This window comes from Bufo gargarizans, chromosome 4 (genome assembly GCF_014858855.1).
Source record: "Bufo gargarizans isolate SCDJY-AF-19 chromosome 4, ASM1485885v1, whole genome shotgun sequence".
NCBI lineage: Eukaryota > Metazoa > Chordata > Amphibia > Anura > Bufonidae > Bufo > Bufo gargarizans.
Window position 1 is genome coordinate 355,996,460 of NC_058083.1, and position 72,089 is coordinate 356,068,548.

The window sequence follows — 72,089 nt, forward strand, 5'->3', positions numbered from 1 at the left end:
CGGTCGGGAGGTAGTTGTCACTGTGTCATTTGGGAGAATGCTTGTTGATAACTCCCTTCTTGCCTATAAAAAAAAAGGTACCTCTCTGAATACCATACTGATTAGAAGTGACAAAATGGAAAAAAAATGGGAAGATACAGTTTCCTTGAAAGCCAGAGGATGGGTACTTTCCCCTGCCTAAGCTGTGCAAATTGTAGTGCTCTAATTAATGGTGACACTGTAGTGCACCCCACACAGGGAGATAGGATACAAATTAAAGATTTTGCAACGTGCGAGACACATAATGTCATATACTGTTTAAAATGCCCATGTGGTAAGAGTTATGTTGGCAAACATCTCTGGCTGTAAGGATCAGCATCAATGAGCCTAAGGGCTCTTTCACACCTGCGTTCTTTTCTTCCGGCATAGAGTTCCGTCGTCGGGGCTCTATGCCGGAAGAATCCTGATCAGTTTTATCCTAATGCATTCTGAATGGAGTGAAATCCGTTCAGGATGCATCATGATGTCTTCAGTTCATGATGGCCGGAGAAAATACTGCAGCATGCGGCATCGATCCAAATCCGGCCTTAAGCTAAACGTCGTTTCGGTGCATTGCCGGATCCGACGTTTAGCTTTTTCTGAAGTCCTGGCAGCCATGTTAAGTGTAGTGGGGAGCGGGGGAGCAGCATACTTACCGTCCGTGTGGCTCCCGGAGCGCTCCAGAGTGACGTCAGGGCGCCCCAGGTGCATGGATGACGTGATCGGATGGCACGTCATCCATGCGCATGGGGCGCTCTGACGTCATTCAGGAGCGCCCCGGGAGCCGCACAGACTGTAAGTATACCGCTCCTACTATGGCAACCAGCACATTAATAGCGTCCTGGATGCCATAGTAACACTGAACGCATTTTGAAGACGGATCCGTCTTCAAATGCTTTCAGTACACTTGCATTTTTCCGGATCCGGCGTGTAATTACGGCAAGTGGAGTACACGCCGGATCCGGACAATGCAAGTGTGAAAGAGGCCTAAGTCCATCATTAAGAAGGAACTCAGAAGGGAGAGTAAGTGGAGGTGAAAAAACAAGGTGAAACTATGGCTGCCTGACATTTTTATGATCGGGCCCATCAGGTGTCAGATCTCAGATGGCAGGTCATGGACGTAGTAAATAGTGGAGAAAATGAGTAGGATAACAGTAGGAGATTGTTACAAAGGAAGACCCTTTGGAGAGTGAAACTGCAGTTTTTAATTACTAAAGGGTTAAATGAAATTTGTAGCTTTTGAGCATTTAAATGATTGATCACTTTCATGTTTTAGGGTTATTTATGGCTATGTATTTTGTATAAAGGATATGGTTTGTATCAGCTGTTACCCTAAGTTCAGACCTGAGCGTTTTACAGCGCATACAATCGCACTGTAAAACACTCAACAAGGAGAAACCAATGCTTCCCTATGGGAATGGTTCTCACCTGGGCGTTTTACAGCGCATACGATCACGCTGTAAAACGCCCGACGCTCAAACAAGTTCTTGAGTTTTTTGGGGCGTTTTGTTGCGCGTTCCCGCACATAGATATTCAGGAACGCGCGACAATGTGTGTTCGCCTGTCTCTGTATGCGCGATTGTAAACGCCCGTACAATCGCGCATACAGAGCGCTCCTTTCAAAACGCTCAGGTCTGAACCCAGGGTTAGTGCTATAAATACCCCACCTCCCTCTTGGCTCTTTCACACTTGCGTTGTCCGGATCCGTCGTGTACTCCATTTGCCGGAATTACACGCCGGATCCAGAAAAACGCATAATGTTTTCTTTCCGGATGCGTCTTTCTGGCTTTTTTGGTAAGATACTGATCCGGAAATCCTGAAGCCAACATCAACGTTTTTTTTTCCGGATCCGTCGTACGGATGTTGATGTTGGCTTAAGGATTTTTGGATCAGTCTCTTTTTGCGCCAGCCAAACCCATCCTACTTCCTGGCGCAGACGCAGATGCAACTTCTGGATCTGTCTTGCGTCATAACAGAAGATGTTAGGACGGATCCGGAATAATACATTTCGATGGGCTATTATTCCGGATCAGTCGATGCGGCAAGTGTTCAGGATTTTTGACCGTAGCAAAAAGCGCAGCATGCTGCGGTATTTTCTCCCGCCAAAAAACATTCCGGTCCTGAACTGAAGACATCCTGATGCATCCTGAACGGATTTCTCTCCATTCAGAATGCATGGGGATAATCCTGATAAGGATTTTTCCGGCATAGAGCCCCGACGACGGAACTCTATGCCGGAAAAGAAATATGCAAGTGTGAAAGAGCCCTAACCTGCATGCATGAGTAAGGGGGTGTGTTCTCTCGAAACGTCACGTGGAGCGGAGGAGGTGTGAACAATGTCTGTCTCAGAGTCCCTCATGATGTACCATTTTATATTGGAATGAAGTAAAGAAATAAAAAGAAACAAAAGGCTTTGTACCAGCAACTTGTAAGTATAACTATGAGTAGTGATGTCCCGAACTATTCGCCGGCGAATAGTTCCCGGCAAACATAGCTTGTTCGCGTTCGCCGCTGTGGGAGAACATGCGATGTTTGGTCCACCCCCTATACATCATCATTGAGTAAACTTTGACCCTGTACCTCACAGTCACAGACTCATTCCAGCCAATCAGCAGCAGACCCTACCTCCCAGACCCTCCCACCTCCTGGACAAGAGTCATTCGGAAGCTGCATTCACAGTGAGAGGAGGGACAGTACTGCTGCTGCTGATCTAATAGGGAAAGTGTTAGCTAGGGCATTGTTCTGTGTCCACAGACTCATCTGCTGTAAGGACAGCATCCTGACAGCACCCCAAAAAGCCCTTTTCAGGGCTGGTACATCAGTGTGCTTTTTTATTTTTTATTTATTTATTTATTTATATATATATATTGCAGTTGCCTGGATGCCCGTGTGTGAGAGGCTGCAGGCTCAGTCATAGACAGCACTGTGTGCACAGTGCACACCATTCATACAGGGTGTGACAAAAAATACCTCACAGATAAAAAAAAAATTAAAATCTATTTAATATTTTTCTGTGACATAATCACATTTGCAAGCCCGTGTGTGTCAGGCCCACACATACTGTATACTGCTAGTGGCTAGGCCTGCACTCATACCGTTACAGGGTGTCATTCACTCAAATGGCTTGCAGAAAAAAAAAATTATATTTAACATTTTTCTGTGATATAATCACATTTGCAAGCCTGTGTGCGTCAGGCCAACACATACTGTATTGTGCCCACTGGCTAGTGTCTAGGCCTGCACTCATACCGTTACAGGGTGTCATTCACCCAAATACCTTGCACGGAAAAAAATTTGATTTCAAATTTTTCTCTGATCTAATCACATTTGCAAGCCCGTGTGTGTCAGGCCAACACATACTGTATTGTGCCCACTGGCTAGTGTTTAGGCCTGCACTCATACCGTTACAGGGTGTCATTCACTCAAATACCTTGCAGATAAAAAAAATATTCTATAGAATATTTTTCTGTGATCTAATCACATTTGCAAGCCCGTGTATGTCAGGCCCACACAGACTGTACTGTACTTACTGCCCACCAGGGATCGTCGTGTTTGTGGTGCTGTGATTTCCACTGGCCCTGGAATAATGCCCAGTGTTCAGAGGCCACGTACCCGGTTTCCAAAAAATTCAGAGAAAATGGTTGACTGGCTTACACAGGACACCCAATCTTCAACAGCTTCCGCTAAGAACCTTGACGCACCATCCTCCTCCAGCTCAGCTTTGGTCACCTGCTCTCAAGTTACCACTCTCCCGCCCGCCGCCACCACCACCACTACCACCACAGCCAGCACAGACGGTTTACTTAATCCCTCAGAGGAGTTATTTACACATCAGTTGGATGAAATTAGTGATGTGCAACCATTATTGCCAGGGGATGTAGATAACAGGGATATGTCTCAGTCAGGCAGCATTACACACATGGACATACAGTGTGATGATGATGATGTTGTACCCGCTGCTGCTTCCTTTGCTGAGGTGTCAGATACAAGTGAAGTGGTTGATGATGACAATGTTTCCGTGGATGCCACGTGGGTGCCTGCTCGAAGAGAAGAAGAAGAGGGGGAATGTTCAGAAGGGGAGACAGAGAGAAGGAGGAGACAAGTTGGAAGCAGGGGGAGGTCATTGCAAGGAGCTAGTGGCACAGTCAGACAGCATGTATCGGCACCTGGGGTCAGCCAGACAGCACGCCAATCAACGCATGCTGTTGCCACCACCAGAAAGCCGTCATTGCTAAGCTCAGCAGTGTGGCATTTTTTTTTGTGTGTCTTCCTCTGACAACAGCGATGCCATTTGCAACCTGTGCCAAAAGAAACTGAGTTGTGGGAAATCCAACAACCACCTAGGTACAACTGCTTTGCGAAGGCACATGATCGCACACCACATACGCCTATGGGATCAACACATGAAGATGAGTAGAAGCAGCACACAAGCTCAAAGCCACCATCCTCCTCCTGGTCCAGCATCTTCAGCCACGTCAACCACTGCTGTCCTCCTTGCCCCCTCTCAATCACCCGCCACTCCGCCTCTCACCTTTAGCAGATCCATCTCATCTGCCCACAGTCAGGTGTCTGTAAAGGAAATGTTTGAGCGTAAGAAGCCAATGTCACAGAGTCACCCCCTTGCCCGGCGTCTGACAGCTGGCTTGACAGAACTCTTAGCCCGCCAGCTTTTAATATACCATCTGGTGGAGTCTGAGGCCTTCAAAAAATTTGTCGCTAGTGGGACACCACAGTGGAAGATACCCGGACAAGAATTTTTTTCGAATAAGGCAATCCCAAACCTCTACTCATTGATTAAAAGGAAGTCATGCTGTTAAAAACAAAGCAGGGCGCACCATAGGGTAATACCGTTGGTAGACAGATAAAATAAATGGTTCCAGTACAGGGCTCACCTTTTGTGGTTGTGCTATTTGTAGGCACAACTCTAGTAAAAGCTTGTCAATGACTGCGATGGAGTCACGGTTCACTGGTGGATCTGCAGCCGCGGAGGGATGACTTCTTGTCGGAGATCCCTGAAGTCTCCAAGAAGTGGTAGGATACAGATATAAATAGATAAAATATCCCAGGGCGCAAGAATCCAGTCCAGATAGTAATAGTAAATAGACACGTATTTATTGCAGAAGTAGCTTAGAAGTAGGGGCTAAGAAAAGGGGGCGGGGCTTATGGGGAGGAGTCCCCAGCCGATGTGCATAGATAAAAAAGTTCAATAGTTGCTGATATAAAATATATATAATGATAACAATGCAGAGGCACCAACAATGCTGGTGAAGCCAGAAACGTGGGGGTGTAGTGCTCCGATCAATTTATCTGCCTCTGATCCAGGGGTGCTCGTATTGAAGGGGGAGGTCACATGATTGGAACCCGGTCACGTGATCGTGGCTTGCTGGCAGCAGATAGTATCCTGGTTGCTGGGTAACCAGGACGCTTAGTGGCCACACTGATGTATTGCGGACACGAGCGCAGCGAGGATGACAGGGGAGGGAGGTGGAGTCGGTGTTGCAGGGAGGGCGGACCTGTGGTGTGAAATCTGTTGATAGCAAGGGGAGGCTCTGTCATATTATCTGGATCAGGGGCTGAAGGGAGTAGGAATATGAGACGCTCAAAACAGATAAATTGATGATACTTGGTGCTAAAAGGATTAATCACTTCTAATAATGATATAATGGCATTAAAAAAATAATAATAAATAAATAAATATATATATATATATATATATATATATACAAATAATAATAATAATGATAATTTGTCCATTATAGGGTAACTAATTAGTGATGCATAATTAGTAGTAGAAGAACCAACTGATAGAATAATTATCAACCAATAATTAATTGGGGGCTAATGATTGGAGAGAGATGGGATGGTGAGGAGGGAGGTGATAAATGAATAGGAAGGTATTACTCCATAATGATGCATGTACATGTTGTTGATTACAGCAATTGATGATAATGGGTATATTAATGGATCAAAAATATATATATAGATGATGAATAAATGATGAATAATAAATGATAAAGGGAAAGGGGATTTATTATATATCAATCAATAATAAATAAGGAATATACACATATATATATATATATATATATATATATATATGTAAAAAAAAATTAAATAAAAAAAAAAATTTGAATGAACAAATCCATGATATAGAATAAATGAAATAAAATAAATTAAATGAATATAAAATATGAAAAATATATATGTAAATAATAAAAATGTTGGCTCGATATATGGAGCGTCATGCTTGCATATGTGCAGAAAAAACGGTGGCGGTGGGATATGCATGTAAAGTACTACATTATACAACCTTGGGGGACCTCGGCTGTTTGAAATAGGGAATGTCACGATTGAAACATAACTGAACCCGGGGTATTTCAGAAGTTTATCTCGAAGGCCTCATTAAGACCGAATGGATTAAGGCAGTTGAGTTTGTATATCCAAAACATCTGGCGCCTTCTGATCGACTGCATGATATTGTGGCAATCGGAGCTGATTTGTTCAATGGGTGTGATGGAAAAGCCAGTGGCGAGGCCCTCATGGCGAATGGTTGCGTGTCGAGACACGCTGTGCTTTAGAAAACCCTTTTTGATATTCGACCGATGTTTGTTGAGCCTGTTGCGCAAGGTTTGGATTGTCCGCCCCACGTACTGTAGGCCGCAGGGGCATTCCAGTAGATAGATAACGTTCTTTGATCCACAGTCTAAATGTTGTCTGATGGAGAAGGTTCCCCCATTAGATCTACTTTGGAAGGAAGTTGACCTCCGTATAGCGGTACAGCAGAGACATTTGGGTTGGTTACATCTGAAGCTGCCAGGTTGTTCGGAGTGTTGGGTTCTCGTAGTGGAAGGTTTGTGGTCCGATCTGTCGGCACGCAGTTTGCTTGGAGCTAATAGATTTTTTAAAGTTTTAGCTCTCCTGAACGTCAAGGGGGGGTGGCTGGGTAATGATTTGGATAGGAATGGATCGCTTCTTAAGATATGCCAGTGTTTGGATAGTATGCTCCTAATATCCTTATGGTTATTGCTGTATGTCGTGATAAAGTTAGTACTCCATTTATTTTCAGATTTCTTGTTTTTTTTGATATTTTCAGTGATGTCATCTCTATTATCGTTTTTATTAGTGGGTAGGCAGTTTTCTTGTGTGAGGGTTTTTGCTTTGTTGAAGGCCGCTTCTATGATTGGAAGAGGATAACCTTTTTGTATGAACCTCTTACGGATGATCTCACTCTGGGACATGAAGTCTTTGTCTAGGGAGCAGTTCCTTCTAATTCGTTTAAACTGGCCGAAGGGAATATTGGTTTTCCATTTTTTGTAGTGAGAACTGGTGAAGTCCAGATAGCTGTTGCAGTCCACCTTTTTGAAATGCGTGCGTGTTTCTAATTTATTATTAATGACGTTCAGTTCCAGGTCCAGGTACTCAATTTGCGTCTGATTGTGGGTTCCGGACAAGGTGATGCCCCAATCAGTGGAGTTGAGGTGTGCAACGAAATTATTAATAGAGCAAATATCACCATTCCAAATGATTAACAGGTCGTCAATGTACCGTCGATAAAAGATTATGTTTTGATCCCAAAAACTAGAGTTATAAATGAATCTGGTTTCGAAAGCCCCCATAAACAAATTCGCGAAACTCGGCGCGAAACGCGTGCCCATGGCGGTCCCCTTGGTTTGCAGGTAAAGTTGATCCTGGAAGCGAAACACGTTGTGCGTCAGGATAAACCTAATAGAATCAAGAATAAAGGATTTTTGGTCGGTGGGCAAGAGATGGTCGTTGTCCAGATATTGTTTGGTACAGTTGATACCCAATTCGTGTTCAATGTTCGAGTACAGTGCCGTGACGTCTAATGTCATCAATCTGTAGGTGCCTTCCCACTTGATCTCCTTGAGTGATTGTAACAGGGAGGAGGAGTCTCGGAGGTATGATGGTAAGGTGGTGACATACTTCTGTAGGAGAACGTCAACATAATGTGAGAGGTTGCAGGTAAGGGATGAGATGCCTGAGATGATCGGGCGGCCTGGGGGTTTCAATGGGTCCTTATGGATTTTTGGTAAATGGTAAAATATTGCAATTGCTGAGTCTAGGCCTAGAATGTAATTTTGTTCCTTCTTGTCTAATATGTTTTTTGCGGATTCAATGAGGGTTTTGAATGCCTTCTTGTGCTCAAAGGAGGGGTCCTCATTAAGAGGGAGGTAATAGTCTCTATTGGATAGAATGTGGAGTGCCTCTTTCACATAATCCTCTTTGTCTTGGATTACGACACCCCCACCTTTGTCTGCCCCTCGGATGACGATCCCAGTGTTCTCTTGAAGGTGTTTCACTGCTAGTTTCTCACTGGAGTTTAAATTACTGTTGAATAATGGTTTTTGGTGGACAGTCCGGAAATCCTCCAAAACTAAGTTATGAAAGGTGTCAATGAAGTTGCCCTTATGTTGAGTGGGGTAAAAATTGGATGGGGGCTTCAAGCCGGTGGAAATGTATGTTGAGACTCCTGGGGTCGTTTGGGTATCCATGCGCTTCCCATCCGATGTTTTGCTCGAATTCTCCAGGATATTGAAATGCCTTTTGAGAGTTAATTTTCTGGTAAAATTGTGTAGGTCCAAAAAAAGGTCAAAACCCTTTATGTTTGAGGAGGGGCAAAAAGATAGACCTCTAGATAGCAAAGCGATCTCCTCGGGCCTTAGTGTATATGTGGATAAATTGAAGATTCTAACCTCTGGTGCTGCAGGATCAGGGGATCCTATGTTTTTCTTTTTGATCTTGCCTGCCCTACAGCCCCTTCGGTATTTTTTCTTTTGGCTGTTCTTTTTCCCAGCGGATGGAAATAATTTGTGATTGCAACTGTGCTGGGACTCTTTAGTATGGGGTATAAATTGGTTGGTGTGAGGGTGGGGGGAAGGGATAAAAAAGAAACCGGGCCTGGATAGGAAAGGCTAGTGGTGTTGGGTGTGGGCGGTGAGTCTGAACTGATGTGTTGATGGTGGTTGGTGGGTGGGGGGCGGGTGGGAACTTGGAAAGGGGATGTGGTATGTACAGTGATCAAAGAGTCAAGTTCAAAATCAACAGGGGTAGGCGGGGAGGAAGGAGTGGACTGTAGCGAAGGTGGGGGGGCAGGGAAGGTTTGGAAAGAGAGGGAAAGGAGGTGGGTGGAAAATTGAGAGGGGCACATTTGGACAGAACGTCTGGATCGAAGATCTCTGAGGTGGAGCTGGGAAGTGTGGGGGAGATGTGACCCAGGGGAGAGCATGGTGGGGAGGAGGGGGGGCCGGGCTTTGGATCTGGGATGATGGATGGGGTGGGTCTGGAGTTGGAGGTATTGGCCAACGGTGTGTAGAAGGCTATGTCAGGTGACAAGGAGGGGTTGGGGGTGGTGACCCTGATGGGAGATTGGTGATGGGCTGGGTTGGATTGTAATCTATTGGGAAATGCCATCCCAAGGGTGGACGGTAAGGAAGGTGTGTCGTGGGTATGGGGTGTTGCATGATGTTTGGTGGTGTTGCGTCTATGAAATTTGGATTGGGAGGGGCGTGGTATAATGGTACCAGATCTACGGGTGAAATATTTGGTTGTGTGTCGGGTGGAGACAGGTGGCTCCACTCGGGTTGTCTTGGTGGGCGGAACGGATGAGGAGTGCAGTTTGGTGGAGGTGGGGTCATTAAGCCAGAATTTGACATTGTTTGTAGTGAAGTCGCTCCTATCCCTATTTAATTTGCATGCTTTTTTGTTAAGGATTTCCTTCTCATGCGCGTTGTACTTCTGCAATAAATACGTGTCTATTTACTATTACTATCTGGACTGGATTCTTGCGCCCTGGGATATTTTATCTATTTATATCTGTAAAAGGAAGTCATGGCATCTCTGGCATACAGTGTTGGTGCAAGGGTCCATCTGACCACTGATACCTGGTCTGCAAAGCACGGTCAGGGCAGGTATATCACCTACACTGCGCATTGGGCCAACCTGCTGACGGCTACCAAGCATGGAATGCAGGCAGGCCTACTGCCACCTCCTCTACTCCTCCTACTCCATCCTCTTACATAACCTCCTCGGCTGCGTCCTTTTCTGCTGCGGCGTCTGGCTGCACATCAACTGAATCCCCCCAGCTCCCCAGGGGCTATTCCACATTCCGGATGCGACAGTGTTACGCTGTCTTGGGGTTGACTTGCCTGAAAGCAGAGAGACACACCGGACCAGCACTCCTGTCCGCCATGAACGCACAGGTGGATCAGAGGCTGACCCCGAACCAACTGAAGATTGGCAAAGTCGTGTGTGACAATGAAAGCAATTTGTTGGCGGCATTGAATTTGGGCAAGTTGTCACATGTGCCGTGCATGGCACACCCCTTTCGTGATCGTTACCTTGTTGTGGTGGGGCTTGCGTATCACAATTAAGCGATCATCACCTCTATCAGTGTGTTGGCAATGTTGCCACACCCCAGATTATAAGGCCGTTGCTTCATTATGATCAGACCAAAAGCGATCAATCATATAAAAAAACTTACATTTCATTTTTTTTATTTTTTTTTTAAGTTGTATGGGTGGGTTTTAAATACATAAAATAAAAATAAAAATCATAATAAAGTCTCTTAATAGTTTATTAGAAATAATGCAGACAATTTAAAAAAATCCCCAACAATTCCAATACAAATCAAGTACAAAGCTCAGAACTAAATTATTCCAGGATGTCGTAATGGTTCGTTAATTAGACAATGGTTAATCAATTCGACACACGTCCCCGGATAGGGGACGTAACAGGAATTAAACTGATAGGAATAGTACTAGTTAAGACACCACTCATATAGGGTGTCACAGCACATTGCTCCATGCACGCGCAGTACGCCAACTTAGGAGTAAGAGGACCGACCAAGCTGCTTTTTCCATCTCCCGCTTCCTAAAATCAATTCAGTTTGGTGTATCAGAGTTTGGTCTGTCACTGTGAAGGCACTCGAAGGTACTCGGCCTAAATTTTTTTTCACAAAAGGCAATCCCACCCTGATATGGGACGTAACAGGGATTAAACTGATGAGAATAGTACTACAGAAAATAGCACTCATATCGGGTGAGACAGTAAATTGCACGGCGCAGACGCAGTGACCGTGGCGTGGATTCAAACAAAGGGGAGGGAGCCAGCGTTTTTTTAACCATCTCTCCGTTCGAAAAATCGATTTAATAAATGGACCCCAAATTGGGGATGTAACAGGGATTAATCTGATGAGAAGAGAGAACTATAGAAAATAGCACTCATATCGGGTGGGACAGTAAATTGCACGGCACAGACGCAGTGACCGTGGATTCAAACAAAGGGAAGGGAGCCAGCGTTTTTTTAACCATCTCCCCATTCGAAAAATCAATTCAATTCACCTTTCCGGGACCCTTGGTGTTGTACGTGGCTGGGTGGAGGAAGAAACCTTCAATGACATCAATGGGACATGGCTAGCTTGGTATCCAACCTTGTGCAAATGGGAAGTTTGCGGTTGGGCAAATGGACTGTTTGCGGTGCATTAAAAGGGCAGTTTGGTCTGTCAATGTCTGTGAAGCGGGCGTAACCCTTACACTACCTGATCGATACAACATCATACCTGATCGTATACACACACTAGATGTTTTAAACCACGTTGTTCAAAAAAAAAAAAAATTGGATTGTTAGGCGATTTATGCCCTTTATGGATTAAAATCCAACTCTGCGTCAACTATGTAATTTTCCATGGGAGTTTTGCATGCCACAGTCCAGGTGTTAGTCCCCTTGAAACAACTTTTCCATCACTATTGTAGCTAGAAAGAGTCCCTGTTGGTTTTAAAATTTGCCTGCCTATAGAAGTCAATGGCGGTTCGCCCGTTCGCAAACATTTGTAGAAATTTGCGTTCGCGAACGGAAAATGTTATGTTCGCGACATCTCTAACTATGAGGTAAAAAGAACACACAAGTCTGCAAGTTTGAATGAAAGTTGTCACTGTGACTTATGCCTTAGTAATGGCGAGATGAGACAACCCTTTTAAGAGTACTTTTTTGATAAGAAATTAACCTACACCCCAGCGTACAACTACGTCACAGCATGTTTGCATGCCCACAAAGCTGTAGTTCACCTAATTAACCCCTTTTCTACCAGTGCCATACATGTACGGCACTGGAGCGATGGGTAAACATGGCGCTCATTCGTGTGTGCAGTGGGCACCATGGCCAACGGATCTGATGGGAGGTAGATCTGAGACAGAACGGAGACCCGCGGCTAATGACCGTGACCGGCAATAATGTTGATTGCGGTCATTATAGACTTTAGATGCCTTAATCAAGTTTGAAACACTGACTGCTCTAACACAGGTCATCAACGGGCAGACTTTCTGCCATAGTGCATGGTGGGGTTTTGTTGCCAATTCTTAGATAAAAATAAGGCAACCCACTAGGAGGGGGCAGTAAAGACAGATGACACCAATGACAGACTTCTCTGGGGTTGCAAAGAAGAGGACCAGAAGGAATGCTGTGACCCCTAGCTCCAAGGAACAGTGTCAGACTCAGAAGTGACCTCCACTCATCCTGCTGTGACTGAGAGGAGGAGTGAGCCATCCAATCAACAATGTCTTTCTCTCTCTCACCAGTGAGAATGTTATGCTTTTCTGAAGCTAGGGAGAACTGTGGCCTACTACTACTACTTCTGGGCAGATAGCTGGTGCTGCTACTACCCACATTCTGGCTCGGGGAGGACAAGACCTGGGTCTTTCATTTTGAACCCTTCCATATTCCAAAAATGTTATAATGAAGCCTTATGATCATAGTTTTCTGAAATAAAGAGTGCCAAGTTTGGTACACAGTTACACAAATTATGGACTAATTATAACAAAATTGCAAGCATGTTTTCTGTAACTTGAAGACAAAGGCATAATTAAATATCCTTCCCCTTCTATAAACACAGTGAATACTGCTATTGACAACTTAATGTATTTTACTCCTTATAACATATACTTTTTTTGCCCCAGAGGAAAAATGGCAGTGTGTCTTATATGGTGAATACTAATGAAAATTTCATTATAGAAGTGCTTAGTAATATGCAAGAGGGGCAGGGAATGGTGATTAGTGCTGCTAGCTCTGGTTGTACTCACTGCTGCCTCGTATTCCTCCGGGCCCCACACTGCACTTTGTCTTGACTGTGTAGCTGACTGTGCATCATCAGGTTACAGTGCAGAGTAGGGCTCGGAAGAAGACCAGGAAGCAGTGTGTGCAGGAAGAATGCCCCATCCAGAGCAATACAGATTTCATTTATTTATTTTATTTCTGATCTGAGGTCTGGGGTCTGATTGGGAGGTCTGATAAAGTTTGAGTCTAACTGGGAGGGGTCTGATACAGATATACGGATTGGGGGTCTGACTGGGGGTTCTGATCTGAGGTTTTATAAAGAGTGGAGGTTTTATTTGGTGATCTGATGAAGATTGAAGGTTCTGAACTGAGGACAGATGCAGATTTAGCATCTATTCTGAAGTCTGATTGTTCTCTAAAACCTAGGTGTGTCTTATAATCAGGTATGTGTGAAAAATATGGCACTTGGGGAATAATGCAGTATTGGCGCCACTAAGATTTCTGCCTACTGTGTTATTTGCATTTAAAAAAGCAGTTTAAAAACAGACTCTCTAGTGTAAAACTCATATGGACAAATTGTAATGTGAATATTCACCCCCCTTCCACCCACATCACCAATATATTGATGCAAGAAAAGTTAATGTAAGATTTGACTACTGTGTTATTTGCGGTTAAAACATAGTTTCAGAAAAGACCTCTCAACTCTAAAACACATGTTGTAAACTTGTAATGCATTTATTCTCTCCCCCTCAAACAAGACCCATATAACAATGCAGGAAAGGCTGGTATAAGATTTAACTACTGTGTAATTTGCGTTTAAAAATGCAGTTTCAGAGAGACCTTTTTGTACTATAAAACATTTTGCAAACTTGTAATGCAATTATTCTCCGCCACCACACACACCACCAAAATAACAATGCAGGAAAGGCAATTATATTTCTGTCTATGGTATAATTTGTTTTTCATTTTACTGGTATAAAAATGGCGTTATGGCCATAAAATGATTTTGCTATAATTCAGCATGTTTAATAGAGCTGAACAGATATATTACACATTGTAAAATAACAAATGTGCATTTGCTCAGTACCAGAATGCTATTGGGGAGCTGTGCTGGCAATATGTAGAAACTTGAGGTTTGGGAAATAAAACAGCTGTCTCTGATCATATAAGCAAAAAGAGTATTTATATAAATAAGGTTCTGGAGCAGCTGTATTATTATACAATGTGCTACGGCCCCTCACGGCCCTCACTTCCTCAAAGCTTTCCCTGAAGTCCTCAGTTATTTTTTATATTGTTCCATACACTGTCCCTGTTACACTAGATGAAATGCTTGCTTGTGACTCTGTATACTGTCTAACATAGTTTTCTGTCAGAAACTGCATCCACCCTCATAAACAGCTTGTGAGCATCCTACTTCTTCGCCTCTCATGGTTTTGTCTACCAACATGTGTAGTAAAATGGACTGGATTAGTCAGAAAAAAAACTGCAGCATTGTCCCTTATTGCAATACAGGCGGTTAATGTACAATATAACAAACAACATTACAGTGACTATTGTATGAGTTTTATCTTCTAATAATGTGTATACTGGAAAGTGCTAGTAGAATGTTTATAAACAGAAGAACATGCAGTCAATTTGAGTATTACCTTTTCTTTAATTCAATTCTTGTCCAGTAAAGAGGCTTCATGGACTTTGTAGGTTCAATTGCAGCTTTTCTATGTTCTTTGTCTTGGCTTAATCCTATTGTAAGTAGTCCAGCTGGCAGAGGGGGTGGTAAATATGTTTGAGGATGAACAAAACCAGGGAAATACGTTGAAGATGAAAGATTAAATGATGGTGCTGGTAGCGACAGAACAGGTGGTGGTAGTGGTGGGGGAGGAGGTATATTTGCAAGATTACGTACTACAGGTGAAACAGACTGAATTGCTCCAGTACTTGGTTGTAGAGCAGGAGAAATTTGAATGTTACCTAGTAAAGGTGGTAATGCTGATGAAGGAAGAGGAGAAGGAGGAATTTTATTGGTACCTAATAAAGATGGTGCTGGTGGTGGGGGAGCAGGAGGAATTGTATTGGTACCTAGTAAAGGTGGTGCTGGTGGCGGTGGAGGAATTTGATTGAAACCTTGTAAATGTGGTGCCGGTGGAGGAGGAGTAATTTGATTGATACCTAGTAAAGGTGGTGGTAGAGGTGGGGGAGGAGGAGGTGTAGTATCTAGAAAAGGTGGAGGAGGTAGAGTTCCGCTGATTCTAGGCAATGGAGGTGCCATTGGAAGTGGAGTAGAACCAGGCAATGATGGTAGTAGAAATGGTGGTGGAGATAAGGCAGAGGTACCTGGAAGCACTGATGGTGAGGGAACTGTAGTAATAGATGACAGAGGATGAGGTGGAGGAGGATGCGGGGGTGTAGCAGTACCCTCTGGTAGTGGAGAAAAATGGGGTGGGAGAAGAAATATTGTGCTTGATGATGGAATAAATGGTGACAAAGTAGGAGTTGCAGTCATGCACTGCCCTGGAAGTTGTGGAGGACTAAAGGATGTAGTATTGTCTTTATGGAGTGGTATTGGAGGCGAGAAATTAGCAATTGCTTTACAACATGGCAATAACGGAGGAGAGGGAATTGACAAATGAGGTAATGATGTTGGCAAAGGTGTCATGGAATTTAATGGTTGTTTAAGTTCTAGTTGAGATAAATTATGACTTCTAATGGGAGACGGCAAAGGGGGAGGAGAAGTAATTTCTTTAGAATCTGAATTTAAAGTTGCTATTTTGGATGAGGCAATATGTGTTGAGCAGTCTGAACAGTGAGTGTGACATGTTGTGTTTGTACAACATAAGGATTTTAATGATGTATGCAAAGTGGCATGAGAAGGAAGTTCTGTCACATGATCTTGAATGTATTCATTTGTCTGCAGTGGGAAAGACAGTGGGCACTGAATGTCTATACTTGTATGAGGTAACATGGATGATAAATCATTACTACAACAATGAGGGAAAGAAGAATCCTTATCTTCAGGCAAGTTATCATGTTTTTTATGATATTCTACACCAGTACTAGAAGAGATCAAGCATTCCATTTGTTCAGAAGTGATTCCCTTGACTGATAGAGGATTTAAACATTTTGAAGCTTCGTTGATCGAATCAACCTGTACAGAGTCTGCCTTCTGCTGCAAATATATAGAACAATCATTCCGTTGAGAAAAAGGCTTTCCAGGTGAATTCTGAAATGTTTCTGCATGGAATAAAGGCAATTCTTGTAGCACATACTCCATTACTGGTGATGTCTGCACGGATTTGCCTTGTGCATTATGTTTTAGTGAAATGTTTTCAGTATAGTCATTTCCTGCAAATAGTTCATTAGACAAAACACTTTGATCTTGCACTTCTTTTATTGCAGAAACACTTGACTGAATATATTGCCTTTCATGTTCTGCAAGTTTAGCCTTTAAATCTTGTATTGTTTTCTCTAGCTGCAGTATTGTATTTATGTGATCTTCCTTCATGTCGTTATCCTGCTTAAAAACAGTAGATTAATTCTTAATGCTGAAGATGTTCATTGCTTAAAAAAAATACAATCCAGTGGTAAATAAGCATGAAATCACACTTAAACAATTCAACTATACAATAAAACAACATTCTGGCTAAAATTTTTGTACCATCTACCATGGCCACTACCATCTTTGTTTCATAACTTCATTCTCCTCAAAAGTTTGAAAGAGTACATACAGTATACCTGTGCAGAAAATTGGCCCATCAATTAGTAATATCCAGTATTATTGCAAAAAAGCTGAAGTTACACAGAGAGCATTCCGTTTAACAGATATTAATGTAAAAGGCTACTTGAGTAAGAACATAAAACAATAAAGCCAGATTCACACATGAGTGTGTAGATGCAGTTTGTAGCCAACAGTAATATCACAAAGAAGGAAAAAGTGAACAGAAAGGACTAGAACTAAAAACAAAGAAATCTGTAGCAAGTCACTTGACTGGAAAGATTTTTAAGATACTTTAAAAGAAACTTGTCACATTGAACATGCTGTCTCATCAGCAGGTACTATAGAATGTTATAGAGCAGTGTTCACTTCAGATGGAAAAAAAAATGACGAATATTCTAAAATACAAATATAACACTATATGGAATATAGTGCCATACATTCGTTTTTTAGAATATTCGTCATTTTTTTCCATCTGAAGTCATGATTCCTCCCTGCTTAAGTTGCTTATGAGCCAATGAGTCATTGGCCCACAAGCAAGAAGTAGGGAGGAATTATGTGTTCAGATGGAAAAAATGAAGAATTTTTGAAAAACAAATATATAGCACTATATTCTATAGTGATATATATTTGTTTTTGACCCACACCTGTATTGATCACGTACTATTCACATATTACACAATCAATACCTTGCCAATTTTTGAGTAAATATAGAATATAAAAAATTTGAATATATACCCCGGCCACTCATCACTAGTTACAATGTTACATTTTTATTTTAAAGGGATTTTCCTTGACCACAATATTAATTGTGGTATAAGTGAATGAGACTGAGCTGCTATACCAGACTACCCACTACAAAATTTACAAAGCTATACCTGGTAAATAATGAACGGGATGCAGAGCTCTAGCTGGAAGTTAGACCCTGATATGATATTGATAGCCTATCCTAAGGACTGTCCATCAATATTCTACTTCCCTTTAAAGCGATTTTTGGTTTTTAAAACACAATAAAGCACCAAGCACAGAGGTGTGTGCATATAGCCTGTATAGAGCCACTGCCAGTAATGCTTCTAAGGCCTCCTGCACACGACCGTTGTGTGCACCCGTGGCCGTTGTCCCGTTTAACGTGTTTTTCTGCGGTCCCATAGACTTTCAATGGGTCAGTGGAAAAATCGGAAACTGCACCGTTTGGCAGCCGCATCCGTGATCAGTGTTTCCTGGCCGTGAAAAAAATACGACCTGTCCTATTTTTTTCACGGACTCATTCAAGTCAATGGGTCTGTGAATAATCACGGATGCACACAAGATTGTCATCCGCGTCCGTGATCCGTGTCCATTTTTTCCTATAATTTCAATGGCAAACTTGACTTAGATATTTTTTTTTATTTTTCATGTCCGTGGATCCTCCAAAAATCACGGAAGACCCATGGAAGAAAAAACGGGCACGGATCACGGTACAACGGATCCACGTTTTGCGGGACGTTAAAAAATACTGTCGTGTGCAGGAGGCCTTAGGGAGAGAACCTGTATAATAGGTCATTTTGGGGTAGAGATGATATTCAACAGCAAAATTACTGAAATTAGAGGTATACAGTGCTACATTATGGTCATGCAGAAGTATTTATGAATGTTGTATTGCGGTTTAGCATAATTTGGATTTATTTATGTTATATTGTACAGCAGATCATTTATGTGCATGAACCCTAAAGCTTATTCATTGTATAATGAAAAGACTTGAAATTTATACAGAGTGCTTTGAGTTCCCCACAAATATTCAAGATCACAGTTTGCAGTCAGGGAGAGCCAATATTAATTGTGTATACCCAGATGTTTAACTCCTTGAAGGGTTTGTCTAATTAAATCATAACTCTGTGAAAGGCCTAAAATAACAAAATAAGTGACAACTGCCACTTTTTCAATGATGCAGAAGCAGTAATGATATTTTGTAACCACATGGCATGGGCAACCACTCACTGACCTTAACAGTACACAGGATGTCACTGCTCAGGCCACCTCTGTCGCATGCGGCCTATGGGATCAATTCATTGGTCCCCTGCCACAGCATATAGTGAAAATGCTAATGACCGCCTCCATTATAGAAGCACAGGGAGGAACAGGGAGGTGAGAACAGCACTGCACTGGCTATACATACCTTCCCTGGTCTTCTTCCAGCCCCACTCTATGTCCTGACACATACAGTGTCAGGACGTAGTGCACATAGATGCACACTATGACCTGATGCTGTGCGCTGTCAGGCCACAGTACATTGCAGCGGGAAGAAGACCAAGTGAATATGCCAAGTGGCAGCGCCATCCAGAACTGGTGAAGTAAGTTTAATTTTTTTTTTTTATTGTCTGATCTGAGATGTGATTGGATGCTGAAGGGTCTGATAGGGGCTGATCTGAGGCTAATTGAGGGTGGGGAAGGTCTGATCTGAGGCTGGGGGTCTGATCTTATGCTGAGGGGGCTGATCTGAGGCTGGGTAGGGCCTGATGAGGGTCTGATCTGAGGCTGGGGTGTCTGATGGGGACAGATTTGAGGCTTGGGAGGGTCTGATGGGGGCTGATCTGAGGCTGATGTAGGCTCAGGGGTCTGATAGGAGGCTAGTGGAGGTGGGGTGGGGGGCAGATCTGAGGCTGAGAAAGGGACAAAGGTAGGGACAGTTGCAAAGGAAGAGGCAGGGACAGTGGCAGAGTAAAAGCTGGGTGGACCCCTCGCTGCACCCTCTGGCTTTAGCTTGGCTGCCATTAATGCCAAATAAACAACTAAATATACTAGTGTATCAGCGGGGAGGGAGGAAGGGCTGGGGGCTGGCATCTTGTTTTGTAATGGCAGCAGGGCCCGGTTCAGTCACTGTAGTATATTAAACCGGGCCCCACTCACTGTAGTAACCATATAGCCAATGTTAAACTGTAGAATTCCTCTCCAATCCAGCCTGTAGTAATTACTACAATCTTTCATAGCAGGCAGGAGGCTGGGCAGGCGGGAGGCGGCAGCGTAACTCACTATGTCATGCGCCTCCCACTTTACGAATGAGGAAGGCGGCGCAGGCGCGTGACGTAGTGAGTTACCCTGCTGCCCCTCGGCCTCCTGCCTGCTATGGAAGTTAGTAGTAAGTTTTAGACATTTTATTCCCTGTACCTTTTCTTTTCAATTATCTTTTTATTGAATTTTTTTTTATTTTTTTAAATGGTAAAGTAGGAATCAATGTACGTACATTGTAAATACAATATAGAGAGAATAGACAGCCATTATCATTACAACAATGTACAGCATAAAGACATAATATTCAGGTCATTACAAGCTGATCAGGATGAGGGGGGGTAAACCGTAGAACTATGTTGTTGACGGAAGAGAATTGAGCTTGTAACTCTGGAGATATGTGCTTGTTTTCCCGTCGGAGGAAGGGGTGGAGAGGGGTTGGGGAAGGTGGAGAGGGAGAGGAAGGGGGGAGGGGGGAGGGGAGAGGACCTCTAGCGTGTGATGATGAATGTGATTTCCCAGGAAGATTAGTTTGATTCGGATAGAAGTTGTATAGTTGAGGTAGAAGATCGGTATTTGACCCAACCATCCCAAATTTTAAGAAACCTATCATGAGTTCTCAGTTCCCAGGCTGATAACTCTTCCATGTGATAAATGTGATTAACTTTGTGAAGCCATTGCGCGAGGGTGGGGGAACTTGGCTGATTCCAGTGTTGAGGAATTAATGATTTAGCTGCAGAGGTAAGGTGTTGAAAGAGGATTCTTTTCTCAGGTGGGATAATATCTAAACGGATATTGAGAAAAATAGAAGCCAGAGTTGGATCTTGTGTAAGGGTTCAGATTTCTTTGATTGAACTGAGCACCTGGGTCCAATATGGATCGATCACTGGGCATTCCCGCCACATGTGGATATATGTGCCCCTTGAAAATTTACATTTCCAGCAGGTGTCAGAGTTCAGGCAGGTCATCTGTTTTAGTCTCACTGGTGTACGATACCATCTAGTTACAATTTTATACAAATTCTCTTGAAGTCGAATACACCTAGAGATACCATGAGATTTAAGGTAAATTTGTTTGGTTTCCGCGTAGACCAAGTGGTGTCAAGATCTTCCTCCCAATATTTTAGTAATTTTAAAAATTCACTAATGTTCGGATGTTTTAATTGCTGTAAAATATTATAAATCTGGGAGAGTAAATGTTTAGGAGGGGTGGCAGAGGATGCTAATTTTTCAAATTGAGTTAGCTCTCTAGGGCTAGTGGTCTGGGAAAGGTATGGTTTTACTAGCGAGTATATGTGGGCTTTATGTATTGAGTGCATCGGGATGAGGCTCAGTGGGTCTTCTACTCGTTCTTGGTCTAGAAAAGAGTACAGAGTGATGGAGCTAATGTCTTTAAGCTTGAGGCCTGTATCTTTGTATCTCTCATGATATAAATCTGAGATGTCTGTTAACGTCATTAAGGGGGATAGAGCGGGGCTTAAAGCGTCCATATATTGGTGCCATAAAGATAGAGAGGATTGTGTAATAGCGTTTTATGTGAGTTGGGAGATGGGTATGTCTTTTTTCCTCCAAAGCAATGATCTGAGGGGAGAAATAGCTAATAGATTTTCGAGTGGGAGCCAGAGTTTATTTTTATCTGATCTTATCCATTGTACTATTCTGGCAATGTGGGTGGCTTCGTAGTATAGTCTAAAGTCAGGTACCTCCATGCCTCCTCTTGATTTGTGTTGGGTTAGCAGGTTGCATTTTAGTCTTGGTTTTTTGTCATCCCAGAGATATTTGCTTATAATTTTACGTAGATTGTTAAAAAAAAGATACTGGGAGTGGGATTGGGAGAGTTTGGAACAAGTAAGTTAATTTGGGAAGAAGTATTGCTTTAATTAGGTTCTTGCGACCCATCCAAGACAGGAAGGGTAAGGACCACGAGGATAATATCTGTCTAAAATTGTTTGGGATTTGAGCATAATTGAGAGAGAAAAGATCCCTCCAGTTGGAGCTAATTTTTATACCCAGGTATGTAACATGTGATTTTGGCCAATGGAAGGGGTGTCGAGAGCGTAAAGTATCTGTTTCTTCTTTGCTAATATTAAGGCCAAGTGCCTCTGACTTGGAGGTATTTATTTTAAAATTTGAGAACTTGCCGTACTCTTCTAATATATTTTGTAATGCGGGTAAAGCAGAGAAAGGGTTCGACAATGTCAACAAGATATCATCCGCATATGCGGCTGTGGTGTGTACATAACTATCATCATTGAAACCTTTGATGTCAGGATGTAATCTGATGGAGGCTAATAGTGGTTCGAGTGACAGTATAAAAAGGATTGGCGAAAGTGGGCAGCCTTGCCTCGTCCCGTTGTATATATGAAAAGGCGCCGAGAGATTCTGGTTAATGCGTAATCTTGCTGTAGGGGAATCGTACATCAAGAGTATGGCATCCACGAACTTTTGTGGTAGTCCAAAGTGCAGGAGTACCTGTTCCATATAGATCCAGTCCACCCTGTCGAACGCCTTTTCTGCGTCTGTTCCTAGTAAAACCAAGGGAGTTTTCTTATGGTTGGCTAATTGTAAAATGGAGAGGATTCTCAGAGTGTTGTCCTTCCCCTCCCTTCCGGACACGAACCCCACCTGCTCTGGGGAGATCAAAGAAGGGATTAAAGGTTTGAGTGTGTTGGCCAACAAGCTAGCATATAATTTCAGATCTGTATTTAACAAAGAAAATGGCCTATAGCTTCCACACTGGAATGAATTAAAGTGATGTAAGCTTCAAGAGCTTGTTTTGGCATGTTCAAGCCCGAGAGGTAGGCGTTGAACGTATCCGTCAGGTGAGGGAGAAGTACATCCGAGAAGGAGCTATAATAAGAACAGGGGAGGCCATCTGGTCCAGGCGCTTTTTGTTTAGGGCATTTTCGCAGGATGGACTGGATTTCAATTTGAGTGAAGGGTTTTATCAGGTCTGCATGAGTGTTGGGGTCTAGCTTGGGAAGGGAGGCACGGGAAAGGAAATTCGATATCGCTGTCAGAGAATTTTGCTCGTTAATTTGTTTCCCTGGGGGGCGTAATTGGTATAGTGAGGAGTAAAAGTTGATAAATTCTCTCTGTTTTCTCAGGATCGTTAGTGATATCTCCCCTATTGTCTCTGATTTCTCTTATAAAGGTGCGGGCTTTCTTCCTTTTTATAAGGGACATCATTAATTTCGATGCTCTATCTCCGTGGGCATAGAATGAATGTTTGACAGACATGTAAAGTTTGGCCGAGTTTTTGTTCAGTAGGTCTCTAAGCTGTAATCTGAGATCTGTACGTTTTTGGAGAAGTGGCGCAATAAGAGATTGTTTGTGAAGCTTTTCCAAACTTGAGATCTCCGACTGTAGGGATTTAATTTTTTTGTTCCCTCTGTCTTTTACAGTATGTGCCAATTGAGATGAATTCACCTCTGATGGTCGCTTTGTGTGCCTCCCATATTACCGGCAAAGAGACCTCTGAATTATTGTTTATCATAAAGTATGAGTTGAGACGGTCCGCAATTCTTTTATGGAGATCCGCAGAGGTGAGGAGAGTTTCATTAAGTCTCCATGGTGGTCGTGTGCTCGGTCGATCAGACATTGTTATTTGAATACTTAATGGTGAGTGATCTGAGTGAATTCCCGAGCCTATTGTAGATGATTGCACTATATTGAGGGAAGACTGTTGAAGAAAGAAGTAATCTATCCTATGGTAAGTGTTATGTGGTGTTGAGTACAGCGTGTAATCTCTCGCCGAAGGATGGAGAAAGCGCCACACATCAGTCAGGGAAAGGATTTGCAGTGATTTCTTAATATGTCTGAGTGCTTTGTAAGAAAGAGAGGAACGTCTAGAGCAGGGGTGCACAACGTTTCCTGGTTGGGGGCCACATTGCCAGACTGAACCAATGATGAGGGCCGAAATTCTAAATTAAAGGTGTATTAACAACTGAAATATTGTACTTATGGCATATTGAACACACATTATATACCATTAATGTCTAGTTACACTTCCAGGACTCCCATCTAATGGGAGAAATACATGAAAAATACACGTGAGCAGCCACAAGACATAGGCATAAATGTCTGTTACCAGATGGTAGGGGGCCGCACAGAATGGTATCAAGGGCCGCATGTGGCCCCCGGGCCGCAGGTTGTGCACCCCTGGTCTAGAGGATGTATCGAGGAGAGGATCAAGTGCTACGTTGAGATCGCCACCAACTATTAGAATTCCTTTTGACATACTATGTATCAATGTCGTGTTGTCTCTTATCCATTGTGGTTGATGTGTGTTAGGGGCATAGAGATTCGCTAATGTAACTTGTTTACCATTTAACAAACCAATGAGTACGAGCAGTCTACCCTCATTATCCTTGTACGTGCTCTCTAATTCAAATGTGGTGTGTTTGGAGAAAGCGATGGCTACCCCACTTGAATTCTTTGTATGGGTAGGTGAGTGATACCACTGGTTATAAAAGTGATTTTGAAATGAGGGGAACTTTGCTGCGAGGAAGTGGGTTTCCTGTAAGAATAGGATATCAGCTCGGGATTTTTTCATAGTTTGGAGGAGTTGGCTGCGCTTTATCGGGGAGTTTAGGCCTCTAACATTATATAGTTAAGTGTATGGTGGCCATGGAGGAGGATGATGGGATATTCGAAGGTCGAAGTCATACCTGGGGGTTGCAATGTATAAGGGCAAGACGTCCGGGAGTTGTAAGTCAGGGGGAGGTTGAGAGGAGGTGGAGGTCAAACATTGGGGATTTGACTGTGAAAACCACAGACGTAACATATTAGAAAGAGTATACATCAGAAAGTGAGAATAAAATAGAACATGCGCATGCATCATCATGGCGATACTATAGCCGTGAGGGGTCTATCGTGTAAAACATTGTTTCGACTATAACAAGAGGACTAACAGGTCAGGGATATCTATCTGACCATAAGAAAATAGCTGATCTGAACCTCTAGGCATGTGGGATAGTAGCAGGGGGTGAGAGAGAGGCCAAGACAAACCCCCAATGAGCACAAAAGTGCCGAATAAGCAAGATTATGGGTTTCCAAGGGTATGATATCTCGGTTCTCTCTCCCGACCCCTATGAGCAAAGCGACACATAGCTAGAGGTGGATCTAACAAAGAAGGAAGCTGCTTTAAACTGTAATTGCGAACAAAAGAACTACTGAACATATTCAGATGTGCACCGACGAGGTCAGTGAACTAATATCACCTATGTGAGGACAGTTCTTAGGTGGGATCAATATCCAGCCGTCTTGGAGTCAGTTTCCCTTGTCTTTTCCTGCTGCGGCTCTTCCTTTCTGCTCCGGTCGTCTCCCACGGCGTGGGTGGTGGGATTGTCGGCAATCCGGTGAGGTCTGATATTGGAGACCAGTCTGGAATGTCTATATCAGTTATTTGAAGCGATGATAAGATTTCTGCCAACTCGGAATGATCTCTCAGGATGTATCTTTTCCCTTCAACTGTAAAGGAGAGGCCAAAAGGAAACAACCATCTGTAAGGAATGTCTCTGCGACGTAGGGCTTCTGTTAAAGGGCGGAGCATGTTTCTCTTGGAAAGTGTGACCCTTGCCAGGTCTTGATAAATTGATATCTCAGATCCTTCGAATTTGACCATAGGTTTGGTGCGGGCGAATTTTAGAATGTCGTCTCTCACTCTGGAATTGAAGAGGCGGCAAATTACATCTCTTGGTGGATCCGACCCTTGTGGTTTAGCACGTAACGCCCTATGTGCTCTTTCGATGGAGATTTCTAATAGGTAGTTGTCACCTAGTATTACAGAAAATATTTGTTTGACTGTATCGAGTAAGGCCTCTGAAGAGATGGATTCCGGGATTCCCTTGAGTCTTAGGTTATTGCGTCTCGCTCCATTCTCTTGGTCCTCCATCCAATTGACTATTTTGTTCATATGTGTTTGACATTATGAAAAGTTTGCAGAGGTCGCTTCGGTATAAGAGATTATTTGTGCTTGCGTAGATTCCAGTTGCTCCACTCTTCCCCCTATGGATTTCATTTCTTGTTTTATGTCTTGCAATTCTTTTACAACAGGTTCAAGCGCTCTTGAAAGAGCCTGTCCCAGAAAGGCTCTGGAGATAGGTAAACACGTGTCGTCTTCTTGGTCGCTTTCCATCCTTGAGGTGTTATTAGATATAGTATCTTTAGTAGAGGAGCTCGAGGGCGTGTTTCTTTGTGAATGTGGAGATTTTGTAGATGGAGCAGGGGGACGTTTCTGCATATAGGAATCCAAAGAGCCTGTGAGACACTTGTTGGAGGCGGGCCTGGGTTTACCTGGGCCGATCTTTACCGTTACTACTTAGCCAGGGGAAAGAGGTGTTCAATCCTCTCAGGTGCGAACGTCAAGGAGCGGCAGGGGGATATGGAAGAGGTTCTAAGTCCTTCTTGTAATTTGTCCTTAGAGCCCTCGATGGCTACAGTTGCTGTTTACATAGGCTTCTGCTGCCTCTAAAAATCTTTTTTTTTTTAGGAGAGGCTAGAAAAATTGGGCCAAAGACCCTAGAAACTTATCACTGGGGCCTTTGCTGGGAGTTCTTCTCGATGAGGCTTCTCCGTTAGTGTAGTTGTTCTGTGAAAAAACCGTGTGACAGAGAGACGGTAGCTTGTGTGTGCCTTCACAGCGACTTTAGGTGCAGAACTCTGGCTATGCGTGGAGCACTGGTAAGGGGCAAATGTGCGCTCAGATGTAAGAACGGCTACACTCCGACAGTGTAGTAGATTGTGGATCTCCGTAGACTCCTGAGGTCTTGTTATAGAGTATAGTTATTCTTAAATAATCGCAGCAGGAGATGCGGGCTGGAAAAAACAATTTCGGGAGAAAATTCGCAAGCAGGCCGATAATGCGAATATTTCGGTTGCAAAAATTTATATGCGAATAATCGCCCATCCGATGCGAAAAAGACCGCGAGTGTTTGTCCGTTCAGGGTTGCGAATGGTCGCGGCGGGATTACCCGCTGATGGTCCTTCAGGCCGGTCTTCTTTGATCGGTGCTGCAGGAGCCGGGAGTGGGTCAGTTTTCGCTCGTGTGGGAGGGGGGGTTAAGGCCGATGGGAGTAACTGATAGACTCGGATCTTCCGAGCTTACCTCGCCACCGCTGACGCCGTAGGCAGTTACTGGTAGGCCCACACGGTACACCCGTTCCACAGACTTTTTGTAATCTAGTCGTTGGTGTTCAGGCGATCTGGGTCTCCATTGGTCTCGGCTGTGACGGGGGGTCCAGTCGTTCCCAAAGCCGTTCTGTTAGAGGCGGGCCCTCAGCAAAATCCAGTCCGTGGCTCTGGGCCGTATGGTAGGCCGCGCGAGCAATTCTCGCCGAAAGTCCAGATTCAGGCACCGTATCGTTCCGGATCGTGTGCTGGACACAATGGGATAAGTTTGGTGAGTTACCGAGTGCCGCTTGCGGTGCCCTGTTATCTGGTAAGCTGCTATGTAGATAGCAGAGTAGGCAGAAATGGATCCGAGGCTCCGGCTCTGCAGCAAGGCCGCAGATGGTAATCGGCTGTTATCAGTCCTATTCGTCCGCGAGAGGGCTTAAAATGATTCTCCCGAAGATTGTAGTCCAACAGGGTGGATCTCGGGCAGTTTCCAGCTATAAAATCTGCAGGATGTCTCTGGATAAAGAATCAAGCTCAGGAGCTCTGTGAAGATGCTTCCTCCCTGTTCGGCAGTTAGCCACGCCCCCCCTTATTCCCTGTACCTATGCAGAGAAGGGGCGTTTCATCGCCAAAAATGGGTTAATGTCACCCACCAATGGAACAGACAATTTTTTTAAATTTTGGTCCCTATCAACTGTACAGGGCAGGGGTTTATTCACGGCAATACTGGGTTCATGTCATCCACCAATTGAACAGACAATTTTACAAATATTAGGTCCATGTCACCTATACAGAGCAGGGGTTTGTATACAGAAAAATTGGTAAAATGTCACCTGACAATGAAACTGACGATTTTTTTAAAATTTATGTCCCTGTCACCTTTGCAGTTTATTCACGGCAAAAATGGTAAAATGTTGCCCAAGAAAGTAACAGACGAATTAGTGAAATGTATTTCCTTGTCCACTAGTTAGAGCAGGGGTATATCACAGCCAAAAATTGGTGAATGTCCTCCGACAATGTAACAGACAAATTTGTGAAATTTATAAACCTGTCCACTAGGTAGAGCAGGTGTATATCTTAGCCAGAAATTGGTGAATGTCACCCAACTATGTAACAGAAAAATTTGTGAAATGTATTAACCTATCCACTAGGTAGAGCAGGGGTATATCACAGCCAAATATTGGTAAATGTCACCAAACTATGTAACAGAAAAATTTGTGAAATTTATTAACCTGTCTACTAGGTAGAGCAGTGGTATATCACAGCCAAAAATTGGTGAATGTCACTAGTGTTGAGCGCAAATATTCGAATAACAAATATTTTTATTGAATATCGCAAATTTGAGAATATTTTGAATATAGTGCTATATCGAATATTTGTACATTTTAAACATCTGAAAAAAACATGATCCCTCACTGCTTCTTGCTTGTGGGTTCATGACTTATTGGCCCACAAATAAGATTATACCACTATATTAGCTAAATCGATCGATTCTACATTATTTTTCGAATATTCGTTATATTGCAAGAAGCAGGATGGAATCAATCTTGTTATTTGAATTCCCGATTTTTACCCTAAAATCGGCAATGTTATGAATGATCGCGTAAGGACAGAATCTTATGAGTGACAGAATCGTGTCACGTGACATGTTCCCTGGTTTCGGTTTTGCATTGCTTCCAGTGGAGTTTGGCGTTATTTCTGTATTAAAAATCGGCGATCGAAAATGGGGAGAATTTTACTTAAAAAAACAGGAGAAGTTCTTCTCTCTGTAAGTAATATTGTATGCACTGTATTTTATTTCATATTGCATGCATGTCAGAACAATATTTAGAAACACTCGATCTAAGTCTAAATTATTTATATGTAGATTGAGTGTTGATGATAAATATTTGTGTATGCGAATTAGAACTACAATGATACACATTTTTTTTTATATATTTTTTTTCCTCTGTCGCCCGCCCCCAATAGCAGATACTACTGATTGGGTATTCTTGTTACTTCGCAGCACTATGTCAGTAGCATGTATGTATGGACAACAGATAAATATCTATCACATTCACGTAGCATGTCTATTTTCCTGCCATGCAATATATACCACACACTATATACCATACACACAATATATATAGATTTAAATTTATGTCCATGAGCTTTTTTTGTCAGACCGGCAGTATTTGATGGTTCATTTAGCGTTACCCAGGGTGCACCACAGGGATGCAAACCAGCTGTACAACCAATACCGTACCGTCACTTAACTAGACAGGTACATCGCAGCTTAGCTGGCCAATATCTGATTGTTCAGACCTCACATACATATAATCGCAATACAATACAATCTTATATCGGTATTCGGTAACTTTAAATCTAATATTTCCCCTTTAACCACCTCCCGACCGCTGTACGCACCGATGCGTCCGGGAGGTGGTTGATTTGTTCCTCCTGGACGCATCGGCGCGTCATCTCGCGAGACGCGAGATTACGTCACAGCCGGCCCGCGCATGCGCATCGCGGGCCGGCATTTCGAAGCACAGTATTTCGTCAGCAGCCTGCCGGCCACGATCATTGGCTGGCAGGCTGCTGATTTTTAAAAAATCCAATCAGCAGCCATTTAACCCCACATATTAGTAAATATGATGGGGTTATATGGCTGCTGTGCTCCTCTGCTCCTTCTTTTGGTCGGTTGGTTCCAGCAGAGGAGCAGAGGAGCACACATCACTGTGAGTACCCACTACACCACACTTAGCCCCCAGATCACCCCAATTAACCCTTTGATCACCCCTTTGATCGCCCCTGTCAATCACTAGTGAAAGGAAAAAAGTGATCAGTGCAAACTGTCACTTTTTTTTTTCACTGGTATTGACCGTTAGGTTTCAGTATAGTTTAGGCCCCTTGGTTAGGTAGTTTAGGGATCGGTTAGCGCCCAGCCCACCGCACCGCAGTCCGTTATTCGCTAATCAGCATTTGTACTTTTATAGTATCTGGAAGTGATCAAAACTGATCACGGTCAGATCTATAATAGTACTAGTGTCACTTTAGTTCTCCCTCCACCCAAAACACAGTGTTTGCCCGATCAGGCCTGATCGGTCGCCCACACGTGTGTACACCCACGCCCGCCCCACCGCTGCACATTCACTTTACACGCACTGCGGCGATAAAAAAATCAGTTTTGATATTTTTTATCAACCGCAGCAGCCTCCGGTACTTCGCTAGCCTCCCATTTGTAAGACAGGCTTGCTTTTTTTTTCTTGGGTAGTCTCAGGGAATACCCCGAAATTTAGTTGCCCACATGTCTAACAGGGGGTATTCTTCTGAAGAGGCCTACAGGCTTCTGACCCAGTTGGATGAGGAGTGGGAACCCTCATCTGATGAATCCAGCGGGTCAGAATACGAACCTGTAGAAAGCAGTGGCTCTCTGACCCAAAGTTCGGACGAGGAGGCTGAGGTCCCTGATAGCACCAGGCGTACCCGGCCCCATGTCGCTAGACCGCAGGTTGCGCAGGATCCGCTTCAAGAGCAGCAGAGTGGGGCTGGTGCTGTCGGATTACGTGGTGAGGCATACACCAGCAGCCCAGCCCTTCCTGGACCTAGTACCAGCACTGCCGTACAACCTGGTGAAGTAGCGAGCACCAGAAGGGCAGTTGAAGCTGGTACGGTGGCACGTGCAGTAGTGACCCCGTCGCAGCCACCGCAAAGACATGCCCGTAGAGCCCCTAGAATCCCAGAGGTGCTGGCAAACCCTGATTGGCAGTCCCCAACTTCAGCCGCACCCGTTTTCCCTTTCACCACCCAGTCTGGAGTTCGGGTTGAGACAGCTCAGATCGATTCGGCCCTGGGATTTTTTGAGCTGTTCTTGACTGCGGAGCTTTTAGACTTAGTCGTGGCAGAGACAAACCGGTATGCCACACAATTTATCACCGCTAACCCGGGAAGCTTTTATGCCCAGCCTTTCCGGTGGAAACCAGTCCAAGTTTCCGAACTTAAAACTTTTCTGGGCCTCCTCCTCAACATGGGCCTGACAAAAAAGCATGAATTGCGGTCATATTGGTCCACGAACCAGATTCATCACATGCCCATGTTCTCTGCTGCTATGTCCAGGACACGATTTGAGGTCATCCTGCGTTTCCTGCACTTTAGTGACAACACCGCCTCCCGTCCCAGGGGCCACCCTGCTTTTGACCGGCTCCACAAAATTCGGCCCCTCATAGACCATTTCAACCTGAAATTTGCAGATTTGTATACCCCTGAGCAAAACATCTGCATAGACGAGTCCCTGATACATTTTACCGGGCGCCTTGGCTTCAAACAATACATCCCAAGCAAGCGCGCCCGGTATGGGGTCAAATTGTATCTGCTCTGTGAAAGGGCCACAGGCTATACCCACAAATTTCGGGTCTATGAGGGAAAAGATCAGACCCTGGAGCCGGTCAGTTGCCCTGACTACCTGGGGAGCAGTGGGAAGACAGTTTGGGACTTGGTGTCACCCTTATTCGGCAAGGGGTACCATCTTTATGTGGACAATTTCTACACAAGTGTGGCCCTCTTTAGGCATTTGTTTCTAGAACGGATTGGCGCCTGTGGTACCGCGCGAACTAGTCGCGCGGGCTTCCCCCAACGGCTCGTTAGCACCCGTCTTGCAAGGGGGCAGAGGGCCGCACTGTGTAACGAAGAACTGCTCGCGGTGAAATGGAGAGACAAGCGTGACGTTTACATGCTCTCCTCCATTCACGTAGACACGACAATACAAATTGAGCGAGCAACCCGTGTCATTGAAAAGCCCCTCTCAGTTCACGACTATAACCTCAACATGGGAGGGGTCGACTTCAATGACCAGATGTTGGCTCCGTATTTAGTTTCCCGACGCACCAGACGCTGGTATAAGAAGGTGTCTGTATATTTAATTCAATTGGCTCTGTACAATAGTTTTGTTCTCTACAGTAAGGCTGGGAGAACTGGATCCTTCCTCAAATTTCAGGAAGAGATCATCGCAAACCTCCTGTATCCAGGAGGTTCCGTGGCCCCATCCACCAGTGTAGTTAGCCGTCTACACGAGCGACACTTCCCCAGTGTTGTTGCTGGTACCTCAAACCGACCGCCACCCCGAAAAAAATGTCGTGTCTGTAGCAGGAGTGGAATAAGGCGTGACACCCGCTATTTCTGTCCTGACTGTCCCGACCACCCTGCCCTATGCTTAGGGGAGTGTTTCCGAAAGTACCACACACAGGTACACCTAGCATAGGGATCATCTCACCAGGATAGGCACACAGGGCTATTAGGGCCCATTCACTCACAGCTGCTGCAAACGTCTCCTTTCACATGGGACAAAGTGCATAACGCACTTCGCCACATCTTTGGGCGATTTGCGCTTTGCACATTGACCCATGGGGAAGGAGAGGTTTGTTCTATAAAGGTAAAAAAAAAAATAAAAAAAAAAAACACCAGTAAGCAAACAGGTTAATGTTTAGTTCCAAAAGTTAAAGTTACATGTTCTGTTCCAAAGTTAATAAAATTATTGCGTTGTGGCCTGGTTTTTTATTTTTTTTGTTTTTTTACCTTCCAGGTGGACCAACCGATCTACTAGCTGCAGCACCGATGTGCATTCTGACAGAAGCATTGCGCTGCTGTCAGATTACACGCAAGTCGGTGTCTGCGGCGCTGCAAGACGGGATTTTCTCCTCTGCAGTGACAGATATGTTTGCCGAGGCATACGAGCTGAGGAGGAGGCGGCGTTCCTATGCTTTGGCAAGCACTTTGTGTATATATATATATATATATATATATATATATATATATATATATATATATATATAAAAAAAAAAAATCCCGGCAATGATTTATTCATCCACATCGATTGATGCGAATGGAGAAATCTGGTTTGCCAGGGCATACGAGCTAAGTGGGTATGGATGTAGGGCAGAGCTCCTATGTCCTGGCAGACGCCTTTCCCCTCCATTTATTTTTTTTGGCAGAGATTTTTTCATCCACATTGATCGATGCGAATGAAGAAATCTGTACCGTTCATTTTTTTCTTTCAGGCCAGAGGCTGAACGGAAAAAAAAAAAATCTCATTACCTGTATGCTCAATATAAGGAGAATAGCAGAAACTCCTAATGCTGGCCATACATGTAATGATTGCGGAGACCCTCAAATGCCAGGGCAGTACAAACACCCCACAACTGACCCCATTTTGGAAAGAAGACACCCCAAGGTATTTGCTGAGGGGCATATTGAGTCCATGAAAGATTTAAATTTTTGTCCTAAGTTAGCGGAAAGTGAGACTTTGTGAGAAAAAACAAAGAAAAATCAATTTCCGCTAACTTATGCAATTTTTTTTTTTTTCTATGAACTTTCCAGGCCCCTCATTGGATACCTTGGGGTGTCTTCTTTCCAAAGTGGGGTCACATGTGGGGTATTTATACTGCCCTGGCTTTTTAGGGGCCCTAAAGCGTGAGAAGAAGTCTGGGATCCAAATGTCTAAAAATGCCCTCCTAAAAGGAATTTGGGCACCTTTGCGCATCTAGGCTGCAAAAAAGTGTGACACATCTGGTATTGCCGTACTCAGAAGAAGTTGGGGAATGTGTTTTGGGGTGTCATTTTACATATACCCATGCTGGGTGAGATAAATATCTTGGTCAAATGCCAACTTTGTATAAAAAAAATGGGAAAAGTTGTCTTTTGCCAACATATTTCTCTCACCCAGCATGGGTATATGTAAAATGGCACCCCAAAACACATTCCCCAACTTCTCCTGAGTACGGCGATACCAGATGTGTCACACTTTTTTGATGCCAAGGTGGGCAAAGGGGCACATATTCCAAAGTGCACCTTTCGGATTTTGCTGGCCATTTTTTACACATTTTGATTGCAAAGTTCTTCTCACACATATGGGCCCCTAAATTGCCAGAGCAGTATAACTACGCCACAAGTGACCCCATTTTGGAAAGAAGACACCCCAAGGTATTCTGTGAGGGGCACTGCGAGTTCCTAGAATTTTTTATTTTTTGTCGCAAGTTAGTGCAATATGAGACTTTGTAAGAAAAAAAAGAAAAAAAAATAAATCATCATTTTCCGCTAACTTGTGACCAAAAAAAAAATTCTAGGAACTCGCCATGCCCCTCACGGAATACCTTAGGGTGTCTTCTTTCCAAAATGGGGTCACTTGTGGCGTAGTTATACTGCCCTGGCAATTTAGAGGCCCAAATGTGTGAGAAGAACTTTGCAATCAAAATGTGTAAAAAATGGCCTGCAAAATCCGAAAGGTGCACTTTGGAATATGAGCCCCTTTGCCCACCTTGGCAGCAAAAAAGTGTGACACATCTGGTATCGCCGTACTCAGGAGAAGTTGGGGAATGTGTTTTGGGGTGTCATTTTACATATACCCATGCTGTGTGAGAGAAATATGTTGGCAAAAGACAACTTTTCCCATTTTTTTATACAAAGTTGGCATTTGACCAAGATATTTATCTCACCCAGCATGGGTATATGTAAAATGACACCCCAAAACACATTGCCCAACTTCTCCTGAGTATGGCGATACCACATGTGTGGCACTTTTTTGCAGCCTAGGTGGGCAAAGGGGCCCACATTCCAAAGAGGACCTTTAGGATTTCACAGGGCATTTTTTACACATTTTGATTTCAAACAACTTCTCACACATTAGGGCCACTAAAATGCCAGGGCAGTATAACTACCCCACAAGTGACCCCATTTTGGAAAGAAGACATCCCAAGGTATTTCGTGATGGGCATAGCGAGTTCATGGAAGTTTTTATTTTTTGTCACAAGTTAGTGGAATATGAGACTTTGTAAGGAATAAAAAAATCATAATTTTCCGCTAACTTGTGACAAAAAAATAAAAAGTTCTATGAACTCACTATGCCCATCAGCAAATACCTTAGGGTGTCTACTTTCCGAAATTGGGTTATTTGTGGGCATTGTAGAACCTCAGGAAACATGACAGGTGCTCAGAAAGTCAGAGCTGCTTCAAAAAGCGGAAATTCACATTTTTGTACCATAGTTTGTAAACGCTATAACTTTTACCCAAACCATTTTTTTTTTACCCAAACATTTTTTTTTATCAAAGACACGTACAACAATAAATTTAGAGAAAAATTTATATATAGATTTTTTTTTTGTTATTTTACAACTGAAAGTGAAAAATGTCATTTTTTTACAAAAATTTTGATTAATAACAAAAAAAAAGTAAAAATGTCAGCAGCAATGAAATACCACCAAATGAAAGCTCTATTAGTGAGAAGAAAAGGAGGTAAAATTCATGTGGGTGGTAAGTTGCATGACCAAGCAATAAACGGTGAAAGTAGTGTAGTGCAGAATTGCAAAAAGTGGTCTGGTCATTAAGGGTGTTTAAGCTAGGGGAGCTGAGGTGGTTAAAACCAAAAAGCAGTGTAGGCTACCTCCTCCTTCTCCACCGCCACTTCCACCGCCTCCTCAACCTCCTCCTACATATGGACCTCGTCCTCCTAGATCAAGATTATTATTTTTGTATTTTTACATATTTTATGTTTTTTAAAGTAATTTCCTTATCCACATTTGTTTGCAGAGCACTTGCCATGCTCTTAACCAAATTTTGATACAATTTGCAGCCCTCTGTACCTCTGAAAAAATCCCTGGCCCAAAAAAATGCTGGAGGATGTGTTCTCTGGTCTTTTCAGAGGTGGTCTCCCAGCACATGCGTGTGTGCCAGATCCAATGCCAGTCTGTGATATGGTTACCAATAGTTGCTCAATAATTATCCCAGATATTTTATCTACCCGGTATAATAGATCCGGGTTAACAGCTATATGGGGAAACTTATGTCCTATGGACACCGTACAGATTTGAGGTTCTAACTTAGACACAGTTTCTGCAGAATACACGGGTTGTGCAAGCAGAGAAATATGTCTGGACATATTGCACTCAATTTGCTCAGTTGTGAGGGGGCAATTAGCAACCACATGTCCAAATTCATGACACCGCCAGCACTGTACACGGCCCTGGTCCCCATTTTGGGACCTTGGCTTGGACCTCCAGGTCCCAGCGGATGTGGCCCAGCTGGCTCCTCCTTTGAGCCATCTTCCCTTAAAGCATTTCTCACCTCTCTAGCAATTGGTACAGTCTTACCAGTAGACTTTGGTGACCTGCTGTCCCTGGGGCTGGCATACCTGGGAGATGCTTGGAGTAGGTCCTCTGTTGTACTTTTCCACGAGACTCACCAATTGGTCAGCAGTTGTGTGTCCTCCTTGTCCAACCCAGTACTGGATCTTGGGGGGTACTGACCTGATGAACTTATCCAGGACAACTTTCTCTATAATTTGACCTGGGGTACTTTTCTCAGGCTGCAGCAATTTCCTCACAAGATGGATCATGCATCTGTGAACGGGGTGGCAAGGTCTCAGAGAAAGTCCAGTTGTGCACACTGCCTGCACGCACATGCATGTTTACTTGAAGTCGAGCAAGTATCTCACTGTTAAGCTTTCCATAATTTCTGGCATCTGGCTTACCCAAATCATAGTCCTGTCCTATTTTTTTGACGGACAATGGTTCACGGACCCATTCAAGTCAATGGGTCCGTGAAAGAACACGGATGCACACAAGATTGGCATCCGTGTCCGTGATCCGTGGCCGTAGGTTACTTTCATACAGACGGATCCGAAGATCCGTCTGCATAAAAGCATTTTCAGAGCTGAGTTTTCACTTCGTGAAAACTCAGATCCGACAGTATATTCTAACACAGAGGCGTTCCCATGGCGATGGGGACGCTTCTAGTTAGAATATACAACGAACTGTGTACATGACTGCCCCCTGCTGCCTGGCAGCACCTGACTGATCTCTTGCAGGGGGCCGTGATCCGTACAATTAACCCCTCAGGTGCTGCACCTGAAGGGGTTAATTGTGCGTATCATAGCTCCCTGCAAGAGATCCAGGGGTGCCAGGCAGCAGGGGGCAGACCCCCCTCCCTCCCCAGTTTAAATTTCATTGGTGGCCGAGTGCGCTCCCCCCCGGCCCCCCGTCCCCCCGTCCCTCCCTCTATTGTAATAATAGCATTGGTGGCACAGTGTGCGGCCCCCCCCTCCCTCTATTGCATTAACATTGGTGGCAGTGTGCGCCCCCCCCCTTCCTCCCTCTATTGTTTTAATACATTGGTGGCAGTGTGCGCCCCCCCCTTCCTCCCTCTATTCTTTTAATGCATTGGTGGCAGTGTGCGGCCTCCCCTCTCCTCGGCCCCCCCTCCCCGATCATTGGTGGCAGTTCCGATCGGAGTCCATTTAATCGATGGGGCTCCGAACGGTAACCATGGCAACGAGGACGCTACTGCAGTCCTGGTTGCCATGGTTACTTAGCAATAGTAGAAGCATTATACTTACCTGCTGGCTGCTGCGATGTCAGCTCCTCCTATTGGTAAGTGACAGCAATGCGCCGCACAGACCTGTCACTTACCAGTAGGAGGAGCTCCCGGGGCGGACACAGACATCACAGCAGCCAGCAGGTAAGTATGATGCTTCTACTCCACTGCCACCAATGATCGGGGGGGGGGGGGGAGAGGGGGGCCGCACACTGCCACCAATGTATTAAAACAATAGAGGGAGGAAGGGGGGCGGGGGGGGCGCACACTGCCACCAATGTTAATGCAATAGAGGGAGGGAGGGGGGCCGGGGGAGGCCACACACTGTGCCACCAACGTATTAAAACAATAGAGGGAGGAAGGGGGGGAGCGGGGGGGGGCGCACACTACCACCAATGTTAATGCAATAGAGGGAGGGGGGGGCGCACACTGTGCCACCAATGCTATTATTTGTAATTCAGGACGGATCCGTTTGGCTCCGCACGGCCAGGCGGACACCAAAACGACTTTTTTTTCATGTCCGTGGATCCTCCAAAAATCAAGGAAGACCCACGGACGAAAAAACGGTCACGGATCACGGACCAACGGAACCCCGTTTTGCGGACATGTCGTGTGCATGAGGCCTTAGTTAGAGACTCATTCGATTCTTTGAGTTAAAAGAACAGTGAGTCACTAGAACAGTTTACACTGAGGGCCGGAAGAGGCTGCACCGCATCGCCGACATGGAGGTAAGTATAAGTGTTTTTTGTTTTTTTACAATAGTTTTACAGGCACATTAGGGGGGCTCTTGTTACTGGCACATTGGGGGGCTTTTACTGGCACATGATGGGGGGGCTTATTACTGGCACATGATGGGGGGGCTTATTACTGGCACATGATGGGGGGGCTTATTACTGGCACATGATGGGGGGGCTTATTACTGGCACATGATGGGGGGCTTATTACTGGCACATGATGGGGGGGCTTATTACTGGCACATGATGGGGGGGCTTATTACTGGCACATGATGGGGGGGGCTTATTACTGGCACATGATGGGGGGGCTTATTACTGGCACATGATGGGGGGGCTTATTACTGGCACATGATGGGGGGGCTTATTACTGGCACATGATGGGGGGGCTTATTACTGGCACATGATGGGGGGGCTTATTACTGGCACATGATGGGGGGGCTTATTACTGGCACATGATGGGGGGGCTTATTACTGGCACATGATGGGGGGGCTTATTACTGGCACATGATGGGGGGGCTTATTACTGGCACATGATGGGGGGGCTTATTACTGGCACATGATGGGGGGGCTTATTACTGGCACATGATGGGGGGGCTTATTACTGGCACATGATGGGGGGGCTTATTACTGGCACATGATGGGGGGGCTTATTACTGGCACATGATGGGGGGGCTTATTACTGGCACATGATGGGGGGGCTTATTACTGGCACATGATGGGGGGGCTTATTACTGGCACATGATGGGGGGGCTTATTACTGGCACATGATGGGGGGGCTTATTACTGGCACATGATGGGGGGGCTTATTACTGGCACATGATGGGGGGGCTTATTACTGGCACATGATGGGGGGGCTTATTACTGGCACATGATGGGGGGGCTTATTACTGGCACATGATGGGGGGGCTTATTACTGGCACATGATGGGGGGGCTTATTACTGGCACATGATGGGGGGCTTATTACTGGCACATGATGGGGGGGCTTATTACTGGCACATGATGGGGGGCTTATTACTGGCACATGATGGGGGGGCTTATTACTGGCACATGATGGGGGGGCTTATTACTGGCACATGATGGGGGGGCTTATTACTGGCACATGATGGGGGGCTTATTACTGGCACATGATGGGGGCTTATTACTGGCACATGATGGGGGCTTATTACTGGCACATGATGGGGGCTTATTACTGGCACATGATGGGGGCTTATTACTGGCACATGATGGGGGCTTATTACTGGCACATGATGGGGCTTATTACTGGCACATGATGGGGGCTTATTACTGGCACATGATGGGGGGATTACTACTGGCACATGATGGGGGGATTATTACTGGCACATGATGGGGGGATTATTATTGGCACATGATGGGGGGCTTATTACTGGCACATTGGGGGGGCTTATTACTGGCACATTGGGGGGGCTTATTACTGGCACATTGGGGGGGATTATTACTGGCACATGATGGGGGGCTTATTACTGGCACATGATGGGGGGCTTATTACTGGCACATGATGGGGGGCTTATTACTGGCACATTGGGGGGCTTATTACTGGCACAATGATGGGGGGCTTATTACTGGCACGTGATGGGGGGTTTATTACTGGCACATGATGGGGGCTTATTACTTGCACGTGATGGGGGCTTATTACTGGCACGTGATGGGGGCTTATTACTGGCACGTGATGGGGGCTTATTACTGGCACGTGATGGGGGGCTTATTACTGGCACGTTATTGGGGGCACTTATTTCTGGCACATTATTGGTGGGCACTCTAGGGGCATCTACTGAGGCCACAAAGAAGGGGTATTTTATATGGGGGGCTCTGTACAGTAGAATTTTATACTGGGACACATGGTGGGTACTATGGGGAAGGTGGGAGAGGAGTACTATAGGGTCATCTACGGGGGGCACTAAGAAGGGGGATTTTATACTTGCAAATTATTGGGGACACTGAGGGCATCTACTGGGGCACGATATATGGGGAATTTTATACTGGTACATTATGGGGGGCACTAGGAGGAAGGGGGAGAGGAGCACTATTGGGGCATTTCCTGGGGGCACTATATAGGGGTATTTTATACTGACACATTATGGGGGACATTAGCTCAACTAGGGGCATTACAAGGGGGTATTTTTTGCACTGTCACATTATAAGAAGAATTATTCTACTGGGGGGAGGGGCATTATGGTGGGCTTTATTACTCGCCCGTGGTAACTCGCCCCTAGTAGCAGCACCAGCCTCTCCTTGCTCCGCTATACCTCTGCCCCTTCTCCAAATCCTTATTATGAAATCTTTATTATTAGGATAAAGCACAACATCAGCTCCGCCGAGCCCCCGGCCAAAGTGTGGAAGTGGTGTCCAAGATCCCTAAGGGCCAAGCCAAGTAATTGTAAGTTTTCATAGTTCTATAAGCACCCTTGTTCTGTGGCGGCGGACAGAAAATAATCTGGAAGTGCCCCTCCCAAGACCAGGCTCTGGATCTGCCACTGGTCTGGACCGCTCACAGGAGTTTATATTTCTTCTATACTGTAATCCGTCTGCTCTGACCTGCAGAAATTGGCACTCGCTCGGTAATAACTAACAGGCAGTACCTGTAGACTGTAGCCCTGTTATCGAAGCTAGCCGAGTGGTGTAAGGTTAAGGTACTACTAGAGATGAGCGGCCGCTGAATCCTGATTCAAAGTTTAAGTTACTGCAGGATATGGATTACAGTTTAGAAATGTCAAATGCACACTCCTGTGATTGGCAGGGAGGGGGATCTGTGGATGACACTGTTATGGAGGGGGAAATGGGGATGACACTGTCATAGGGGGTGTATCTGTGGATGACACATATAGCATAAAATGCTATATACGGTATGTGTCATGCACAGATTCCCCCCCCCCCCCCATAACAGTGTCATCCACAGATCCCGCTCCCTATAAAAGTGTCATACACAGGCAGCTAGGACATGTTGAAATCTGGGTGATTTTTTTTTTTTTTTTTTAAACCACAGACAGCAGGACATTTCTTTCCTGTTGCGGTTTTAGGTATTGGGTAAAGTATCGCAGCATTTCTAAGCGTACTTGTGTAAATGTTTTGTTACTATAGCTGCCCCCCCCTACTTTTGTCCTGGCCCCCCACATGGATGAAAACATTCGGTGTCGGTGCTGTCACCCCCTATCCCCCGAAACCAGATGTTTTCATCTGTGTACAGGGAGAAGTAGCAGTGCCGGTACGGGGACCAGGAGAGGCGCAGGGAGCGGGGACCCAAGTAAGTATATTCCCAGGGAGGGGCACAGCACATGGTGGGCAGTTATTGATATTGGATAACCCTTTTAAGTATTTGGCCTCAATTGTCCATTTCTATTTATTTTATATCTACATGGTTAGAAATGATTTTTTTTTTTGGGGGGGAGGGATTGTTCAAATTAATTAAACCAGCATATATACGTTGAAAAATTTGATTTGGTTGATTTGTCGAACTTCGATACAAATTCATTCATCATGAATTGTTATAAAATCAGCTATACCATACATCATGGTGGCTGAAGGAATGTATGGAACGGGCTGCTGCGCAGAGCCAGCTCCATAAGCAGCAGGTGCTGGCTGTATCATACAGCAGACAGCTGGCTGGATTCTAGCCCTCTAAGGGGGTTAAAAGTTGTCACTGTAAAAAAAAATAAAAAAAAATTTAAATCACCCCCTTTCCCAATTTTACATATAAAAATATATAAACAAGAAAACATATTAGTTATTGCCTTGTTAAAAAATGTCTATTAAAATGTTAATAGAAATTTCATGTGCGCTGATCGCCGTAATAGAAAGATAAAAAAACACACAATTAGAATTTTTTGGGTCAGTTTTCCCCCCAAAAATTTGAATAACAGTGATCAAAAAGTCATAAGTACCACAAAATTGTACTAATAAAATCTAAATTTTGTTCCGCAAAAAAAAAAAAGCCATCATACAGCTCTGTAGAAAAAAAGTTATAGCTGTCAGAAAATGGCGATGCAAAGAAAATATTGATTTTCTGAAAGGTTTTATTTTTTTTCAAAGAAGTAGATAAAAAAGAAACAATATTTAAGTTCGGTAGTGCCGTATTTGTATTAAGCCGCAGAATTAGGACATTATGACATTTTTAGTATGCAGTGAATGCCGTGATGTCCAAAACCCCACAAAGATTTTTTTTTTTCCCCATTTTCCAAAACAGACATGGTAAATTTCTCTTAAATAGTACAACTTATCCCCAAAATTAAGCCCTCATATGGCTATATGAATGGAAGATTTTCAAAAGATATGGCTATTGGAATGGTGGGAGGGACAAACTAAAACAGAGAATGAAAAATGTGTCCTGTAGTATATGCTCTAAAAACAATAAAAACAATGAAGAACTTTCAAAAGTGGAATGAGAATAAATATAAAAATTTAAGATGAGTGAATTTCTCAAAAATTTCGATTTGGTCGGTTTGTCAAATTTTTCAAAAAGATTTGATTTGATCTGAATTTATTTGGGAAGAATCACATTAAAAACGGCTATTTCCTGGCTGCAGAGAGCCTGTATAGTGATATAGAAGACTATACCTTGCATAAATATGCATAGGGAGTCCGCTGTGTTAGTGAAACAGTACTGTGAGTCAGTATGACACGCAGATGACAGGCATCACTCTTAGGCCCATTGCAGATGCGCAGATTAGGTTCAGATGCATCGTGGATACGTTTAATAAAAAATGTGCGATTTTACAAGCAAGTACATTCAGTTTTGTTTACGATTGCGCTCAGTTGTTCAGTTTTTATTGCACGGGTGCATACTCACTCGTGTGAAAGGGGCCTTAAAATCACTTCACACTTAACTCATTTGGTCAGTTATGGGACCAAAACTGACCATAATAATTCCAGTGTGAAGAACCATGCAACAGCTTAAGATCCTACTATAGTGTGAAAGACCCAGCAAAAAAAAACTGAAAACTGAGCTCACACAGTACCATTATAAAAATATGTTATTGTAACATAATTAAAAGATTTTTTATAAAATAAGCCATTAAAAAGTGAAGGAGAATGACAGAAAAAACAACATCCTGGCGCTGCACACACATCAAAGAAGTAATAGACATATCTCAGTACATTGTAATTACAACATATTTAAATTATATTGAGTAAGTTATTCATATAAAAGATGAGTCTCTGTAACACTGACCGCATTGCCTGAGTGTAAAAAATCCTACCACAAAGGAATGCCTAAGCTGGGATAAATATAGAGTGATCACCAGGTATAAAAATATTAGCCCGGTAGCAGCAAGGCTAGAAAGAGTAGACTCACCTGAAATTGATGGTGTGCAATACCAACCAGGGGTAGGCCTCGTCATAGAGTAGGGAGAGTGAGAACAGCATGAGAAGTCCACAGAGTGTTGAGGTGGCAGCAGGATTAAGAGACTACAGAGTGGACCAGGCACAGACTGTTGAGTTGGCAGCAACATGAGGAGACCACAGAGTGTTGAGTTGGCAGCAGCATGAGAAGAACACAGAGTGGCTGTCACGGGGTGCCGCCGACGCACTGACTCTCTGCAGTGCCGACAGCGCCCTGCCTCTGTACAGGAGCAAGGACGCGGCCGGTGTCCTCGGTTCCCCTAGCAACCAGATGAAGCCTGAGCACCGAGCTGGGCACTCGGTGCTTAGCCATGAACAGCAGGGCAAGTCATGTCATGTTGGCCACATCACATGACTCCCGCTACTCAGTATTTAAACAGGCAGCCTGCTGGACACAGGTTGCCTGTTATTTAGGTTCTCCTGTGATTTTGCATACCTGACATACTTACCCTCTGTGTATCTCCTGACGATCCTCTGCATGCTCCTTCTGTACTGTGCTGCTCTCCTGGTATTCAGACCCCAGGTATTTCCTGACAATCCTCTGCTGACTCCTTTGGTACTTCACAATTCTCCTGGTATTTATGACCCCAGCTTCTCCTGACTATTTGCTTGCTCCATTTGTACTTTGTTGCTCTTCTGGTATTCACTTGGTCCGTTCACTCTCTGTTGTTTATCTGTCCTCCCAGTACATATTCCAAGCTAGGCATTTCTGTCCAGTTGTCACCTGTCATTAGGACTTGCGAAGCAAGTAGGCAGGGCCAGGGGTGAGGGTGGAACGCAGTGGTCACAATCCTCCCCCCTGTGTGTGTGTGTACACGACCGTTACAGTGGCCCAATGACATAGTGGTGAGGCAGCAGCATGAGGAGACCACAGAGTGTTAAGTTTGCAGGAGCATAAGGAGACCACAGAATGGCCCAGGGGCAGAGTGTTGAGGTGGCAGCAGCATAAGGAGACCACAGAGTGGCCCAGTGACAGAGTGGTGAGGTGGCAGCAGCATGAGGAGACCACAGAGTGTTGAGTTGGCAGCAGCATGAGGAGACCACAGAGTGTTGAGTTGGCAGCAGCATGAGGAAAACACAGAGTGGCCAAGTGACACTATTGAGGTGGCAGCAGCATGAGTAGACCACAAGCATTGAGTTTAAAGCAGCATAAGGAGACCACAGAGTGGCCCAGGGGTAGAGTGTCGAGGTGGCAGCAGCATGAAGAGACCACAGAGTGGCTCAGTGACCGAGTGGTGAGGTGGCAGCAGCATGAGGAGAACACAGAGTGGCCCAATGACATAGTGGTGAGACGGCAGCTTGAGGAGACCACAGAGTGTTGAGTTTGCAGCAGCATAAGGAGACTACAGAGTGGCCCAGGGGCAGAGTGTTGCGGTGGCAGCAGCATGAGGAGACCACAGAGTGGCCCAGTGGCAAAGTGGTGAGGTGGCAGCAGCATGAGGAGACCACAGAGTGTTGAGTTAGCAGCAGCATGAGAAAAACACAGAGTGGCCAAGTGACACTGTTGAGGTGGCAGCAGCATGAGTAGACCACAGAGTGGTGAGGTGGCAGCAGCATGAGGAGACCACAGAGTGGCCCAGTGACAGAGTGGGGAGGTGGGGGGCAAAATCTTAGCTAGTACCAGCACAAGAAGTTGGGTGGCAGTAGGATCACATGGCAGCAGGTGGGTGGCATCAGGAGGGTGACAGCATCAGAATAGCAGCTAAACCAGGTAGCCAGAAGAAACAGGTCTCTTTTCACAAAGTTTGTGTGTGGCACAATGGATGATCTAGTCTGATGCATCAAGCACTGGTGTGTTTTCACACTGGTGTGTTTCCTGGCTTATCCAGGCCTTCGCAAAACATCAGTTTTTCCATATTTTTGGGTGACAAGGCAAGTTCTCCTTGGGGTAACTATGGGCCCCGCCGCACTAAACACCCGCTCTGATGCGACACTACTGGCCAGGCAGGAAAGCTAGTCCATGGCAAACTCAGCCAGTTGCGGCTATAAATAGAGTTTGGCTGCCCAGTAGTCCAGGGGATCTTTGATATGGGGTGCAGTCAAAGTATGCCACCACCTGCTGGTTCAGGTTCTGCTCCATTTCTAGCTGCTGCTGGTGAGTAGTTTCTTCACTAGGCGGATGAAGAAAACTTCTCATCAGAAACTCTAGACTTAAGTTGCTGCTGATGGAGCTGGTACTGCTCCTGCCCTCCCAGCAGCCATGGCAGTGGAACGTCAGCACAGAGGTTACCCCGTCAGACTTTAGTGAAGAATGGCGATGGCGCACATGACTGCATAGGATAACTGGATAGTAGTTCAATTTGTCCTCCAACTCACCAGGTGCAAAAAAAGCCCCCATTTTGGATCAGTAGCGAGGGTCTAATATTGTGGAGAACTAGTCGTCATCCCTCTGCCAAAGGGTTGACAATTCGGCTGTCACTACGAATGCAAGTGAACATGCATCGAGCTATTTGTGACTCGGAGGGACTCCCTGCCTCCATCTCCACTGCATACTTCCACGGTGTGTCTGGGTCATCTGATTCGTCTTTCTCATCACCCTGTAGTTCCTCCAGCTTCTCCTCCTCCCCTGTTAATTATAATAATTTTGGTGGCAGTTAAAAAAATATATATAAAAAAAAAAAGTTTTGTACAGTTTCCCCCAAATAAAACTAAAAAATAACTTATAAGTCCCTGTGTGTCAAGTGAAAAATTGTTGCAAAAATCATTTTCGTAATCCCAACACATAAAAAAGTCACAACTGTTCTAACCACCACGTGCGCTCAATCACAAAAAAAAAGTGTCAGTTCAGGCCTGGTTATTAAAGTGTTAACCAATAACTGCTGTAAGGGATTGTCTCTTATTCGGGGGTCATTCTCACAATGATCCTCATCGACCACAGGGTTAGGGGCCAAACATTGCTTTTATTTGGCACCTCAGCAAAACCAAAACAAACAATTCATTTTTAGTGTAGCCAATTGCTGTGGCAATTTCTTCTGCCTGCTGTGCCAGCGCAGCTGGACATACTCTTGCCCGAAACCCATAGTAGGAGGAAAAACTTTCAGCCACTCAAGTCCACTTTTACTGGGCTACTGGCCCTTTAATTCACTGCAGTTTTACTTGCACCACAGCAAAATAGTCCACACTCTTATGAGCAGCACCTGCTCCACTGGACAAAAAAAAGCTTCATGTCCTTTAACCTCTTAAGGACATAGGGCGTACAGGTACGCCCTTGTGCCTTGGTACTTAAGGACACAGGGCGTACATGTACGCCCTGTGCATTTTCGATCACCGCCGCACGGCGGGCGGTGATCGGAACCCCGTGCCTGCTCAAATCATTGAGCAGGCACTTGGAGCAAATGCGCAGGGGGGTCCGGTGACCCCCCCATGTATGCGATCGCAGAAAACCGCAGGTCAATTCAGACCTGCGGTTTTCTGCGTTTCCGGGTTATTCGGGTCCCTGAAGTCCCGATAACCCGGAACAGGATGGTGATGGTAGTGTGATTTCACCCACCAATCACCATCCAGCGATCCTGAGTGGTGATGGTGACATCACCACTCAGGATCGCTTTCTGATTGGTCTGTGGGCGGTCCGGCGGCAGATTCAAAAGAGGCAGGCGCTCCTCTCCTCCTCCTTTTGTGTTCCGGAGCCGGAGGAGAGAGGAGCTGCCTGCACGTGTCTGCTGCACCCGATCTGTGCCCCCCAGGACCCGATCTGTGCCCCCCAGGACCCCATCAGGTACATAGGGACGGCTAGGGAAAGTTTGGTTTAGGCAGGGAAAAAAAAGGGAAAGTTAGTTTCTGAACTTTGATTGCATCACCCTAAGTTAGGGTGTCTGGGGTCCACAGCACAGCTGTGTGACCCTAGACCCCCCAGGGGTGCTGCCACTTGCCCCCCCCCCCCACCTTTTTTGGGGTGCATATTTTTTTTTTCGTGTACGCTGACTGTGGCCGGCACTTAGTGTCCGGCCACTGTTAGCGCATCGCACACCCCACCGCTGATCAACTTCGGACGGTTGATCAGCGGTTTTGAATTTTTTCCCCACATTTTTTGCCCTTTTTTTAGTTAGTTTATTTTATTTTTTTTCTGTTAGTTTTAGGGTGAGTTCGTGAACACCCGTGCCCCCACACACACGCACACAAAATAAAGAGTTACACACACGCACATATACACGCAGACACACACTCCCCTATGGCCCGCCGGACGTTCTCGGCCGAGGAGGCATACGCCCAGATTGCCTCTGACTCCGAGAGTCCCAGTGAGGATGAGGATGACCCCACATTCCTGTTGTCATCCGCATCCTCCTCATCATCTAGCGATGATGATGAGCCCCCAAGGCGGCGGAGACGCCGCCAGGCGGAGCAAGGGGACCGCCATGTTAGGGACCCTGTGGCCCACACTAGTACGAGCAGCTCTGGGGCTCGTACTGGTTTCCCAGCCCACCAGTTAAATCCACCGGAGCCCCCTGCCGGTGAACTTGTCTGGTGTAGCCCAGAGCGATACGAGCCTGTGATTCCTGATTTTGTAGGCCAATCAGGAATCCAGATTTCCACAGTGGGCTACACTGAATATGACTTTTTTTGTCATTTTTTCAGTGACCCACTGGTAAATCTGATGGTGGAGCAAACGAATCTGTACGCCCAACAGTTCGTCGCTCAACACCCGGGCTCCTTTTTGGCCAGGCCCGGTGGCTGGGCGCCGGTCAGTGCAGCCGAAATGAGGACATTTTGGGGCCTCGTGCTGCATATGGGCCTGGTCAAAAAACCCAGTGTCAGGCTGTACTGGAGTGGGGACGTCCTATACCAGGCCCCACTTTACAGTACAGCCATGACACGCTCCCGGTTTGAGGCCATCCGGAAATGTCTGCATTATTCCGATAATGCAGCATGTCCCCCCCGAGGTGATCCTGCCCATGACCGTCTGTACAAGATACGGCCGGTCATCGATCACTTTGGGGCCAAATTCATGGAGGCCTATGTACCTGGAAGAGAGGTCTCGGTTGATGAGTCTCTCATTGCGTTCAAGGGGAGACTCATTTTCCGCCAGTATGTGCCCTCCAAGCGGGCGAGGTATGGCGTGAAGCTATACAAAATTTGTGAGAGTACCTCAGGGTACACTTACAAATTTCGTGTATACGAGGGGCGAGATTCCCGGATTCAACCCCCAGAATGTCCCCCCACTCTGGGTGTTACCGGGAAACTTGTGTGGGACCTTATGTACCCACTGCTGGATAAGGGTTACCACCTTTACGTGGATAACTTTTATACCAGTATCCCCTTGTTCCAGTCCATTGCCGCCAGATCCACGTCCGCTTGTGGGACCGTGCGGAAAAATCAACGCAGCCTCCCTGCCCACCCCCTCCAGGTACCTATCCCCAGGGGTGAGACCCGTGCCCTTACCACTGGAAACCTGTTGCTGGTCAGGTATAAGGACAAGAGGGATGTCCTTATGCTGTCCACAATTCATGGTAACGGCATCACCCCTGTCCCTGTGCGAGGTACCGCGGCAACGGTCCTCAAGCCCGATTGTATCGTCGCTTACAATCGGTATATGGGAGGAGTTGATCTCTCTGATCAAGTCCTCAAGCCATATAACGCCATGCGCAAAACCCGGGCATGGTACAAAAAAGTTGCGGTCTACTTGGTGCAGGTTGCCATGTACAACTCTTTTGTACTATCCTGAAGCGCTGGCAGCACAGGGACATTCCTCCAGTTCTATGAGGCAGTCCTCAAGGCCCTGATCTTTTCGGACCGGGAAAGAGCAGGCCGGAGTACCTCGGGAACTGTAGGTGCCCGGATCGTCCCTGGCCAACACTTTCCAGGTGTGGTCCCCCATACTGGAAAGAAGGGACGAACCCAAAAAAAGTGCAGAGTGTGTCGCAGGAGGGGGATACGGAAGGACACAACTACTCAGTGCGACACTTGCCCCGATCATCCGGGCCTCTGCATTGACGGTTGCTTCAGGGAGTATCACACTTCCATGGAGTACTAAATTTATATCCCAATTTAGCACTGACATCGGATAAAAAAACTGGTTCTCAGACTTGAGACACCCCAAAAAAACTAAAATAATTTATTAAAAGTAGACATATTAGGTATCGCCGCGTCGGTAATAATCTCCTCTATAAAACTACCCCATGACCTAACCCCCCAGATTAACACGGTCAAGGAAAAAAAAAAAAAAAGGTGCAAAAAAAGTTTTTTTTTTGTCACTTTACATAATAAAAAGTTTAATAGCAAGCGATCAAAAAGTCATATAGCCCCCCAAAAAGTGCCAATAAAGCCGTCCGCTCATCCCACAAAAAATGAGCCCCCACATGAGATAATTGGATAATTTTTTTTTTTTTTACACAAAAATGACCCTTAGACTTTAGAAATACCCCCAAAAAAATTTGAATCAAAAAATATAATATAGTCTAAAACCAAAATAATTGTAAAAAAAGTTGACTTATCAGGTATTGCCGCGTCCGTAAGAATCTCCTCTATAAAAATACCCCATGACCCAACCCCCCAGATTAACACGGTCAAAAAAAAATAAAAAATAGGTGCAAAAAAATAATTTTTTTGTCACCTTACATAACAAAAAGTTTAATAGCAAGCGATAAAAAAGTCATATAGCCCCCAAAATAGTGCCAATAAAACCGTCCGCTCATCCCGCAAAAAATGAGTCCCCACATGAGATAATTGGATAAAAAAAATAAAAAATGACCCTTAGACTTTAGAGATACCCAAAAAAAGATTTGTATCAAAAACCTAAATAATTGTAAAAAAAAAAAGTAGACTTATTAGGTATTGCCGCGTCCGTAAAAATCTCCTCTATATAAATATCCCATTACCTAACCCCCCAGATTAACACAGTAAAAAATAAAAATAAAAAAACGGTGCCAAAACCGCTATTTTTGGCACTTTTCCATTTCAATCAGTTTTTTCCGGTAATAAAACAAGGGTTAACAACCAAACAAAACTTAATATTTATTACCCTGATACTGCAGTTCACAGAAACACCACATTTGTGGTCGTAAACTGCTGTATCAGTAAAAGGGAGGCCGCAAAAGGAAAGGACCGACATGGTTTCTGGAGGGCCGATTTTGATGGCCTTTTTTATTGACACCATGTCCCTTTTGAAGCCCCCCTGATGTACCCTAGAGTAAAAACTCCCCAAAACTGACCCCATCTAAGAAACTACACCCCTCAAGGTATTCAAAACTGATTATACAAACTTCATTAACCCTTTAGGTGTTCCTCAACAGTTAATGGCAAATGGAGATGAAATTTCAGAATTTCAATTTTTGGTAACCTTGCGTCACAAAAATGTAATATAGAGCAACCAAAAATCATATTTACCCTAAAAATAGTCCCCAAAAAAATGCCACCTTATCCCGTAGTTTCCAAAATGGGGTCACTTTTAGGGAGTTTCTACTCTAGGGGTGCATCAGGGGGCTTCAAATGGGACATGGTGTAAATAAACCAGTCCATAAAAATCAGCCCTCCAAAAACCAAACGGCGCACCTTTCACTCTACGCCCCGCTGTGTGGCCGTACAGTAGTTTACGGCCACATATTGGGTGTTTCTGTAAACGGCAGAGTCAGGGCAATAAAGATACAGTCTTGTTTGGCTGTTAACCCTTGATTTGTTAGTGGAAAAAATGGGTTAAAATGGAAAATTAGACAAAAAAATTAAATTTGCTAATTTCATCCCCATTTGCCAATAACTCTTGCGCAACACCTAAAGGGTTAATGACGTATGTAAAATCAGTTTTGAATACCTTGAGGGGTGTAGTTTCTTAGATGGGGTCACTTTTAGGGAGTTTCTACTCTAGGGGTGCATCAGGGGTCTTCAAATGGGACATGGTGTAAATAAACCAGTCCATAAAAATCAGCCCGCCAAAAACCAAACGGCGCACCTTTCACTCTACGCCCCGCTGTGTGGCCGTACAGTAGTTTACGGCCACATATTGGGTGTTTCTGTAAATGGCAGAGTCAGGGCAATAAAGATACAGTCTTGTTTGGCTGTTAACCCTTGCTTTGTTAGTGGAAAAAATGGGTTAAAATAAAAAATTTGACAAAAAAAAGAAATTCTCAAATTTCATCCCCATTTGCCAATAACTCTTGTGCAACACCTAATGGGGTTAACAACGTATGTAAAATTAGTTTTGAATACCTTGAGGGGTGTAGTTTCTTAGATGGGGTCATTTTTGGGTGGTTTCTATTATGTAAGCCTCGCAAAGTGACTTCAGACCTGAACTGGTCCCTAAAAATGTTGTTTTTGTAAATTGCTGAAAAATTTCAAGATTTGCTTCTAAACTTCTAAGCCTTATAACATCCCCAAAAAATAAAATATCATTCCCAAAACAATTCAAACATAAAGTAGACATATGGGAAATGTAAAGTCATCACAATTTTTGGGGGTATTACTATGTATTACAGAAGTAGAGAAACTGAAACTTTGAAATTTGCTAATTTTTCCAAAAATTTGTTAAATTAGGTATTTTTTGGTGCAAAAAAAATATTTTTTTAACTTCACTTCACCAGTGTCATGAAGTACAATATGTGACGAAAAAACAATCTCAGAACGGCCTGGATAAGTCAAAGCGTTTTAAAGTTATCAGCACTTAAAGTGACACTGGTCAGATTTGCAAAAAATGGCCTGGTCCTAAGGTGTAAAAAGGCTGTGTCCTTAAGGGGTTAACTCCACACATGGCAAAGAACAGCTTTCAGCCGCACCTGCTGTCTCGTCATTGCCCAAAGCACGTTGCCCTTCTCTCATGGACAAAATGCACACATCCTCCACCAATTGTAAGGGATTGTCTCTTATTTGGGGGTCATTCTCACAATGATCCTCATCGACCACAGGGTTAGGGGCCAAATATTGCTTTTATTTGGCAGCTCAGCAAAACCAAAACAAGCAATACAAATAAAACACCTGCCAGGCTGGGCTCTAACTAAACATGATGACTCCCTACCTCACTGAAAGCCCCGTTCACACACAGGAAGAACATGCGGCTTTTCCCAGCCTAACAACCCAGCACATCCAGGCTTTAACAAAGTCCAGTACCTTTTGGGGGATTGTGGTCCAGAAGTCCTCCTGACTCTGGCCTAGCGACCACCGATTCCAAGACCTCGCAGAGTCCCCCAAAGTTCAGGCTAACACCAAGCCCCATGGCTCCTCAGCCAGCTCTGCTGAACCCACTTGTACAGAGCCTTCCCAGGCCTCTGCTGCACACAGACTCTCCAGAGTGAGACACACCCAAGATCCAGTAGCAGGATTAAATAGGATCCCTGGACATGAGCATGCCTCAAGTCCCGGACTGGAACCTCGGGAAACAACACATGTTCACATTGCCACACTGCTTTCCCTACTAGTAAGGGAAAATGCTTACTGGTTATTGCATGGTGCTTGTAACTGACAGGAGGTAGTAATAACCAGGGAGCGCCGTCCTCTTATTTGCTAGTCCTTGAAATAGAGCAATGTGACAATGCGGCCTCAGACCAAAAAAGGTTGTGCTGTGCACCTGATCGATTGCTGACAAAATGACTGATGGGGACTAGGAGGAGGCGGAGCAGGAGCATCAGGAGCAGTAAATGATGGAAATGAAACACAGCTTCCTTCTGCTGAGGTTGTGGAGCCTTTACTGCAGAAAAAAGGGGTGTGGGGCACTGGGTGATGTAGCAGTTGCTGCAGCAGGCTGGAACACTACATCAGAGCCACGGTTTTCCTAGGCCACTCTATGGTGACACTGCATGTGTTGATGCAGGGCCGTGGTGCCAACTTTGGCACCCTGTCCACGCTTCACCTTCTGCCCACAGATTAGGCAAATGGCCATGTTCACCTCCTCCGGCGGCTTGATGAAAAACAGGTTTCCATACATTTTCAAATGGAAATCAGGGCACCTTTGTTGGGCCTTCACAGCAAGCGCAATTCCACCTGTTTGCTTGTGACGTGTATACTCTTGAACTAGAATTGAGAGGACACCCGGATGTTCGGGTTCGATGGGTTCGGCCGAACTTCACAAAAAAGTTTTGGAGCACTAAAATGGCTCTAAAAAACTCATGGAAAGGGCTGCAAATGGCATCAAAATGTGGTTAAGAGCATGGCAAGTGCTCTGCAAACAAATGTGGATAGGGAAATGACTTTAAATTATTATTATTATTTATTATTAAAGCACCATTTATTCCATGGCACTGTACGTATGATAAGGGGTGCACATACATAATACAGACAATTGCACTAATCATACTAATCATAAGCAAGATGAGTTACAAACTGGTACAGAAGGAGAGAGGGCCCAACTTTAAACAACATAAAATACGTAAAAATAAAAATAAGAATCTTGATCTAGGAGGACAAGGTCCATATGGAGTAGGAGGTTGAGGAGGCGGTGCATGTGGGGGGGTAGGTGGAAGTGGCGGTGGAGGAGGTAGCCTACATTGCTTTTTGGTTTACATTTTTTATTTATTTTTAATTAGGGTACACTCCAAAACATTGGGAAATATAACCTGTGATAACCCCCTCCAGTCGTGCTAAACAACGTTTAGACAAGACACTGGCTGCAGGGCAGGCCAGCACCTCCAAGGCGTAAAGGGCAATCTCAGGCCATGTGCCCAATTTGGAGACACAGAAGTAGAAGGGGGAAGACCCATCAGTCAGTACATGTAGGCGTGTGCACACATACTGCTCAAACATTTTGCACGTCCCCGTGATGTCCACGATCCAGTTGGATATCTTCTCTATCAACTTTTGATGTTCTTTTCTGCGCCTACCCTGGTGATCACAGGTAGCAGGGAATCAGGGTTCCAGGCCTGAGAGGGAGCCTGAGAAAGGGATACCACATCCAAGGGAGGTCAATGGATGAAATTAAATGTGATTGAGTGGAAATGTGAAGCTTCCAAGTAAAGGAGGGGGCGCATTGCAATTACCCACTCCCGACTTGTTGAGGTAGTGACAATAACAATACAGGACTCTTAAGATGCCCTATTATTGGAATGATTAATAAAAAATTACAGGGAATGTCACTGTGGTATTTTGGATTTGGAAATGTTAGACTGGAGAGGCTCTTTGTTGACTGTAGATAACTTCTAATATAACACCATAAGGTCTAAATCTGCAATTACCGCAGTGACTGGGATACTCAAGAACTAATATCTGAACGCCACAAAGAATGAGCAAAGTAAATTCCCATAAATAGTATTGTTTATTTAAATGCCAATAAAATCACATAACAGTTTTAGCAATAAATATATGGTCAATATCAACACCCGTAGAGATATCTAATAAACAACGCCACCTTAAATCACAATTAATAAATGTTTACAAGCAGTCCTAGATAATATATAAAAAGGCAAAATCAATGCAATCTGAAGTAACACCTTAAGAAAAACATCCTCACTTATAGGATCAGCCCCTGCATGGCTCTAAGAGTTTTCAGATCTAAATGACTGCTGAATATGTCAGAAAGTGATAGTAAATTTGATAAGGCACATCATAACTATTAGATGGTTAGAAAGGTGGTCGCTGAGTCCTTGACACTCGTTTCGTCGTCTTGCTACCTCAAGAGGAGTCTAGATAACTTCTGCCTGATTGCATGTCCCCATGATGTCCACGATCCAATTGGATATCTTCTCTATCAATTTTCTGCGTTCTTTTCTGCGCCTACCATGTTGATCATGGTTAGCGGCGAATCAGGGTTCCACGCCGGAGAGGGAGCGTGAGAAAGGGATACCACATCCATGGGAGGTAAATGGCTCAAATGGGATTGAGCGGAAATGTGAGACAAATTGTTAAAGTGGAAGGATCGAATGAAAGGAGGTGGCACGAGTCAATTAAAAACAAATTTTGGAAATTTTAGTCCCTGTCACCTATGCATAGCAGGGGTTTTTCATCTGCAAAAATGGGTTTAATGTCATTCACCAATGGAACAGATGATTTTAAAAAAATTTGGTCCCTGTTAACTATGCAAAGCATGAATTTATTCACGCCAAAATTGGCAAAATGTCACCTGACAATCTAACAGACTATTTTTTTATTTAGGTCCCTGTCACCTGTCACCTATGCAGAGCAGGGGTTTATTCACGGCAAAAATTGTAAAATGTCACCCAAGAATGCATCAGATGTTTTTGCACCCTGCTCCCTCTTTTGCTGAGCTGGTGCCTCTGTGCGACCACCGCTTCTTCCTCCGAATTAGACAGGTCAATCGCATGACCTTGATTCCATGTGGGGTCTAGTTTCTCATCATCCTCCACATCATCTTCCACCCACTCTTTACCCCTGCCCTTCTTGTCAGACTGCGGACTGCAGAAAGCAGCAGCACCTGTGTTTTCTCATCATCAGAGACGTGCTGCGGTGGTCTTCCAATGTCCTCATCCTGAAACATAAGTGGTTGGGCATCAGTGCACTCAATCTCTTCCACTTCTGATGCAGGGCTATGTGGATGGCACATGGAAACCCTGCCAGAAGTGTCATCAAACCTGATTTGCGAATGGGTGAGTTGAAAGACAGATGGCCATGGGATTTAGGTACCAACTCTGATCTTTCAGCAGGGGACTGGGTGGGAAACAATGCAAAGGAACTGTAGGCACTGTCAGCCCTCCAATCTACTATAGTCTGTACTTGTTCTGGCATCACCATTCGTACTGTCCTAAATGCAGTGTAGGCCTGCAAATGTACTTTCTAGCACAAAAGCTGAGCATTTGTCACCCAGCAATGTAACAGACAAATTAGTGAAATGTATTTCCTTGTCTATTAGGTAGAGCAGGGGTATATCACAGCCAAAAAATTGTGAATGTCACCCAACTATGTAGCATGCAAATTAGTGAAATATATTTGCCTTTCCACTATGTGCAGCAGGGGTATATCACAGCCAAAAATGTAGGAATTTCACCCAACAATGTAACAGATGAATTAGTGAAATGTATTCCTTGTCCACTAGGTAGAGCAGGGGTATATCACAGCCAAAAATTGGTGTATGTCAACCAACTATCAAAAGTAGAGACCGGCACTTCACTCATTGTTCAAAATAATGTTGCTTTATTCAAGCATAGAGGAGACACAGCGCTGAAGCGACACGTGTTTCGGCTCAAATGCGAGCCTTTTTCAAGCATAGTGTCTATTAACAGAAAACACATTTAAATAGTGTTCCATCATTGACGTCAAGCATGCTGACGTCACATCACCATAAAAACATGTATACACAAAACATCAAACGCAACAATTACAAACATTGTGATAACATGATCATGATGCTGGTAGACATCTAAATTGATCTTGTAACTTCATATATAGTACAGACCAAAAGTTTGGACACACCTTCTCATTCAAAGAGTTTTCTTTATTTTCATGACTATGAAAATTGTAGATTCACACTGAAGGCATCAAAACATCAAAACTATGACTTAACACATGTGGAATTATATACATAAAAAAGTGTGAAACAACTGAAAATATGTCATATTCTAGGTTCTTCAAAGTAGCCACCTTTTGCTTTGATTACTGCTTTGCACACTCTTGGCATTCTCTTGATGAGCTTCAAGAGGTAGTCACCTGAAATGGTTTACACTTCACAGGTGTGCCCTATCAGGTTTAATAAGTGGGATTTCTTGCCTTATAAATGGGGTTGGGACCATCAGTTGCGTTGTGGAGAAGTCAGGTGGATACACAGCTGATAGTCCTACTGAATAGACTGTTAGAATTTGTATTATGGCAAGAAAAAAGCAGCTAAGTAAAGAAAAACGAGTGGCCATCATTACTTTAAGAAATGAAGGTCAGTCAGTCCGAAAAATTGGAAAAACTTTGAAAGTGTCCTCAAGTGCAGTCACAAAAACCATCAAGCGCTACAAAGAAACTGGCTCACATGCGGACCGCTCCAGGAAAGAAAGACCAAGAGTCACCTCTGCTGCGGAGGATAAGTTCATCCGAGTCACCAGCCTCAGAAATCGCAGGTTAACAGCAGCTCAGATTAGAGACCAGGTCAATGCCACACAGAGTTCTAGCAGCAGACACATCTCTAGAACAACTGTTAAGAGGAGACTGTGTGAATCAGGCCTTCATGGTAGAATATCTGCTAGGAAACCTCTGCTAAGGAAAGGCAACAAGCAGAAGAGACTTGTGTGGGCTAAAGAACACAAGGAATGGACATTAGACCAGTGGAAATCTGTGCTTTGGTCTGATGAGTCCAAATTTTTGATCTTTGGTTCCAACCACCGTGTCTTTGTGCGAAGCAGAAAAGGTGAACGGATGGACTCTACATGCCTGGTTCCCACCGTGAAGCATGGAGGAGGAGGTGTGATGGTGTGGGGGTGCTTTGCTGGTGACACTGTTGGGGATTTATTCAAAATTGAAGGCATACTGAACCAGCATGGCTACCACAGCATCTTGCAGCGGCATGCTATTCCATCCGGTTTGCATTTAGTTGGACTATCATTTATTTTTCAACAGGACAATGACCCCAAACACACCTCCAGGCTGTGTAAGGGCTATTTGACCATGAAGGAGAGTGCTGGGGTGCTGCACCAGATGACCTGGCCTCCACAGTCACCGGACCTGAACCCAATCGAGCAGAGTGAAGGCAAAAGGGCCAACAAGTGTTAAGCATCTCTGGGAACTCCTTCAAGACTGTTGGAAGACAATTTCAGGTGACTACCTCTTGAAGCTCATCAAGAGAATGCCAAGAGTGTGCAAAGCAGTAATCAAAGCAAAAGGTGGCTACTTTGAAGAACCTAGAATATGACATATTTTCAGTTGCTTCACACTTTTTTGTTATGTATATAATTCCACATGTGTTAATTCATAGTTTTGATGCCTTCAGTGTGAATCTACAATTTTCCTAGTCATGAAAATAAAATAAACTCTTTGAATGAGAAGGTGTGTCTAAATTTTTGGTCTGTACTGTAGATTGAATGGGCTATGAGAAAGAGAAACTAAAAGAGGAAAGCCAGCAGCATGAGATGCAAACAAGCAAGATCCACTTATATCAAAAATAATTACCCTGAGATATAAATCTCATACAGACTACACATGGGTTAAGGATTTCCAGTCTGGTCATTTTTTCTGTGACTAGATGAATACAAAAATATGGGTTAGAATATAATTACATTTTTTGTCAATTGGAAGAAAAAAGAAATACATCATCATAAACCTACAAAAATGCACTTAATTCATACTCCCGATTGAGACCTCTTGGTTCAAGGGTTTGCAGAGTTTGAATCCAAAAAACTTTCCCATTTTTCCACACCTCTACAGGGTGGCAGCACCTGTTCAATGATCTGAAATCTTAATTGTGACACATTGTGAGAACATCTATCAAAATGAAAAGGAATCGGCAACAGCAGATTTTTCTTACGTATAGTGGACTTATGGTTACTGAACCTATCCTTCATTCTGGTAGATGTCTCACCAATGTATAAAAGGCCACAAGGGCACTTTAACAGATGCACTGCATAATTACTGACACAGGTAAAAAAAAACTTGACATGGAATTTTCTACTTGTTTGTGGATGGGAAAAGGATTCACCTTTGATCACTGCAGAACAATAAACACATTGCAAACAGGGAAAGGTGCCCTTTTTAGGTGTGGAGAGAAAAAGTTGACGTGTCATGTTCGTGGTACCACCTATGTCTGCTTTAACAATTGTGTCCCTGTCCAATGTTTTTTGTTCTTTTATAACAGATCATAGGTTTATCCTGGAATTCAACAACATCTGGGTAAGCTGCACGCATAATCCCCCAATGTTTATTTATAACATGGCAAAATTTATTAATCCATGGATGGTATTTGACAATAAATGGTAACCGTCTATTGACACTATTGACACGGGTTTTTGCTATCTCAACTTCGCTACTACATTTCTTTATTCCAGAATCCAACAAGGATCTGGGATAACCTCTAGCGGAAAATTTTTCCGCCATTTCTTTTAATCTGTTTAATTTCTTTTTTATTAAGTTTTGAAAGTTCAAAAGAAAAATAATTCTGTTTCACAACAGGGTGATAGTGAAAAACTATAACATAGATGTGGCTAAGATTGGATTACATATCATTAAAAGTCATGACGTGTATTACAATGAAATAAAATATCATTCTAGTATTGACATTGTAAAGAAAATATTTCTAGATGTTAAGAACTAAATTATTGAACTTATAGCAGTTGGTCATTTCTTTTAATCTGACTTCCCTCACTGATTCATCAGACACAATTCTTCCGACTCGTCTAAACTGTGAGAAAGGCAAGGACTTCTTGACAGATGGTGAGTGATTGCTGGAATAATGCAACAGGCTGTTCTTATCCGTTTTTTTTTTTTTTTATGTGAGGTGGGTCTGTATACAATAATTGAGGCCTTTTATTACCCAGGTATCTAAAAAAATAATTTTGTGTAAATCACTTTAAACTGTAAAGGATAACTTAGGCCATATATTGTTCAAGTGCTGAGTGAATTGTTCAAGGGACTCGCCGCCGCCCCCGCCATACACAAAAAATGTTGTCTATAAAGCAACGCCAAAAAATACAGGATTGCATATATAATGGATTTTTGTATATAAAGTTTTCTTCAAACCAGGCCATATAACTATTTACGTATGGCGGTGCGTCGTGCGAGCCCATCGCGGTCCCCCGTTTCTGCTGGAAGAATGTATCCTGGAATAAAAAATAATTCTCTTGCAAAACTAATTCTAGTAATTGTAGAATTTTTTTTTTTTCTTGTGTGGTATAATTAGAAAATTCCAGGATCCATTCGACAGCAATAATACCCTTTGCATGTTCAATCGATGTATACAGGCTGCATACATCATGCGTCACAAGAAAATCTCCTGCCTCTAGATGTAAGTCTTTAATATCAGACAAAAAATGATTAGTGTCTAATAAAAACAAAGGTTTTTTTTTTTTTGTCAACGATGTTAATACCTTCTCTATTAACATAGCAGGTGCAGATAAAATGGAATCATTAGAGGCCATGATGGGCAGGCCCGGGGGGGGGGGGGGGGGGGGGGCTGTCATACATTTGTGAATTTTTGGCAATGTATATAGGACAGGAGTGACAGGATGCTGGTTAATCAGAAATTGGCACAACTTTTCATCGAGTAAACCTGCCTTTTTATGTGTATAGACAATTTCTGACAATTTGTGTTTAATATCAAAGACCATATCCCTATTTAAAGGGTGATATGTATCCCGATAAGAAAGTTGTGTCAAAATTTCTGAGACACAATATTCTCTGTCTAACATGGCCAGCGAGCCCCCTTTATCTGCAGGCTTGAAAATAACAGATTTATCATCTAGTATGGTACAAAGTGCTTGTCTTTCCTCCTTGGATAAATTATGCGCAAAGACTAGATCCTTATGCTGTATATCTGACAGGATAACATTGAAATCTCTCTGTACTAAGGATATGTAAGTCTCTGCAGGGTGGTGTGTTTTTGGAGGCTGGAAATTGCTTTTTAGCCTCAAACCAAATTGGTTTAATGTCAGACCACTGTGCACAGGTAAAATGGATGCAGAGGCTGACATATCCATAGTTGCAAAATGAGCCTTCAAACGCACACTCCTGAAAAATCGTCGACAATCCATATCAGACTGAAAGCTATCAAAGGATTCAGTTAGACTAAAAGACAAACCTTTCTGCAACAGTTGTATCTGAATCGGGGTTACATTTTTAGATGATACATTATATAACAAAGTCTCATTTATACCTGAGACCTTGTTGCCATTGGTACTTGTGGCTCCCCTGTAGTGACGTCCTGCTCTCCTTGTATTTTTGTTTTGCAGCTTCTTTGTCCTAAAAAAGGCGCTGAAGGACGTGTGGTCCTTGTTAAGGGAATAGCCGTACCCAATGAGTCTTGCCATTTATATATCTTATTATTTTGGTAGTCCTCCAAATCTCTTGTATATTTCTTTCGTTTGGTGGCCTCAATGTCCTTTTTTCAGATCACTGCAATTTTGTGTTTCAGAGACACAAGATCTTCTGATGTTAAAGCGTCTTTTAATTGTTGCTCAATTGATACAATCTGAGCCTCGGTGTCAGCGATTGATGTGTTCAAATGTTCAATGGTAAGTATCATCAAGTGATAAGAACATTTGTTCAATATGTTTGCAAACTGAGTACAATATTGTAAAATATTCACAGAAAAAAGTAGGTCTCAGATTTACAATTAAACCACGCGGAATTCTGTGATGTCTGCAGTACTCTGCTGGCGTGGCTGCATGTAGTTCCCACGCTACCAGCTTCCTCGATTCCCTCTCCCAGTCCTTGCTGCGTGATTCAGCAGGCTGCGTCTTCAGGAACTCTGTGCTGGTGGTGACCTCAGACACGATCTCTCGCACGCTCTCCTCACTGTATGCAAATGACATGGTATGCAAAGGTCTTCATATGAGGGTGCTCGCACCGTAAATCAAGTAGATACAATAAAAATTCTAACAGTTGGCACTCCTCTTCAGGAATCGTGGTGCTCGCGTCCAGGGTAAGAACAACCCGCTTCAAATATCAAAAGTAGATTGTTCAAAATAATGTCGCTTTATTCAAGCATAGAGGAGACACAGCGCTGAAACGACACATGTTTTGGCTCAAATGCGAGCCTTTTTCAAGCATAGTGTCCATTATATCTCAGGGTCATTATTTTTTATATAAGTGGATCTTGCTTGTTTGCATCTCATGCTGCTGGCTTAACTCTTTTATTTTCTCTTTCTCATAGCCCATTAAATCTATATGAAGTTACAAGATCAATTTAGATGTCTAACAGCATCATGATCATATTATCACAATGTTTGTAATTGTTGTGTTTGATGTTTTGTGTATACATGTTTCTATGGTGATGTGACGTCAGCATGCTTGACGTCAATGATGGAACACTATTTAAAGAGGACCTTTCACTAGTATACAAACTAAAAACTAACTCTATCTGTGGGCAGAGCGGCGCCCAGGGGTACCCCGGCACTTACTAGTATGCCTGGGCGCCGCTCCGTTCGCCCGGTATAGGTTCCGGTGTCTCAGCTCCGTCTGTTGTACTGGACTGATTTTTTGTAGGAGGCGTGTCCCTTGCTGCAGCACTGGCCAATCGCAGCGCACAGCTCATAGCCTGTCTATGAGCTGTGCGCTGCGATTGGCCAGCACTGCAGCAAGGGACACGCCTCCTACAAAAAAATCAGTCCAATACAACAGCCTATACCGGGCAAACGGAGCGGCACCCAGGCATACTAGTAAGTGCAGGGGGTCCCCTGGGCACCGCTCTGCCCACTGATAGAGTTAGTTTTTAGTTTGTATACGAGTGAAAGGTCCTCTTTAAATGTGTTTTCTGTTAATAAACACTATGCTTGAAAAAGAAAAGCACTTTGTACCATACTAGATGATAGATATGTTATTTTCAAGCCTGCAGATAAAGGGGGCTCACTGGTCATGCTAGACAGAGAATATTATTAGGGATGAGCAAACCCGAACTGTATAGTTCGGGTTCGTACCGAATTTTGGGGTGTCCGTGACACGGACCCGAACCCGGACATTTTCGTAAAAGTCCGGGTTCGGGTTCGGTGTTCGTCGCTTTCTTGGTGCTTTTTGAAAGGCTGCAAAGCAGCCAATCAACAAGCGTCATACTACTTGCCCTAAGAGGCCGTCACAGCAATGCCTACTATTGGCATGGCTGTGATTGGCCAGAGCACCATGTGACCCAGCCTCTATTTAAGCTGGAGTCACATAGCGCCGCCCGTCACTCTGCTCTGATTAGCGTAGGGAGAGGTTGCAGCTGCGACAGTAGGGCGAGATTAGGCTGATTAACTCCTCCAAAAGACTCCATCCATTGATCGATCTGCAGCTGTGGATGATTGAACTGCTGATATTGAATTGCTCACTGTTTTTAGGCTGCCCAGAGCGTTTTTCAGTCACTTTTTTCTGGGGTGATCGGCGGCCATTTTGTGTCTTGTGCTGCGCCAGCACAAGCTGCCACCAAGTGCATTTAACCCTCAATGGTGTGGTTGTTTTTTGGCTAAAGCCTACATCAGGGTCAAGCTGTCACACCAAGTGAATTTAACCAGCAATAATATTTTTTCTTTTTTGGCCATTTACTACATCAGGGGCAAGCTACACCTGTCACCAAGTGCATTTAACCCTCAGTAGTGTGGTTGGTTAAGCTGTCACACCAAGTGCATTTAACCAGCAATAGTCTGTTTATTTCTTGGCCATATACAACATCAGGGGCAAACTGCGCCTGTCACCAAGTGCATTTAACCCTCAGTAGTGTGGTTGGTCAAGCTGTCACACCAAGTGCATTTAACCATCAATAGTGTGGTTATTTTTTGGCCATATCCCAGTCTAATTCTGTCAGTAAACGTATACCTGTCACCCAGCGCCTAAATACTAGGCCTCAAGTTTATATCCAGCTAAATCTCTCGTTACTGCTGCACTGTTGTGGCTGGGCAAGTTATTTAGTGTCCGTCAAAGCACATTTTTTGTTCTGGGTTGAAATACATTTCCCAATTTAGCAATTTCCTAATTTAGTGGTTTCTGCTGTTTCAGGCCTACTTTAAATTTATCCCTAAAAGGGTATATAATATTCAAGGTGCACATAGGGTCATTCTGAATAACTTCACACACACGCTACTGTGCATTTCCAAGTCTAATTCTGTCAGTAAACCTATATCTGTCACCCAGCGCCTAAATATTAGGCCTCAAATTTATATCCAGCTAAATCTGTCGTTACTGCTGTACTGTTGTGGCTTGGCAAGTTATTTAGTGTCCGTCAAAGCACATTTTTTGTTCTGGGTTGAAATACAATTCCCAATTTAGCAATTTACTAATTTAGTGGTTTCTGCTGTATCAGGCCTACTTTAAATACATCCCTAAAAGGGTATATCAGATTCAAGGTGCACATAGGGTCATTCTGAATAACTTCACACACACGCTACTGTGCATTTCCAAGTCTAATTCTGTCAGTAAACCTATACCTGTCACCCAGCGCCTAAATACTAGGCCTCAAATTTATATCCAGCTAAATCTGTCGTTACTGCTGTGGCTGGGTAAGTTATTTAGTGTCCGTCAAAGCACATTTTTTGTTCTGGGTTGAAATACAATTCCCAATTAAGCAATTTCCTAATTTAGTGGTTTCTGCTGTATCAGAGCTATTTTAAATCTATCCCTAAAAGGGTATATAAGATTCAAGGTGCACATAGGGTCATTCTCAATAACTTCACACACACGCTACTGTGCATTTCCAAGTCTAATTCTGTCAATAAACCTATACCTGTCACCCAGCGCCTAAATAATAGGCCTCAAATTTATAGTCAGCTAAATCTGTCGTTACTGTTGTGGCTGGTCAAGTTATTTAGTGTCCGTCAAAGCACATTTTTTGTTCTGGGTTGAAATACAATTCCCAATTTAGCAATTTACTAATTTAGTGGTTTCTGCTGTTTCAGGCCTACTTTAAATTTATCCCTAAAAGGGTATATAATATTCAAGGTGCACATAGGGTCATTCTGAATAACTTCACACACACGCTACTGTGCATTTCCAAGTCTAATTCTGTCAGTAAACCTATATCTGTCACCCAGCGCCTAAATATTAGGCCTCAAATTTATATCCAGCTAAATCTGTCGTTACTGCTGTACTGTTGTGGCTTGGCAAGTTATTTAGTGTCCGTCAAAGCACATTTTTTGTTCTGGGTTGAAATACAATTCCCAATTTAGCAATTTACTAATTTAGTGGTTTCTGCTGTATCAGGCCTACTTTAAATACATCCCTAAAAGGGTATATCAGATTCAAGGTGCACATAGGGTCATTCTGAATAACTTCACACACACGCTACTGTGCATTTCCAAGTCTAATTCTGTCAGTAAACCTATACCTGTCACCCAGCGCCTAAATACTAGGCCTCAAATTTATATCCAGCTAAATCTGTCGTTACTGCTGTGGCTGGGTAAGTTATTTAGTGTCCGTCAAAGCACATTTTTTGTTCTGGGTTGAAATACAATTCCCAATTAAGCAATTTCCTAATTTAGTGGTTTCTGCTGTATCAGAGCTATTTTAAATCTATCCCTAAAAGGGTATATAAGATTCAAGGTGCACATAGGGTCATTCTCAATAACTTCACACACACGCTACTGTGCATTTCCAAGTCTAATTCTGTCAATAAACCTATACCTGTCACCCAGCGCCTAAATAATAGGCCTCAAATTTATAGTCAGCTAAATCTGTCGTTACTGTTGTGGCTGGTCAAGTTATTTAGTGTCCGTCAAAGCACATTTTTTGTTCTGGGTTGAAATACAATTCCCAATTTAGCAATTTACTAATTTAGTGGTTTCTGCTGTATCAGGCCTACTTTAAATTTATCCCTAAAAGGGTATATCAGATTCAAGGTGCACATAGGTTCATTCTGAATAACTTCACACACACGCTACTGTGCATTTCCAAGTCTAATTCTGTCAGTAAACCTATACCTGTCACCCAGCGCCTAAATACTAGGCCTCAAATTTATATCCAGCTAAATCTGTAGTTACTGCTGTACTGTTGTGGCTGGGCAAGTTATTTAGGGCAAGTTATTTAGTGTCCGTCAAAGCACAGTTTTTGTTCTGGGTTGAAATACAATTCCCAATTTAGCAATTTCATAATTTAGTGGTTTCTGCTGTATCAGAGCTATTTGAAATCTATCCCTAAAAGGGTATATCAGATTCAAGGTGCACATAGGGTCATTCTGAATAACTTCACACACACGCTACAGTGCATTTCCAAGTCTAATTCTGTCAGTAAACCTATACCTGTCACCCAGCGCCTAAATACTAGGCCTCAAATTTATATCCAGCTAAATCTGTAGTTACTGCTGTACTGTTGTGGCTGGTCAAGTTATTTAGTGTCCGTCAAAGCACAGTTTTTGTTCTGGGTTGAAATACAATTCCCAATTTAGCAATTTCCTAATTTAGTGGTTTCTGCTGTATCAGAGCTATTTTAAATCTATCCTTAAAAGGGTATATAAGATTCAAGGTGCACATAGGGTCATTCTGAATAACTTCACACACGCTACTGTGCATTTCCAAGTCTAATTCTGTCAGTAAACCTATACCTGTCACCCAGCGCCTAAATACTAGGCCTCAAATTTATATCCAGCTAAATCTGAATTTGAATTCAATACATTGGGCCAAATAATATTTTTGTTGTTGTGGTGAACGATAACAATGAGGAAAACATCTAGTAAGGGACGCGGACGTGGACATGGTCGTGGTGGTGTTAGTGGACCCTCTGGTGCTGGGAGAGGACGTGGCCGTTCTGCCACATCCACACGTCCTAGTGTACCAACTACCTCAGGTCCCAGTAGCCGCCAGAATTTACAGCGATATATGGTGGGGCCCAATGCTGTTCTAAGGATGGTAAGGCCTGAGCAGGTACAGGCATTAGTCAATTGGGTGGCCGACAGTAGATCCAGCACGTTCACATTATCTCCCACCCAGTCTTCTGCAGAAAGCGCACAGATGGCGCCTGAAAACTAAGCCCATCAGTCTGTCACATCACCCCCATGCATATCAGGGAAACTGTCTGAGCCTCAAGTTATGCAACAGTCTCTTATGCTGTTTGAAGACTCTGCTGGCAGGGTTTCCCAAGGGCATCCACCTAGCCCTTCCCCAGCGGTGGAAGACATAGAATGCACTGACGCACAACTACTTATGGTTCCTGATGATGAGGACATGGGAATACCACCTCAGCAAGTCTCTGATGATAACGAAACACAGGTGCCAACTGCTGCGTCTTTCTGCAGTGCACAGACTGAACAGGAGGTCAGGGATCAAGACTTGGTGGATAACGATGCAGGGGACGATGAGGTCCTAGACCCCACATGGAATGAAGGTCGTGCCACTGACTTTCACAGTTCGGAGGAAGATGCAGTGGTGAGACCGAGCCAACAGCGTAGCAAAAGAGGGAGCAGTGGGCAAAAGCAGAACACCCGCCGCCAAGAGACTCCGCCTGCTACTGACCGCCGCCATCTGGGACCGAGCACCCCAAAGGCAGCTTCAAAGAGTTCCCTAGCATGGCACTTCTTCAAACAATGTGCTGACGACAAGACCCGAGTGGTTTGCACGCTGTGCCATCAGAGCCTGAAGCGAGGCATTAACGTTCTGAACCTTAGCACAACCTGCATGACTAGGCACCTGCATGCAAAGCATGAACTGCAGTGGAGTAAACACCTTAAAAACAAGGAAGTCACTCAGGCTCCCCCTACTACCTCTTCTGCTGCTGCCGCCTCTGCCTCTTCTGCTGCTGCCGCCTCTGCCTCTTCTGCTGCTGCCGCCTCGGCCTCTTCCTCCGCCTCTGGAGGAACGTTGGCACCTGCTGCCCAGCAAACAGGGGATGTACCACCAACACCACCTCCGTCACCAAGAATCTCAACCATGTCACACGGCAGCGTTCAGCTCTCCATCTCACAAACATTTGAGAGAAAGCGTAAATTCCCACCTAGCCACCCTCGATCCCTGGCCCTGAATGCCAGCATTTCTAAACTACTGGCCTATGAAATGCTGTCATTTAGGCTGGTGGACACAGACAGCTTCAAACAGCTCATGTCGCTTGCTGTCCCACAGTATGTTGTTCCGAGCCGCCACTACTTCTCCAAGAGAGCCGTGCCTTCCCTGTACAACCAAGTATCCGTCAAAATCAAGTGTACACTGCGCAACGCCATCTGTAGCAACGTCCACCTAACCACAGATACGTGGACCAGTAAGCATGGCCAGGGACGCTATATCTCCCTAACTGCACACTGGGTAAATGTAGTGGCAGCTGGGCCCCAGGTGGAGAGCTGTTTGGCGCACGTCCTTCCGCCGCCAAGGATCGCAGGGCAACATTCTTTGCCTCCTGTTGCCACCTCCTCCTTCTCAGCTTCCTCCTCCTCTTCTTCCACCTGCTCATCCAGTCAGCCACACACCTTCACCACCAACTTCAGCATAGCCTGGGGTAAACGTCAGCAGGCCATTCTGAAACTCACATGTTTGGGGGACAGGCCCCACACCGCACAGGAGTTGTGGCGTGGTATAGAACAACAGACCGACGAGTGGTTGCTGCCGGTGAGCCTAAAACTGTGGTGTGCGATAATGGGCGAAATCTCGTTGCAGCTCTGGGACTAGCAAGTTTGACGCACATCCCTTGCCTGGCGCATGTGCTGAATTTGGTGGTGCAAAAGTTCATTCACAACTACCCCGACATGCATAAAGTGCGGGCCATCTGTTCGCGCTTCCGGCGTTCACATCCTGCCGCTGCTTGCCTGTCTGCGCTACAGCGTAACTTCGGCCTTCCCGCTCACCGCCTCATATGCGACGTGCCCACCAGGTGGAACTCCACCTTGCACATGCTGGACCGACTGTGCGAGCAGCAGCAGGCCATAGTGGAGTTTCAGCTGCAGCACGCACGGGTCAGTCGCACTACAGAACAGCACCACTTCACCACCAATGACTGGGCCTCCATGCGAGACCTGTGTGCCCTGTTGCGCTGTTTCGAGTACTCCACCAACATGGCCAGTGGCGATGACACCGTTATCAGCGTTACAATACCACTTCTATGTCTCCTTGAGAAAACACTTAGGGCGATGATGGAAGAGGAGGTGGCCCAGGAGGAGGAGGAGGAGGAGGAAGAGGGGTCATTTTTAACACTTTCAGGCCAGTCTCTTCGAAGTGACTCACAGGGAGGTTTTTTGCAACAGCAGAGGCCAGGTACAAATGTGGCCAGCCAGGGCTCACTACTGGAGGACGAGGATGAGGAGGAGGTGGAGGAGGATGAGGATGAAGCATGGTCACAGCAGGGTGGCACCCAACGCAGCTCGGGCCCATCACTGGTGCGTGGCTGGGGGGAAAGGCAGGACGATGACGATACGCCTCCCACAGAGGACAGCTTGTCCTTACCCCTGGGCAGCCTGGCACACATGAGCGACTACATGCTGCAGTGTCTGCGCAACGACAGCAGAGTTGCCCACATTTTAACGTGTGCGGATAACTGGGTTGCCACCCTGCTGGATCCCCGGTACAAAGACAATGTGCCCACCTTACTTCCTGCACTGGAGCGTGATAGAAAGATGCGCGAGTACAAGCGCACATTGGTAGACGCGCTACTGAGAGCATTTCCAAATGTCACAGGGGAACAAGTGGAAGCCCAAGGCGAAGGCAGATGAGGAGCAAGAGGTCGCCAATGCAGCTGTGTCACGGCCAGCTCCTCTGAGGGCAGGGTTAGCATGGCAGAGATGTGGAAAATTTTGTCAATACGCCACAGCTAACTGCACCACCACCTGATACAGAACATGTTAGCAGGAGGCAACATTTCACTAACATGGTGGAACAGTATGTGTGCACACCCCTCCACGTACTGACTGATGGTTCGGCCCCATTCAACTTCTGAGTCTCCAAATTGTCCACGTGGCCAGAGCTAGCCTTTTATGCCTTGGAGGTGCTGGCCTGCCCGGCGGCCAGCGTTTTGTCTGAACGTGTATTCAGCACGGCAGGGGGCGTCATTACAGACAAACGCAGCCGCCTGTCTACAGCCAATGTGGACAAGCTGACGTTCATAAAAATGAACCAGGCATGGATCCCACAGGACCTGTCCGTCTCTTGTCCAGATTAGACATTAACTACCTCCCCTTAACCATATATTATTGTACTCCAGGGCACTTCCTCATTCAATCCTATTTTTATTTTCATTTTACCATTATATTGCGAGGCTACCCAAAGTTGAATGAACCTCTCCTCTGTCTGGGTGCCGGGGCCTAAATATATGCCAATGGACTGTTCCAATGTTGGGTGACGTGAAGCCTGATTCTCTGCTATGACATGCAGACTAATTCTCTGCTGACATGAAGCCAGATTCTCTGTTACGGGACCTCTCTCCTCTGCCTGGGTGCTGGGCCTAAATATATGACAATGGACTGTTGCACTGGTGGCTAACGTGAAGCCTGATTCTCTGCTATGACATGCAGACTGATTCTCTGCTGACATGAAGCCAGATTCTCTGTTACGGGACCTCTCTCCTCTGCCTGGGTGCTGGGCCTAAATATATGCCAATGGACTGTTGCAGTGGTGGCTGACATGAAGCCTGATTCTCTGCTATGACATGCAGACTGATTCTCTGCTGACATGAAGACAGATCCTCTGTTACGGGACCTCTCTCCTCTGCCTGGGTGCTGGGCCTAAATATATGCCAATGGACTGTTGCACTGGTGGCTGACGTTAAGCCTGATTCTCTGCTATGACATGCAGACTGATTCTCTGCTGACATGAAGCCAGATTCTCTGTTACGGGACCTCTCTCCTCTGCCTGGGTGCTGGGCCTAAATATATGACAATGGACTGTTGCACTGGTGGCTGACGTGAAGCCTGATTTTATTACAAGACCCGGAGGCTCGTATTGCTATTCTCCTTCTTTACTCTGACCAATAGCAGCAAAGAAAACATAAAAATATTGAAACATGTGATCAGCCCCTCCCCATAATCCCCCTATAACAGGCCACACTGCCTGCAAAACCTCCTCTTTCTTTGCTGCTGACCGCAGAGATAAGTACCTGTGATATATGTCTGATTGACTGTTCTATTCTATATTGTGCTTTTTCCCGATTTTTGACAGTTTTCCGTTGCCTTTCACAGAGGTTATTGGGTTAATCACCACCCTTTTTTCCTTATGCCTTTATTTCCTTAGGCACAGCTCTGGTGACCCCCCCCCCCCTTTTTTTTCTGGGGCACCTCTATTCTAGGTGTGCTAATGCTATAGTTTTGATGGTATAGTGGTCTTCCCTATATGTAGACATCCCTGGTTCAAGTCCCAGGAGAGACTTATTTCTCGTTTGTGTCTTTTCCTGCTTTTATTTTAGGGGTATTTTGCGGCTTGCTGGCTGTGCTTCAGCCCGCTCACCCCCCTCTCTTTTTCCCCCTCCCTGGGGTTCGTTCCCGCCGCGGCTCACCTTTCATCTTGCCGCCGGCTGTCTCTCCAGCTGCCGCTTCGCGCCGCCCAAGATCTCGCGAGATCTCGGGCACTTTTGCTTCCGGTTTCCTCTCACTGCGGAGCTCCGGAGCGGCGGCCTCTGCTCTCATAGGATCGCTTTGTTTGCAGGTTTTTCTGCCTCTCTGTGCATCGGTTCTTACTCCCTGGCTGGGGAAATCACCTCTTGCCAGTGGAGTCGATAGTGGATTAATAAGAGTTAGTGTTATTAACCCTTACCTTCCCACACTATTATTAGAGGCAGGCTGCAGCCAAACAGCATTATGCCCAATACCAATTTCAGTGGGCAGGGCCCAGTGGAGGATGACATTCCCCATGTGGAATTAACCCCTTCTGGGGATGATTGCCAATCAGTGTTGGCTCCTACAGGTAGTTCCCTGGATTTTCAATCAACCCTGTCTGATGCCATTGCAGCGGCTATGGGATCAATGACTTTGGTCATTTCCCAGACTATCGCTCAGGCCCTCGCTGCCCATCCAGCTGCCTCTCCTACCCCGCAGCCCGCTATGGTTCCTAAACCAGCCGGGCCAGGGCCCGCCTCCAGAAAAGAAATAAGAAGGGTGATGATGTTTCCACCAATGTTGGCGCGCCTGGTCCGCGCAAGAGAGCCTGTATGCGTCAGGCAGAACGTACGCGCAGTTGGAAAAGTGCTAGAGCACTACAGGATTTGGAATCCGACTCTGAGATCGGATCCGAGGAGGAGGCTTTAGATGACGCCTTTGAGGAGGCAGAGGAGGACCCATCAGGGGTCATGGATGATAACCCCCTACCCGGGTGTAGCTCCCTAACGTCTGTTGCAGAAGGTATGCCTGCATCTTTGACGGATCCTTCTGGGGAACCCTTGTTCGACCCAGATTCGCTCCACCA